Source organism: Castor canadensis, chromosome 8 (assembly GCF_047511655.1).
Source record: "Castor canadensis chromosome 8, mCasCan1.hap1v2, whole genome shotgun sequence".
Classification (NCBI taxonomy): Eukaryota; Metazoa; Chordata; class Mammalia; order Rodentia; family Castoridae; genus Castor; species Castor canadensis.
Window position 1 is genome coordinate 66767453 of NC_133393.1, and position 72089 is coordinate 66839541.

Here is a 72089-nt window from a genome sequence, read left to right on the forward strand (position 1 = left end):
GAGTTGAAGGAACACATCTGTCTCCTTAAAGAAAACCACCTGTTTTAAAAGATGTAGCATCTACCACATTGTTTCCCTGTGAGAATTGAATTTGGTTTTGAAAGGAATATCTCTTGCATATCAGAATTTTCTAGGTGGAGAAAGGCTCAAGTTGTTCTAAATAGGCCTATTCAGCTAACTTGAAGAAACACATGTATCTCTGGAAAGAAATCTATCTGTCTTATGACCAGGAGCTTCTACCACATTGTTTCCCTGTAGAATTCGGTTAGTTTTTTAAAGGAATACTTCCTGGAACTTTGGTGGTTCAAGGTGGGGAGAGACTCTGTTTGTTAACTTAACGTATATTCAGCTGAGGTGAAGAAACCCTTGTATCTCTCCTAAGAAAACCCTCTAAGTTAGAAGATGCAGCATTCAGCATCTCTGTCCTAATGAGAATTGTGTTAGGTTTGGAAAGAAATGCTTCCTGTAGTTCATAGTTTTCAAAGCGCAAAAAAGCTCATTTTGATCCAAAAAGACCTATTCAGCCAAGTGGAAGAAACACAGGTATCTCTCCAAGAAAACCATCGCTATTAGATGCAGGAGCATCGAGATCATTGATTCCTTGTGAGTATTGACTTAGGTTTTCAATGCAATGCTTCCTGCAACTAAGGTATTTCAAGATAGATTGTCTCTCTTTGCTCCAAAGATGCCTTTTCAGCTGAGTTGAAGAAACACATGTATCTCTCAAAGGAAAACCATCCATGTTAGAAGCACTCTGTTTTCCTCTGAGAACTGCATTAGTTAGTAAAGGAAAACTTCCTGAATCTTAGGTGTGGAAGGGTTAATATAGACTGCGTTTGGTCTATTAGGGCTATCCAGCTGAGTTGAAGAAATTCATGTACCTCTTCAAAGAAAAGCATGTATGCTAGAAGCTGTAGCAGAGCACATTGTTTCACTTTGAGAGCTGAATTAGTTGTTGAAATGAGTAATCCCTGCAAATCACAGTTTTCAAGGTCGAAAAGGCTCATTTTATTCCAAATAGCCCTACTCGGCTCCAGTGAAGAAACACAGGTATTTCTCGCAAGAAAACAATCCCTGTTTGAAGCAGGAGCATCTAGCACACTGTTTCCCTGTCCAAATTGAATTTGGTTTTGAAAGGAATAACTCCCGAGAATCAGTATTTTTTCGGTGGAGAAAGGCTCATTTTGTTCCAAATTGGCCTCTTCAGCTAACTTGTAGAAACACATGTATCTCTTGAAAGAAAATCATGTGTCTTAGAACCAGGAGCTTCTACCACATGGTTTCCCTGTAGTATTCGGTTAGGTTTTTCAAGGAATACTTCCTGGAACTTAGGTGGTTGAAGGTGGAGATAGACTCTGTTTGCTCCCTTAAAGTATATTCAGCTGAGTTGAAGAAACCCATGTATCTCTCCAAAGAAAACCATCTATGTTAGAAGCTGGAGCATCTAACACATTGTATTGCAGTGAGAATGGTGTCCGTTTTGGAAAGGAATGCTTCCTGCAACTTTGGTGTTTCAAAGTGCAGATAGGCTGGGTTTGCTCCAAATAGGCCTATTCAGCTGAGTTGAAGTAACACATGTTCCTCCCCAAAGAAAACCATGTATGCTAGAAACTGCAGCATTCAGCACCTTGTTCTTGTGACAATGAAATTAGTTTTTGAAAGGACTGTTTCTTGCAATGTAGTTGTTTCAAGGTGCAGAAGGTCTCTCTTTGCACTAAGTAGGCCTATTCAGGTGAGTTGAAGAAACACATGTATCCCTGCCAAGACAATCACCTATGCTGGAAGCCGCAGCTTCTAGCACATTGTTTCCCTTTGAGAATTAAGGAAGTTTTGGAAAGGAATACATCCTGCTAATCACAGTTTTCAGGTTGGAGATAGGCTCATTGTGTTCCAAATAGGCCTAGGCAACTAAGTGGAGGAAACACATGCATTCCTAGAAAGAAAACCACCGAGTTAGAAGCAGGAGTTTCAAGCACATTGTTTCCCTGTGAGACTTCAGATAGGTTTGGGAAGAATAACTCCTGCAAATCCTACTTTTCAAGGTGGAGAAAGTCTCATTTTCTTGCAAATAGGCCAGTTCAAGAAAGTTGATGAAACATGTGTGTATCTCGAAAGAAAAAAATCTGTGTTAGATGCAAAGAACCTACCACTTTGTTTCCTTGTGAGACTTGAGTTACGTTTTGAAAGGAATACGTCCTGCAAATCATCGTTTTCACAGTGGAGAAAGGATCATTTTGCTCCGAATGGGCCTATTCACCTAAGGAGATGTAACACATGTACCTCTCCAAAGGAAACCGTCTGTGATGGCAGCATTTGCGTTTAGCACGTTGTTTCCCTTTGAGACTTGAGTTATTTTTGAAAGGAATACTTACTGCCACTTAGGTGTTTCAAGGTGGAGAGAGCATGTGCTTACTCTAAATAGGCCTATTTGGGTGAATTGCAGATACACATGCATGTATGCAAAGAAATCCTTCAATGTTAGAAACTGCCACATCTAGCACAGTGTTTCACTATGAGAATTCATTTAGTTTTTTAAAGCAATGCACCCTGCAAATATCAATATTCAAAGTAGGAGGCTCACCTCATTTCAAATAGGCCTATTCAGCTAAGTTGAAGACACACACATCTCTCAAAGGAAAACCACCCATGTTAGAAGCACATGTTTTCCTGTGAGAACTGTGTTAGTTTTTGAAAGGAATTCTTCATGAATCTTAGGTGTTTGCAGGGGGAGATAGGCTGCGTTTGGTCCATTAGGGCTATTCAGCTGAGTAGAGGAAGTACATGTACCTCTAAAAGAAAAGTATGCATGGTAGAAGCCCTAGCATCTAGCACAATGTTTCCCTTTGAGAGTTGAATTGGATTTGCAGAAGAATAATTCCTGCAATTCACAGTTTTCAAGGTCGAAAACTGTCATCTCATTCCAAATAGCCCGACTTGGCTAAGTTGAAGAAACACAGGTATTTCTCGAAAGAAAACCATCCCTGTTGGAAGCAGGAGCACCTAGCACATTGTTTTCCTGTGAGAATTGCGTCCGTTTTGGAAAAGAATACTTCCTGCAACCACGGCCTTTCAAGGTGGAAATAGCCTCACTTTGCTCCAAATAGGCCTCTTCACCTGAGTTGAAGAACCATATGCATTTCTCCAAAGAAAACCAGCTATGAAAGTGGCTGCCACATCGAGCACATTGTTAGGCCATGAGAACTCAGTTAGGTTTTGAAAGGAGTACTTCCTGGAAACCAAAGTTTTCAAGATGGAAAAGGCTCATTTGGCTGCAGATCCACCAATTCATCTTACTTGAAGAAACACATGTATCTCTCGAAGGAACTCCATCTGTGTAGAAACAGAAGCTAGCAGCACATTGTTTCTCGGTGATAACTGAGTTAACTTTTGAAAGAAATACTTCGTGAAAAGTAGGTGCTTCAAGGTGGAGATAGGCACATTTTGCTCCAAATAGGCCTATTCAACTGAGGGGAGGGAACACATGAACCTCTCCAAAGACAACCATCTGTGAGAGAAGCTGCAGCATCTTCTGCATTGTCTCCCTCCGACAATTGAGTTAGTTTTGAAAGGAATAATTCCTGTGAACGATAGTTTTCCAGGTGGGGAAGGGCTCATTTTGTTGCAAATAGACCTATTCAGCTAAATTGAAGGAATCCTTGTATCCCTCAAAAGAAAACCACCTGTGTTAGAAACAGGAGCATGTAGCACCTTTTTTCCAGTGAGGCTTGTGTTATGTTTTGACAGGAATAATTCCTGCAAAAAAAAATGTTCACAGGGGAGAAAGGCTCCTTGTGCTTCAAATACACCTATTCTGGTGAGGTGATGCAACACATGTGTCTCTCAAGGAAATCCCTCATTGTTCCATGCAGGAGAATGTAGCACATGCTTTTCCTGGGAGAATTCAGTTTGTTCTGAAAAGACACATCCCGCAACTTAGGTGTTTCAAGGTGGAGATCGATTCCATTGGCTGCAACTAGGCATTTTCCATTGAGTTGAAGGAACACATCTGTCTCCTTAAAGAAAACCACCTGTTTTAAAAGATGTAGCATCTACCACATTGTTTCCCTGTGAGAATTGAATTTGGTTTTGAAAGGAATATCTCTTGCATATCAGAATTTTCTAGGTGGAGAAAGGCTCAAGTTGTTCTAAATAGGCCTATTCAGCTAACTTGAAGAAACACATGTATCTCTGGAAAGAAATCTATCTGTCTTATGACCAGGAGCTTCTACCACATTGTTTCCCTGTAGAATTCGGTTAGTTTTTTAAAGGAATACTTCCTGGAACTTTGGTGGTTCAAGGTGGGGAGAGACTCTGTATGTTAACTTAACGTATATTCAGCTGAGGTGAAGAAACCCTTGTATCTCTCCTAAGAAAACCCTCTAAGTTAGAAGATGCAGCATTCAGCATCTCTGTCCTAATGAGAATTGTGTTAGGTTTGGAAAGAAATGCTTCCTGTAGTTCATAGTTTTCAAAGCGCAAAAAAGCTCATTTTGATCCAAAAAGACCTATTCAGCCAAGTGGAAGAAACACAGGTATCTCTCCAAGAAAACCATCGCTATTAGATGCAGGAGCATCGAGATCATTGATTCCTTGTGAGTATTGACTTAGGTTTTCAATGCAATGCTTCCTGCAACTAAGGTATTTCAAGATAGATTGTCTCTCTTTGCTCCAAAGATGCCTTTTCAGCTGAGTTGAAGAAACACATGTATCTCTCAAAGGAAAACCATCCATGTTAGAAGCACTCTGTTTTCCTCTGAGAACTGCATTAGTTAGTAAAGGAAAACTTCCTGAATCTTAGGTGTGGAAGGGTTAATATAGACTGCGTTTGGTCTATTAGGGCTATCCAGGTGAGTTGCAGAAATTCATGTACTTCTTCAAAGAAAAGCATGTATGCTAGAAGCTGTAGCAGAGCACATTGTTTCACTTTGAGAGCTGAATTAGTTGTTGAAATGAGTAATCCCTGCAAATCACAGTTTTCAAGGTTGAAAAGGCTCATTTTATTCCAAATAGCCCTACTCGGCTCCAGTGAAGAAACACAGGTATTTCTCGCAAGAAAACAATCCCTGTTTGAAGCAGGAGCATCTAGCACACTGTTTCCCTGTCCAAATTGAATTTGGTTTTGAAAGGAATAACTCCCGAGAATCAGTATTTTTTCGGTGGAGAAAGGCTCATTTTGTTCCAAATTGGCCTCTTCAGCTAACTTGTAGAAACACATGTATCTCTTGAAAGAAAATCATCTGTCTTAGAACCAGGAGCTTCTACCACATGGTTTCCCTGTAGTATTCGGTTAGGTTTTTCAAGGAATACTTCCTGGAACTTAGGTGGTTGAAGGTGGAGATAGACTCTGTTTGCTCCCTTAAAGTATATTCAGCTGAGTTGAAGAAACCCATGTATCTCTCCAAAGAAAACCATCTATGTTAGAAGCTGGAGCATCTAACACATTGTATTCCAGTGAGAATGGTGTCCGTTTTGGAAAGGAATGCTTCCTGCAACTTGGGTGTTTCAAAGTGCAGATAGGCTGGGTTTGCTCCAAATAGGCCTATTCAGCTGAGTTGAAGTAACACATGTTCCTCCCCAAAGAAAACCATGTATGCTAGAAACTGCAGCATTCAGCACCTTGTTCTTGTGACAATGAAATTAGTTTTTGAAAGGACTGTTTCTTGCAATGTAGTTGTTTCAAGGTGCAGAAGGTCTCTCTTTGCACTAAGTAGGCCTATTCAGGTGAGTTGAAGAAACACATGTATCCCTGCCAAGACAATCACCTATGCTGGAAGCCGCAGCTTCTAGCACATTGTTTCCCTTTGAGAATTAAGGAAGTTTTGGAAAGGAATACATCCTGCTAATCACAGTTTTCAGGTTGGAGATAGGCTCATTGTGTTCCAAATAGGCCTAGGCAACTAAGTTGAGGAAACACATGCATTCCTAGAAAGAAAACCACCGAGTTAGAAGCAGGAGTTTCAAGCACATTGTTTCCCTGTGAGACTTCAGATAGGTTTGGGAAGAATAACTCCTGCAAATCCTACTTTTCAAGGTGGAGAAAGTCTCATTTTCTTGCAAATAGGCCAGTTCAAGAAAGTTGATGAAACATGTGTGTATCTCGAAAGAAAAAAATCTGTGTTAGATGCAAAGAACCTACCACTTTGTTTCCTTGTGAGACTTGAGTTACGTTTTGAAAGGAATACGTCCTGCAAATCATCGTTTTCACAGTGGAGAAAGGATCATTTTGCTCCGAATGGGCCTATTCACCTAAGGAGATGTAACACATGTACCTCTCCAAAGGAAACCGTCTGTGATGGCAGCATTTGCGTTTAGCACGTTGTTTCCCTTTGAGACTTGAGTTATTTTTGAAAGGAATACTTACTGCCACTTAGGTGTTTCAAGGTGGAGAGAGCATGTGCTTACTCTAAATAGGCCTATTTGGGTGAATTGCAGATACACATGCATGTATGCAAAGAAATCCTTCAATGTTAGAAACTGCCACATCTAGCACAGTGTTTCACTATGAGAATTCATTTAGTTTTTTAAAGCAATGCACCCTGCAAATATCAATATTCAAAGTAGGAGGCTCACCTCATTTCAAATAGGCCTATTCAGCTAAGTTGAAGACACACACATCTCTCAAAGGAAAACCACCCATGTTAGAAGCACATGTTTTCCTGTGAGAACTGTGTTAGTTTTTGAAAGGAATTCTTCATGAATCTTAGGTGTTTGCAGGGGGAGATAGGCTGCGTTTGGTCCATTAGGGCTATTCAGCTGAGTAGAGGAAGTACATGTACCTCTAAAAGAAAAGTATGCATGGTAGAAGCCCTAGCATCTAGCACAATGTTTCCCTTTGAGAGTTGAATTGGATTTGCAGAAGAATAATTCCTGCAATTCACAGTTTTCAAGGTCGAAAAGTGTCATCTCATTCCAAATAGCCCGACTTGGCTAAGTTGAAGAAACACAGGTATTTCTCGAAAGAAAACCATCCCTGTTGGAAGCAGGAGCACCTAGCACATTGTTTTCCTGTGAGAATTGCGTCCGTTTTGGAAAAGAATACTTCCTGCAACCACGGCCTTTCAAGGTGGAAATAGCCTCACTTTGCTCCAAATAGGCCTCTTCACCTGAGTTGAAGAACCATATGCATCTCTCCAAAGAAAACCAGCTATGAAAGTGGCTGCCACATCGAGCACATTGTTAGGCCATGAGAACTCAGTTAGGTTTTGAAAGGAGTACTTCCTGCAAACCAAAATTTTCAAGATGGAAAAGGCTCATTTGGCTGCAGATCCACCAATTCATCTTACTTGAAGAAACACATGTATCTCTCGAAGGAACTCCATCTGTGTAGAAACAGAAGCTAGCAGCACATTGTTTCTCTGTGATAACTGAGTTAACTTTTGAAAGAAATACTTCGTGAAAAGTAGGTGCTTCAAGGTGGAGATAGGCACTTTTGGCTCCAAATAGGCCTATTCAACTGAGGGGAGGGAACACATGTACCTCTCCAAAGACAACCATCTGTGAGAGAAGCTGCAGCATCTTCTGCATTGTCTCCCTCCGACAATTGAGTTAGTTTTGAAAGGAATAATTCCTGTGAACGATAGTTTTCCAGGTGGGGAAGGGCTCATTTTGTTGCAAATAGACCTATTCAGCTAAATTGAAGGAATCCTTGTATCCCTCAAAAGAAAACCACCTGTGTTAGAAACAGGAGCATGTAGCACCTTTTTTCCAGTGAGGCTTGTGTTATGTTTTGACAGGAATAATTCCTGCAAAAAAATGTTCACAGGGGAGAAAGGCTCCTTGTGCTTCAAATACACCTGTTCTGGTGAGGTGATGCAACACATGTGTCTCTCAAGGAAATCCCTCATTGTTCCATGCAGGAGAATGTAGCACATGCTTTTCCTGGGAGAATTCAGTTTGTTCTGAAAAGACACATCCCGCAACTTAGGTGTTTCAAGGTGGAGATCGATTCCATTGGCTGCAACTAGGCATTTTCCATTGAGTTGAAGGAACACATCTGTCTCCTTAAAGAAAACCACCTGTTTTAAAAGATGTAGCATCTACCACATTGTTTCCCTGTGAGAATTGAATTTGGTTTTGAAAGGAATATCTCTTGCATATCAGAATTTTCTAGGTGGAGAAAGGCTCAAGTTGTTCTAAATAGGCCTATTCAGCTAACTTGAAGAAACACATGTATCTCTGGAAAGAAATCTATCTGTCTTATGACCAGGAGCTTCTACCACATTGTTTCCCTGTAGAATTCGGTTAGTTTTTTAAAGGAATACTTCCTGGAACTTTGGTGGTTCAAGGTGGGGAGAGACTCTGTTTGTTAACTTAACGTATATTCAGCTGAGGTGAAGAAACCCTTGTATCTCTCCTAAGAAAACCCTCTAAGTTAGAAGATGCAGCATTCAGCATCTCTGTCCTAATGAGAATTGTGTTAGGTTTGGAAAGAAATGCTTCCTGTAGTTCATAGTTTTCAAAGCGCAAAAAAGCTCATTTTGATCCAAAAAGACCTATTCAGCCAAGTGGAAGAAACACAGGTATCTCTCCAAGAAAACCATCGCTATTAGATGCAGGAGCATCGAGATCATTGATTCCTTGTGAGTATTGACTTAGGTTTTCAATGCAATGCTTCCTGCAACTAAGGTATTTCAAGATAGATTGTCTCTCTTTGCTCCAAAGATGCCTTTTCAGCTGAGTTGAAGAAACACATGTATCTCTCAAAGGAAAACCATCCATGTTAGAAGCACTCTGTTTTCCTGTGAGAACTGCATTAGTTAGTAAAGGAAAACTTCCTGAATCTTAGGTGTGGAAGGGTTAATATAGACTGCGTTTGGTCTATTAGGGCTATCCAGCTGAGTTGAAGAAATTCATGTACTTCTTCAAAGAAAAGCATGTATGCTAGAAGCTGTAGCAGAGCACATTGTTTCACTTTGAGAGCTGAATTAGTTTTTGAAATGAGTAATCCCTGCAAATCACAGTTTTCAAGGTCGAAAAGGCTCATTTTATTCCAAATAGCCCTACTCGGCTCCAGTGAAGAAACACAGGTATTTCTCGCAAGAAAACAATCCCTGTTTGAAGCAGGAGCATCTAGCACACTGTTTCCCTGTCCAAATTGAATTTGGTTTTGAAAGGAATAACTCCCGAGAATCAGTATTTTTTCGGTGGAGAAAGGCTCATTTTGTTCCAAATTGGCCTCTTCAGCTAACTTGTAGAAACACATGTATCTCTTGAAAGAAAATCATCTGTCTTAGAACCAGGAGCTTCTACCACATGGTTTCCCTGTAGTATTCCATTAGGTTTTTCAAGGAATACTTCCTGGAACTTAGGTGGTTGAAGGTGGAGATAGACTCTGTTTGCTCCCTTAAAGTATATTCAGCTGAGTTGAAGAAACCCATGTATCTCTCCAAAGAAAACCATCTATGTTAGAAGCTGGAGCATCTAACACATTGTATTCCAGTGAGAATGGTGTCCGTTTTGGAAAGGAATGCTTCCTGCAACTTTGGTGTTTCAAAGTGCAGATAGGCTGGGTTTGCTCCAAATAGGCCTATTCAGCTGAGTTGAAGTAACACATGTTCCTCCCCAAAGAAAACCATGTATGCTAGAAACTGCAGCATTCAGCACCTTGTTCTTGTGACAATGAAATTAGTTTTTGAAAGGACTGTTTCTTGCAATGTAGTTGTTTCAAGGTGCAGAAGGTCTCTCTTTGCACTAAGTAGGCCTATTCAGGTGAGTTGAAGAAACACATGTATCCCTGCCAAGACAATCACCTATGCTGGAAGCCGCAGCTTCTAGCACATTGTTTCCCTTTGAGAATTAAGGAAGTTTTGGAAAGGAATACATCCTGCTAATCACAGTTTTCAGGTTGGAGATAGGCTCATTGTGTTCCAAATAGGCCTAGGCAACTAAGTTGAGGAAACACATGCATTCCTAGAAAGAAAACCACCGAGTTAGAAGCAGGAGTTTCAAGCACATTGTTTCCCTGTGAGACTTCAGATAGGTTTGGGAAGAATAACTCCTGCAAATCCTACTTTTCTAGGTGGAGAAAGTCTCATTTTCTTGCAAATAGGCCAGTTCAAGAAAGTTGATGAAACATGTGTGTATCTCGAAAGAAAAAAATCTGTGTTAGATGCAAAGAACCTACCACTTTGTTTCCTTGTGAGACTTGAGTTACGTTTTGAAAGGAATATGTCCTGCAAATCATCGTTTTCACAGTGGAGAAAGGATCATTTTGCTCCGAATGGGCCTATTCACCTAAGGAGATGTAACACATGTACCTCTCCAAAGGAAACCGTCTGTGATGGCAGCATTTGCGTTTAGCACGTTGTTTCCCTTTGAGACTTGAGTTATTTTTGAAAGGAATACTTACTGCCACTTAGGTGTTTCAAGGTGGAGAGAGCATGTGCTTACTCTAAATAGGCCTATTTGGGTGAATTGCAGATACACATGCATGTATGCAAAGAAATCCTTCAATGTTAGAAACTGCCACATCTAGCACAGTGTTTCACTATGAGAATTCATTTAGTTTTTTAAAGCAATGCACCCTGCAAATATCAATATTCAAAGTAGGAGGCTCACCTCATTTCAAATAGGCCTATTCAGCTAAGTTGAAGACACACACATCTCTCAAAGGAAAACCACCCATGTTAGAAGCACATGTTTTCCTGTGAGAACTGTGTTAGTTTTTGAAAGGAATTCTTCATGAATCTTAGGTGTTTGCAGGGGGAGATAGGCTGCGTTTGGTCCATTAGGGCTATTCAGCTGAGTAGAGGAAGTACATGTACCTCTAAAAGAAAAGTATGCATGGTAGAAGCCCTAGCATCTAGCACAATGTTTCCCTTTGAGAGTTGAATTGGATTTGCAGAAGAATAATTCCTGCAATTCACAGTTTTCAAGGTCGAAAAGTGTCATCTCATTCCAAATAGCCCGACTTGGCTAAGTTGAAGAAACACAGGTATTTCTCGAAAGAAAACCATCCCTGTTGGAAGCAGGAGCACCTAGCACATTGTTTTCCTGTGAGAATTGCGTCCGTTTTGGAAAAGAATACTTCCTGCAACCACGGCCTTTCAAGGTGGAAATAGCCTCACTTTGCTCCAAATAGGCCTCTTCACCTGAGTTGAAGAACCATATGCATCTCTCCAAAGAAAACCAGCTATGAAAGTGGCTGCCACATCGAGCACATTGTTAGGCCATGAGAACTCAGTTAGGTTTTGAAAGGAGTACTTCCTGCAAACCAAAATTTTCAAGATGGAAAAGGCTCATTTGGCTGCAGATCCACCAATTCATCTTACTTGAAGAAACACATGTATCTCTCGAAGGAACTCCATCTGTGTAGAAACAGAAGCTAGCAGCACATTGTTTCTCTGTGATAACTGAGTTAACTTTTGAAAGAAATACTTCGTGAAAAGTAGGTGCTTCAAGGTGGAGATAGGCACTTTTGGCTCCAAATAGGCCTATTCAACTGAGGGGAGGGAACACATGTACCTCTCCAAAGACAACCATCTGTGAGAGAAGCTGCAGCATCTTCTGCATTGTCTCCCTCCGACAATTGAGTTAGTTTTGAAAGGAATAATTCCTGTGAACGATAGTTTTCCAGGTGGGGAAGGGCTCATTTTGTTGCAAATAGACCTATTCAGCTAAATTGAAGGAATCCTTGTATCCCTCAAAAGAAAACCACCTGTGTTAGAAACAGGAGCATGTAGCACCTTTTTTCCAGTGAGGCTTGTGTTATGTTTTGACAGGAATAATTCCTGCAAAAAAATGTTCACAGGGGAGAAAGGCTCCTTGTGCTTCAAATACACCTGTTCTGGTGAGGTGATGCAACACATGTGTCTCTCAAGGAAATCCCTCATTGTTCCATGCAGGAGAATGTAGCACATGCTTTTCCTGGGAGAATTCAGTTTGTTCTGAAAAGACACATCCCGCAACTTAGGTGTTTCAAGGTGGAGATCGATTCCATTGGCTGCAACTAGGCATTTTCCATTGAGTTGAAGGAACACATCTGTCTCCTTAAAGAAAACCACCTGTTTTAAAAGATGTAGCATCTACCACATTGTTTCCCTGTGAGAATTGAATTTGGTTTTGAAAGGAATATCTCTTGCATATCAGAATTTTCTAGGTGGAGAAAGGCTCAAGTTGTTCTAAATAGGCCTATTCAGCTAACTTGAAGAAACACATGTATCTCTGGAAAGAAATCTATCTGTCTTATGACCAGGAGCTTCTACCACATTGTTTCCCTGTACAATTCGGTTAGTTTTTTAAAGGAATACTTCCTGGAACTTTGGTGGTTCAAGGTGGGGAGAGACTCTGTTTGTTAACTTAACGTATATTCAGCTGAGGTGAAGAAACCCTTGTATCTCTCCTAAGAAAACCCTCTAAGTTAGAAGATGCAGCATTCAGCATCTCTGTCCTAATGAGAATTGTGTTAGGTTTGGAAAGAAATGCTTCCTGTAGTTCATAGTTTTCAAAGCGCAAAAAAGCTCATTTTGATCCAAAAAGACCTATTCAGACAAGTGGAAGAAACACAGGTATCTCTCCAAGAAAACCATCGCTATTAGATGCAGGAGCATCGAGATCATTGATTCCTTGTGAGTATTGACTTAGGTTTTCAATGCAATGCTTCCTGCAACTAAGGTATTTCAAGATAGATTGTCTCTCTTTCCTCCAAAGATGCCTTTTCAGCTGAGTTGAAGAAACACATGTATCTCTCAAAGGAAAACCATCCATGTTAGAAGCACTCTGTTTTCCTCTGAGAACTGCATTAGTTAGTAAAGGAAAACTTCCTGAATCTTAGGTGTGGAAGGGTTAATATAGACTGCGTTTGGTCTATTAGGGCTATCCAGCTGAGTTGAAGAAATTCATGTACCTCTTCAAAGAAAAGCATGTATGCTAGAAGCTGTAGCAGAGCACATTGTTTCACTTTGAGAGCTGAATTAGTTGTTGAAATGAGTAATCCCTGCAAATCACAGTTTTCAAGGTCGAAAAGGCTCATTTTATTCCAAATAGCCCTACTCGGCTCCAGTGAAGAAACACAGGTATTTCTCGCAAGAAAACAATCCCTGTTTGAAGCAGGAGCATCTAGCACACTGTTTCCCTGTCCAAATTGAATTTGGTTTTGAAAGGAATAACTCCCGAGAATCAGTATTTTTTCGGTAGAGAAAGGCTCATTTTGTTCCAAATTGGCCTCTTCAGCTAACTTGTAGAAACACATGTATCTCTTGAAAGAAAATCATCTGTCTTAGAACCAGGAGCTTCTACCACATGGTTTCCCTGTAGTATTCGGTTAGGTTTTTCAAGGAATACTTCCTGGAACTTAGGTGGTTGAAGGTGGAGATAGACTCTGTTTGCTCCCTTAAAGTATATTCAGCTGAGTTGAAGAAACCCATGTATCTCTCCAAAGAAAACCATCTATGTTAGAAGCTGGAGCATCTAACACATTGTATTCCAGTGAGAATGGTGTCCGTTTTGGAAAGGAATGCTTCCTGCAACTTGGGTGTTTCAAAGTGCAGATAGGCTGGGTTTGCTCCAAACAGGCCTATTCAGCTGAGTTGAAGTAACACATGTTCCTCCCCAAAGAAAACCATGTATGCTAGAAACTGCAGCATTCAGCACCTTGTTCTTGTGACAATGAAATTAGTTTTTGAAAGGACTGTTTCTTGCAATGTAGTTGTTTCAAGGTGCAGAAGGTCTCTCTTTGCACTCAGTAGGCCTAATCAGGTGAGTTGAAGAAACACATGTATCCCTGCCAAGACAATCACCTATGCTGGAAGCCGCAGCTTCTAGCACATTGTTTCCCTTTGAGAATTAAGGAAGTTTTGGAAAGGAATACATCCTGCTAATCACAGTTTTCAGGTTGGAGATAGGCTCATTGTGTTCCAAATAGGCCTAGGCAACTAAGTTGAGGAAACACATGCATTCCTAGAAAGAAAACCACCGAGTTAGAAGCAGGAGTTTCAAGCACATTGTTACCCTGTGAGACTTCAGATAGGTTTGGGAAGAATAACTCCTGCAAATCCTACTTTTCAAGGTGGAGAAAGTCTCATTTTCTTGCAAATAGGCCAGTTCAAGTAAGTTGATGAAACATGTGTGTATCTCGAAAGAAAAAAATCTGTGTTAGATGCAAAGAATCTACCACTTTGTTTCCTTGTGAGACTTGAGTTACGTTTTGAAAGGAATACGTCCTGCAAATCATCGTTTTCACAGTGGAGAAAGGATCATTTTGCTCCGAATGGGCCTATTCACCTAAGGAGATGTAACACATGTACCTCTCCAAAGGAAACCGTCTGTGATGGCAGCATTTGCGTTTAGCACGTTGTTTCCCTTTGAGACTTGAGTTATTTTTGAAAGGAATACTTACTGCCACTTAGGTGTTTCAAGGTGGAGAGAGCATGTGCTTACTCTAAATAGGCCTATTTGGGTGAATTGCAGATACACATGCATGTATGCAAAGAAATCCTTCAATGTTAGAAACTGCCACATCTAGCACAGTGTTTCACTATGAGAATTCATTTAGTTTTTTAAAGCAATGCACCCTGCAAATATCAATATTCAAAGTAGGAGGCTCACCTCATTTCAAATAGGCCTATTCAGCTAAGTTGAAGACACACACATCTCTCAAAGGAAAACCACCCATGTTAGAAGCACATGTTTTCCTGTGAGAACTGTGTTAGTTTTTGAAAGGAATTCTTCATGAATCTTAGGTGTTTGCAGGGGGAGATAGGCTGCGTTTGGTCCATTAGGGCTATTCAGCTGAGTAGAGGAAGTACATGTACCTCTAAAAGAAAAGTATGCATGGTAGAAGCCCTAGCATCTAGCACAATGTTTCCCTTTGAGAGTTGAATTGGATTTGCAGAAGAATAATTCCTGCAATTCACAGTTTTCAAGGTCGAAAAGTGTCATCTCATTCCAAATAGCCCGACTTGGCTAAGTTGAAGAAACACAGGTATTTCTCGAAAGAAAACCATCCCTGTTGGAAGCAGGAGCACCTAGCACATTGTTTTCCTGTGAGAATTGCGTCCGTTTTGGAAAAGAATACTTCCTGCAACCACGGCCTTTCAAGGTGGAAATAGCCTCACTTTGCTCCAAATAGGCCTCTTCACCTGAGTTGAAGAACCATATGCATCTCTCCAAAGAAAACCAGCTATGAAAGTGGCTGCCACATCGAGCACATTGTTAGGCCATGAGAACTCAGTTAGGTTTTGAAAGGAGTACTTCCTGCAAACCAAAGTTTTCAAGATGGAAAAGGCTCATTTGGCTGCAGATCCACCAATTCATCTTACTTGAAGAAACACATGTATCTCTCGAAGGAACTCCATCTGTGTAGAAACAGAAGCTAGCAGCACATTGTTTCTCTGTGATAACTGAGTTAACTTTTGAAAGAAATACTTCGTGAAAAGTAGGTGCTTCAAGGTGGAGATAGGCACTTTTGGCTCCAAATAGGCCTATTCAACTGAGGGGAGGGAACACATGTACCTCTCCAAAGACAACCATCTGTGAGAGAAGCTGCAGCATCTTCTGCATTGTCTCCCTCCGACAATTGAGTTAGTTTTGAAAGGAATAATTCCTGTGAACGATAGTTTTCCAGGTGGGGAAGGGCTCATTTTGTTGCAAATAGACCTATTCAGCTAAATTGAAGGAATCCTTGTATCCCTCAAAAGAAAACCACCTGTGTTAGAAACAGGAGCATGTAGCACCTTTTTTCCAGTGAGGCTTGTGTTATGTTTTGACAGGAATAATTCCTGCAAAAAAAATGTTCACAGGGGAGAAAGGCTCCTTGTGCTTCAAATACACCTATTCTGGTGAGGTGATGCAACACATGTGTCTCTCAAGGAAATCCCTCATTGTTCCATGCAGGAGAATGTAGCACATGCTTTTCCTGGGAGAATTCAGTTTGTTCTGAAAAGACACATCCCGCAACTTAGGTGTTTCAAGGTGGAGATCGATTCCATTGGCTGCAACTAGGCATTTTCCATTGAGTTGAAGGAACACATCTGTCTCCTTAAAGAAAACCACCTATTTTAAAAGATGTAGCATCTACCACATTGTTTCCCTGTGAGAATTGAATTTGGTTTTGAAAGGAATATCTCTTGCATATCAGAATTTTCTAGGTGGAGAAAGGCTCAAGTTGTTCTAAATAGGCCTATTCAGCTAACTTGAAGAAACACATGTATCTCTGGAAAGAAATCTATCTGTCTTATGACCAGGAGCTTCTACCACATTGTTTCCCTGTAGAATTCGGTTAGTTTTTTAAAGGAATACTTCCTGGAACTTTGGTGGTTCAAGGTGGGGAGAGACTCTGTTTGTTGACTTAACGTATATTCAGCTGAGGTGAAGAAACCCTTGTATCTCTCCTAAGAAAACCCTCTAAGTTAGAAGATGCAGCATTCAGCATCTCTGTCCTAATGAGAATTGTGTTAGGTTTGGAAAGAAATGCTTCCTGTAGTTCATAGTTTTCAAAGCGCAAAAAAGCTCATTTTGATCCAAAAAGACCTATTCAGCCACGTGGAAGAAACACAGGTATCTCTCCAAGAAAACCATCGCTATTAGATGCAGGAGCATCGAGATCATTGATTCCTTGTGAGTATTGACTTAGGTTTTCAATGCAATGCTTCCTGCAACTAAGGTATTTCAAGATAGATTGTCTCTCTTTGCTCCAAAGATGCCTTTTCAGCTGAGGTGAAGAAACACATGTATCTCTCAAAGGAAAACCATCCATGTTAGAAGCACTCTGTTTTCCTCTGAGAACTGCATTAGTTAGTAAAGGAAAACTTCCTGAATCTTAGGTGTGGAAGGGTTAATATAGACTGCGTTTGGTCTATTAGGGCTATCCAGCTGAGTTGAAGAAATTCATGTACTTCTTCAAAGAAAAGCATGTATGCTAGAAGCTGTAGCAGAGCACATTGTTTCACTTTGAGAGCTGAATTAGTTTTTGAAATGAGTAATCCCTGCAAATCACAGTTTTCAAGGTCGAAAAGGCTCATTTTATTCCAAATAGCCCTACTCGGCTCCAGTGAAGAAACACAGGTATTTCTCGCAAGAAAACAATCCCTGTTTGAAGCAGGAGCATCTATCACACTGTTTCCCTGTCCGAATTGAATTTGGTTTTGAAAGGAATAACTCCCGAGAATCAGTATTTTTTCGGTGGAGAAAGGCTCATTTTGTTCCAACTTGGCCTCTTCAGCTAACTTGTAGAAACACATGTATCTCTTGAAAGAAAATCATCTGTCTTAGAACCAGGAGCTTCTACCACATGGTTTCCCTGTAGTATTCGGTTAGGTTTTTCAAGGAATACTTCCTGGAACTTAGGTGGTTGAAGGTGGAGATAGACTCTGTTTGCTCCCTTAAAGTATATTCAGCTGAGTTGAAGAAACCCATGTATCTCTCCAAAGAAAACCATCTATGTTAGAAGCTGGAGCATCTAACACATTGTATTCCAGTGAGAATGGTGTCCGTTTTGGAAAGGAATGCTTCCTGCAACTTGGGTGTTTCAAAGTGCAGATAGGCTGGGTTTGCTCCAAACAGGCCTATTCAGCTGAGTTGAAGTAACACATGTTCCTCCCCAAAGAAAACCATGTATGCTAGAAACTGCAGCATTCAGCACCTTGTTCTTGTGACAATGAAATTAGTTTTTGAAAGGACTGTTTCTTGCAATGTAGTTGTTTCAAGGTGCAGCAGGTCTCTCTTTGCACTAAGTAGGCCTAATCAGGTGAGTTGAAGAAACACATGTATCCCTGCCAAGACAATCACCTATGCTGGAAGCCGCAGCTTCTAGCACATTGTTTCCCTTTGAGAATTACGGAAGTTTTGGAAAGGAATACATCCTGCTAATCACAGTTTTCAGGTTGGAGATAGGCTCATTGTGTTCCAAATAGGCCTAGGCAACTAAGTTGAGGAAACACATGCATTCCTAGAAAGAAAACCACCGAGTTAGAAGCAGGAGTTTCAAGCACATTGTTACCCTGTGAGACTTCAGATAGGTTTGGGAAGAATAACTCCTGCAAATCCTACTTTTCAAGGTGGAGAAAGTCTCATTTTCTTGCAAATAGGCCAGTTCAAGTAAGTTGATGAAACATGTGTGTATCTCGAAAGAAAAAAATCTGTGTTAGATGCAAAGAATCTACCACTTTGTTTCCTTGTGAGACTTGAGTTACGTTTTGAAAGGAATACGTCCTGCAAATCATCGTTTTCACAGTGGAGAAAGGATCATTTTGCTCCGAATGGGCCTATTCACCTAAGGAGATGTAACACATGTACCTCTCCAAAGGAAACCGTCTGTGATGGCAGCATTTGCGTTTAGCACGTTGTTTCCCTTTGAGACTTGAGTTATTTTTGAAAGGAATACTTACTGCCACTTAGGTGTTTCAAGGTGGAGAGAGCATGTGCTTACTCTAAATAGGCCTATTTGGGTGAATTGCAGATACACATGCATGTATGCAAAGAAATCCTTCAATGTTAGAAACTGCCACATCTAGCACAGTGTTTCACTATGAGAATTCATTTAGTTTTTTAAAGCAATGCACCCTGCAAATATCAATATTCAAAGTAGGAGGCTCACCTCATTTCAAATAGGCCTATTCAGCTAAGTTGAAGACACACACATCTCTCAAAGGAAAACCACCCATGTTAGAAGCACATGTTTTCCTGTGAGAACTGTGTTAGTTTTTGAAAGGAATTCTTCATGAATCTTAGGTGTTTGCAGGGGGAGATAGGCTGCGTTTGGTCCATTAGGGCTATTCAGCTGAGTAGAGGAAGTACATGTACCTCTAAAAGAAAAGTATGCATGGTAGAAGCCCTAGCATCTAGCACAATGTTTCCCTTTGAGAGTTGAATTGGATTTGCAGAAGAATAATTCCTGCAATTCACAGTTTTCAAGGTCGAAAAGTGTCATCTCATTCCAAATAGCCCGACTTGGCTAAGTTGAAGAAACACAGGTATTTCTCGAAAGAAAACCATCCCTGTTGGAAGCAGGAGCACCTAGCACATTGTTTTCCTGTGAGAATTGCTAAGTTTTGGAAAAGAATACTTCCTGCAACCACGGCCTTTCAAGGTGGAAATAGCCTCACTTTGCTCCAAATAGGCCTCTTCACCTGAGTTGAAGAACCATATGCATCTCTCCAAAGAAAACCAGCTATGAAAGTGGCTGCCACATCGAGCACATTGTTAGGCCATGAGAACTCAGTTAGGTTTTGAAAGGAGTACTTCCTGCAAACCAAAGTTTTCAAGATGGAAAAGGCTCATTTGGCTGCAGATCCACCAATTCATCTTACTTGAAGAAACACATGTATCTCTCGAAGGAACTCCATCTGTGTAGAAACAGAAGCTAGCAGCACATTGTTTCTCTGTGATAACTGAGTTAACTTTTGAAAGAAATACTTCGTGAAAAGTAGGTGCTTCAAGGTGGAGATAGGCACTTTTTGCTCCAAATAGGCCTATTCAACTGAGGGGAGGGAACACATGTACCTCTCCAAAGACAACCATCTGTGAGAGAAGCTGCAGCATCTTCTGCATTGTCTCCCTCCGACAATTGAGCTAGTTTTGAAAGGAATAATTCCTGTGAACGATAGTTTTCCTGGTGGGGAAGGGCTCATTTTGTTGCAAATAGACCTATTCAGCTAAATTGAAGGAATCCTTGTATCCCTCAAAAGAAAACCACCTGTGTTAGAAACAGGAGCATGTAGCACCTTTTTTCCAGTGAGGCTTGTGTTATGTTTTGACAGGAATAATTCCTGTAAAAAAAAATGTTCACAGGGGAGAAAGGCTCCTTGTGCTTCAAATACACCTATTCTGGTGAGGTGATGCAACACATGTGTCTCTCAAGGAAATCCCTCATTGTTCCATGCAGGAGAATGTAGCACATGCTTTTCCTGGGAGAATTCAGTTTGTTCTGAAAAGACACATCCCGCAACTTAGGTGTTTCAAGGTGGAGATCGATTCCATTGGCTGCAACTAGGCATTTTCCATTGAGTTGAAGGAACACATCTGTCTCCTTAAAGAAAACCACCTGTTTTAAAAGATGTAGCATCTACCACATTGTTTCCCTGTGAGAATTGAATTTGGTTTTGAAAGGAATATCTCTTGCATATCAGAATTTTCTAGGTGGAGAAAGGCTCAAGTTGTTCTAAATAGGCCTATTCAGCTAACTTGAAGAAACACATGTATCTCTGGAAAGAAATCTATCTGTCTTATGACCAGGAGCTTCTACCACATTGTTTCCCTGTAGAATTCGGTTAGTTTTTTAAAGGAATACTTCCTGGAACTTTGGTGGTTCAAGGTGGGGAGAGACTCTGTTTGTTAACTTAACGTATATTCAGCTGAGGTGAAGAAACCCTTGTATCTCTCCTAAGAAAACCCTCTAAGTTAGAAGATGCAGCATTCAGCATCTCTGTCCTAATGAGAATTGTGTTAGGTTTGGAAAGAAATGCTTCCTGTAGTTCATAGTTTTCAAAGCGCAAAAAAGCTCATTTTGATCCAAAAAGACCTATTCAGCCAAGTGGAAGAAACACAGGTATCTCTCCAAGAAAACCATCGCTATTAGATGCAGGAGCATCGAGATCATTGATTCCTTGTGAGTATTGACTTAGGTTTTCAATGCAATGCTTCCTGCAACTAAGGTATTTCAAGATAGATTGTCTCTCTTTGCTCCAAAGATGCCTTTTCAGCTGAGTTGAAGAAACACATGTATCTCTCAAAGGAAAACCATCCATGTTAGAAGCACTCTGTTTTCCTCTGAGAACTGCATTAGTTAGTAAAGGAAAACTTCCTGAATCTTAGGTGTGGAAGGGTTAATATAGACTGCGTTTGGTCTATTAGGGCTATCCAGGTGAGTTGCAGAAATTCATGTACTTCTTCAAAGAAAAGCATGTATGCTAGAAGCTGTAGCAGAGCACATTGTTTCACTTTGAGAGCTGAATTAGTTGTTGAAATGAGTAATCCCTGCAAATCACAGTTTTCAAGGTCGAAAAGGCTCATTTTATTCCAAATAGCCCTACTCGGCTCCAGTGAAGAAACACAGGTATTTCTCGCAAGAAAACAATCCCTGTTTGAAGCAGGAGCATCTAGCACACTGTTTCCCTGTCCAAATTGAATTTGGTTTTGAAAGGAATAACTCCCGAGAATCAGTATTTTTTCGGTGGAGAAAGGCTCATTTTGTTCCAAATTGGCCTCTTCAGCTAACTTGTAGAAACACATGTATCTCTTGAAAGAAAATCATCTGTCTTAGAACCAGGAGCTTCTACCACATGGTTTCCCTGTAGTATTCGGTTAGGTTTTTCAAGGAATACTTCCTGGAACTTAGGTGGTTGAAGGTGGAGATAGACTCTGTTTGCTCCCTTAAAGTATATTCAGCTGAGTTGAAGAAACCCATGTATCTCTCCAAAGAAAACCATCTATGTTAGAAGCTGGAGCATCTAACACATTGTATTCCAGTGAGAATGGTGTCCGTTTTGGAAAGGAATGCTTCCTGCAACTTGGGTGTTTCAAAGTGCAGATAGGCTGGGTTTGCTCCAAATAGGCCTATTCAGCTGAGTTGAAGTAACACATGTTCCTCCCCAAAGAAAACCATGTATGCTAGAAACTGCAGCATTCAGCACCTTGTTCTTGTGACAATGAAATTAGTTTTTGAAAGGACTGTTTCTTGCAATGTAGTTGTTTCAAGGTGCAGAAGGTCTCTCTTTGCACTAAGTAGGCCTATTCAGGTGAGTTGAAGAAACACATGTATCCCTGCCAAGACAATCACCTATGCTGGAAGCCGCAGCTTCTAGCACATTGTTTCCCTTTGAGAATTAAGGAAGTTTTGGAAAGGAATACATCCTGCTAATCACAGTTTTCAGGTTGGAGATAGGCTCATTGTGTTCCAAATAGGCCTAGGCAACTAAGTGGAGGAAACACATGCATTCCTAGAAAGAAAACCACCGAGTTAGAAGCAGGAGTTTCAAGCACATTGTTTCCCTGTGAGACTTCAGATAGGTTTGGGAAGAATAACTCCTGCAAATCCTACTTTTCAAGGTGGAGAAAGTCTCATTTTCTTGCAAATAGGCCAGTTCAAGAAAGTTGATGAAACATGTGTGTATCTCGAAAGAAAAAAATCTGTGTTAGATGCAAAGAACCTACCACTTTGTTTCCTTGTGAGACTTGAGTTACGTTTTGAAAGGAATACGTCCTGCAAATCATCGTTTTCACAGTGGAGAAAGGATCATTTTGCTCCGAATGGGCCTATTCACCTAAGGAGATGTAACACATGTACCTCTCCAAAGGAAACCGTCTGTGATGGCAGCATTTGCGTTTAGCACGTTGTTTCCCTTTGAGACTTGAGTTATTTTTGAAAGGAATACTTACTGCCACTTAGGTGTTTCAAGGTGGAGAGAGCATGTGCTTACTCTAAATAGGCCTATTTGGGTGAATTGCAGATACACATGCATGTATGCAAAGAAATCCTTCAATGTTAGAAACTGCCACATCTAGCACAGTGTTTCACTATGAGAATTCATTTAGTTTTTTAAAGCAATGCACCCTGCAAATATCAATATTCAAAGTAGGAGGCTCACCTCATTTCAAATAGGCCTATTCAGCTAAGTTGAAGACACACACATCTCTCAAAGGAAAACCACCCATGTTAGAAGCACATGTTTTCCTGTGAGAACTGTGTTAGTTTTTGAAAGGAATTCTTCATGAATCTTAGGTGTTTGCAGGGGGAGATAGGCTGCGTTTGGTCCATTAGGGCTATTCAGCTGAGTAGAGGAAGTACATGTACCTCTAAAAGAAAAGTATGCATGGTAGAAGCCCTAGCATCTAGCACAATGTTTCCCTTTGAGAGTTGAATTGGATTTGCAGAAGAATAATTCCTGCAATTCACAGTTTTCAAGGTCGAAAAGTGTCATCTCATTCCAAATAGCCCGACTTGGCTAAGTTGAAGAAACACATGTATTTCTCGAAAGAAAACCATCCCTGTTGGAAGCAGGAGCACCTAGCACATTGTTTTCCTGTGAGAATTGCTAAGTTTTGGAAAAGAATACTTCCTGCAACCACGGCCTTTCAAGGTGGAAATAGCCTCACTTTGCTCCAAATAGGCCTCTTCACCTGAGTTGAAGAACCATATGCATCTCTCCAAAGAAAACCAGCTATGAAAGTGGCTGCCACATCGAGCACATTGTTAGGCCATGAGAACTCAGTTAGGTTTTGAAAGGAGTACTTCCTGCAAACCAAAGTTTTCAAGATGGAAAAGGCTCATTTGGCTGCAGATCCACCAATTCATCTTACTTGAAGAAACACATGTATCTCTCGAAGGAACTCCATCTGTGTAGAAACAGAAGGTAGCAGCACATTGTTTCTCTGTGATAACTGAGTTAACTTTTGAAAGAAATACTTCGTGAAAAGTAGGTGCTTCAAGGTGGAGATAGGCACTTTTTGCTCCAAATAGGCCTATTCAACTGAGGGGAGGGAACACATGTACCTCTCCAAAGACAACCATCTGTGAGAGAAGCTGCAGCATCTTCTGCATTGTCTCCCTCCGACAATTGAGCTAGTTTTGAAAGGAATAATTCCTGTGAACGATAGTTTTCCTGGTGGGGAAGGGCTCATTTTGTTGCAAATAGACCTATTCAGCTAAATTGAAGGAATCCTTGTATCCCTCAAAAGAAAACCACCTGTGTTAGAAACAGGAGCATGTAGCACCTTTTTTCCAGTGAGGCTTGTGTTATGTTTTGACAGGAATAATTCCTGTAAAAAAAAATGTTCACAGGGGAGAAAGGCTCCTTGTGCTTCAAATACACCTATTCTGGTGAGGTGATGCAACACATGTGTCTCTCAAGGAAATCCCTCATTGTTCCATGCAGGAGAATGTAGCACATGCTTTTCCTGGGAGAATTCAGTTTGTTCTGAAAAGACACATCCCGCAACTTAGGTGTTTCAAGGTGGAGATCGATTCCATTGGCTGCAACTAGGCATTTTCCATTGAGTTGAAGGAACACATCTGTCTCCTTAAAGAAAACCACCTGTTTTAAAAGATGTAGCATCTACCACATTGTTTCCCTGTGAGAATTGAATTTGGTTTTGAAAGGAATATCTCTTGCATATCAGAATTTTCTAGGTGGAGAAAGGCTCAAGTTGTTCTAAATAGGCCTATTCAGCTAACTTGAAGAAACACATGTATCTCTGGAAAGAAATCTATCTGTCTTATGACCAGGAGCTTCTACCACATTGTTTCCCTGTAGAATTCGGTTAGTTTTTTAAAGGAATACTTCCTGGAACTTTGGTGGTTCAAGGTGGGGAGAGACTCTGTTTGTTAACTTAACGTATATTCAGCTGAGGTGAAGAAACCCTTGTATCTCTCCTAAGAAAACCCTCTAAGTTAGAAGATGCAGCATTCAGCATCTCTGTCCTAATGAGAATTGTGTTAGGTTTGGAAAGAAATGCTTCCTGTAGTTCATAGTTTTCAAAGCGCAAAAAAGCTCATTTTGATCCAAAAAGACCTATTCAGCCAAGTGGAAGAAACACAGGTATCTCTCCAAGAAAACCATCGCTATTAGATGCAGGAGCATCGAGATCATTGATTCCTTGTGAGTATTGACTTAGGTTTTCAATGCAATGCTTCCTGCAACTAAGGTATTTCAAGATAGATTGTCTCTCTTTGCTCCAAAGATGCCTTTTCAGCTGAGTTGAAGAAACACATGTATCTCTCAAAGGAAAACCATCCATGTTAGAAGCACTCTGTTTTCCTCTGAGAACTGCATTAGTTAGTAAAGGAAAACTTCCTGAATCTTAGGTGTGGAAGGGTTAATATAGACTGCGTTTGGTCTATTAGGGCTATCCAGCTGAGTTGAAGAAATTCATGTACCTCTTCAAAGAAAAGCATGTATGCTAGAAGCTGTAGCAGAGCACATTGTTTCACTTTGAGAGCTGAATTAGTTGTTGAAATGAGTAATCCCTGCAAATCACAGTTTTCAAGGTCGAAAAGGCTCATTTTATTCCAAATAGCCCTACTCGGCTCCAGTGAAGAAACACAGGTATTTCTCGCAAGAAAACAATCCCTGTTTGAAGCAGGAGCATCTAGCACACTGTTTCCCTGTCCAAATTGAATTTGGTTTTGAAAGGAATAACTCCCGAGAATCAGTATTTTTTCGGTGGAGAAAGGCTCATTTTGTTCCAAATTGGCCTCTTCAGCTAACTTGTAGAAACACATGTATCTCTTGAAAGAAAATCATCTGTCTTAGAACCAGGAGCTTCTACCACATGGTTTCCCTGTAGTATTCGGTTAGGTTTTTCAAGGAATACTTCCTGGAACTTAGGTGGTTGAAGGTGGAGATAGACTCTGTTTGCTCCCTTAAAGTATATTCAGCTGAGTTGAAGAAACCCATGTATCTCTCCAAAGAAAACCATCTATGTTAGAAGCTGGAGCATCTAACACATTGTATTGCAGTGAGAATGGTGTCCGTTTTGGAAAGGAATGCTTCCTGCAACTTTGGTGTTTCAAAGTGCAGATAGGCTGGGTTTGCTCCAAATAGGCCTATTCAGCTGAGTTGAAGTAACACATGTTCCTCCCCAAAGAAAACCATGTATGCTAGAAACTGCAGCATTCAGCACCTTGTTTTTGTGACAATGAAATTAGTTTTTGAAAGGACTGTTTCTTGCAATGTAGTTGTTTCAAGGTGCAGAAGGTCTCTCTTTGCACTAAGTAGGCCTATTCAGGTGAGTTGAAGAAACACATGTATCCCTGCCAAGACAATCACCTATGCTGGAAGCCGCAGCTTCTAGCACATTGTTTCCCTTTGAGAATTAAGGAAGTTTTGGAAAGGAATACATCCTGCTAATCACAGTTTTCAGGTTGGAGATAGGCTCATTGTGTTCCAAATAGGCCTAGGCAACTAAGTGGAGGAAACACATGCATTCCTAGAAAGAAAACCACCGAGTTAGAAGCAGGAGTTTCAAGCACATTGTTTCCCTGTGAGACTTCAGATAGGTTTGGGAAGAATAACTCCTGCAAATCCTACTTTTCAAGGTGGAGAAAGTCTCATTTTCTTGCAAATAGGCCAGTTCAAGAAAGTTGATGAAACATGTGTGTATCTCGAAAGAAAAAAATCTGTGTTAGATGCAAAGAACCTACCACTTTGTTTCCTTGTGAGACTTGAGTTACGTTTTGAAAGGAATACGTCCTGCAAATCATCGTTTTCACAGTGGAGAAAGGATCATTTTGCTCCGAATGGGCCTATTCACCTAAGGAGATGTAACACATGTACCTCTCCAAAGGAAACCGTCTGTGATGGCAGCATTTGCGTTTAGCACGTTGTTTCCCTTTGAGACTTGAGTTATTTTTGAAAGGAATACTTACTGCCACTTAGGTGTTTCAAGGTGGAGAGAGCATGTGCTTACTCTAAATAGGCCTATTTGGGTGAATTGCAGATACACATGCATGTATGCAAAGAAATCCTTCAATGTTAGAAACTGCCACATCTAGCACAGTGTTTCACTATGAGAATTCATTTAGTTTTTTAAAGCAATGCACCCTGCAAATATCAATATTCAAAGTAGGAGGCTCACCTCATTTCAAATAGGCCTATTCAGCTAAGTTGAAGACACACACATCTCTCAAAGGAAAACCACCCATGTTAGAAGCACATGTTTTCCTGTGAGAACTGTGTTAGTTTTTGAAAGGAATTCTTCATGAATCTTAGGTGTTTGCAGGGGGAGATAGGCTGCGTTTGGTCCATTAGGGCTATTCAGCTGAGTAGAGGAAGTACATGTACCTCTAAAAGAAAAGTATGCATGGTAGAAGCCCTAGCATCTAGCACAATGTTTCCCTTTGAGAGTTGAATTGGATTTGCAGAAGAATAATTCCTGCAATTCACAGTTTTCAAGGTCGAAAACTGTCATCTCATTCCAAATAGCCCGACTTGGCTAAGTTGAAGAAACACAGGTATTTCTCGAAAGAAAACCATCCCTGTTGGAAGCAGGAGCACCTAGCACATTGTTTTCCTGTGAGAATTGCGTCCGTTTTGGAAAAGAATACTTCCTGCAACCACGGCCTTTCAAGGTGGAAATAGCCTCACTTTGCTCCAAATAGGCCTCTTCACCTGAGTTGAAGAACCATATGCATTTCTCCAAAGAAAACCAGCTATGAAAGTGGCTGCCACATCGAGCACATTGTTAGGCCATGAGAACTCAGTTAGGTTTTGAAAGGAGTACTTCCTGCAAACCAAAGTTTTCAAGATGGAAAAGGCTCATTTGGCTGCAGATCCACCAATTCATCTTACTTGAAGAAACACATGTATCTCTCGAAGGAACTCCATCTGTGTAGAAACAGAAGCTAGCAGCACATTGTTTCTCGGTGATAACTGAGTTAACTTTTGAAAGAAATACTTCGTGAAAAGTAGGTGCTTCAAGGTGGAGATAGGCACATTTTGCTCCAAATAGGCCTATTCAACTGAGGGGAGGGAACACATGAACCTCTCCAAAGACAACCATCTGTGAGAGAAGCTGCAGCATCTTCTGCATTGTCTCCCTCCGACAATTGAGTTAGTTTTGAAAGGAATAATTCCTGTGAACGATAGTTTTCCAGGTGGGGAAGGGCTCATTTTGTTGCAAATAGACCTATTCAGCTAAATTGAAGGAATCCTTGTATCCCTCAAAAGAAAACCACCTGTGTTAGAAACAGGAGCATGTAGCACCTTTTTTCCAGTGAGGCTTGTGTTATGTTTTGACAGGAATAATTCCTGCAAAAAAAAATGTTCACAGGGGAGAAAGGCTCCTTGTGCTTCAAATACACCTATTCTGGTGAGGTGATGCAACACATGTGTCTCTCAAGGAAATCCCTCATTGTTCCATGCAGGAGAATGTAGCACATGCTTTTCCTGGGAGAATTCAGTTTGTTCTGAAAAGACACATCCCGCAACTTAGGTGTTTCAAGGTGGAGATCGATTCCATTGGCTGCAACTAGGCATTTTCCATTGAGTTGAAGGAACACATCTGTCTCCTTAAAGAAAACCACCTGTTTTAAAAGATGTAGCATCTACCACATTGTTTCCCTGTGAGAATTGAATTTGGTTTTGAAAGGAATATCTCTTGCATATCAGAATTTTCTAGGTGGAGAAAGGCTCAAGTTGTTCTAAATAGGCCTATTCAGCTAACTTGAAGAAACACATGTATCTCTGGAAAGAAATCTATCTGTCTTATGACCAGGAGCTTCTACCACATTGTTTCCCTGTAGAATTCGGTTAGTTTTTTAAAGGAATACTTCCTGGAACTTTGGTGGTTCAAGGTGGGGAGAGACTCTGTATGTTAACTTAACGTATATTCAGCTGAGGTGAAGAAACCCTTGTATCTCTCCTAAGAAAACCCTCTAAGTTAGAAGATGCAGCATTCAGCATCTCTGTCCTAATGAGAATTGTGTTAGGTTTGGAAAGAAATGCTTCCTGTAGTTCATAGTTTTCAAAGCGCAAAAAAGCTCATTTTGATCCAAAAAGACCTATTCAGCCAAGTGGAAGAAACACAGGTATCTCTCCAAGAAAACCATCGCTATTAGATGCAGGAGCATCGAGATCATTGATTCCTTGTGAGTATTGACTTAGGTTTTCAATGCAATGCTTCCTGCAACTAAGGTATTTCAAGATAGATTGTCTCTCTTTGCTCCAAAGATGCCTTTTCAGCTGAGTTGAAGAAACACATGTATCTCTCAAAGGAAAACCATCCATGTTAGAAGCACTCTGTTTTCCTCTGAGAACTGCATTAGTTAGTAAAGGAAAACTTCCTGAATCTTAGGTGTGGAAGGGTTAATATAGACTGCGTTTGGTCTATTAGGGCTATCCAGGTGAGTTGCAGAAATTCATGTACTTCTTCAAAGAAAAGCATGTATGCTAGAAGCTGTAGCAGAGCACATTGTTTCACTTTGAGAGCTGAATTAGTTGTTGAAATGAGTAATCCCTGCAAATCACAGTTTTCAAGGTCGAAAAGGCTCATTTTATTCCAAATAGCCCTACTCGGCTCCAGTGAAGAAACACAGGTATTTCTCGCAAGAAAACAATCCCTGTTTGAAGCAGGAGCATCTAGCACACTGTTTCCCTGTCCAAATTGAATTTGGTTTTGAAAGGAATAACTCCCGAGAATCAGTATTTTTTCGGTGGAGAAAGGCTCATTTTGTTCCAAATTGGCCTCTTCAGCTAACTTGTAGAAACACATGTATCTCTTGAAAGAAAATCATCTGTCTTAGAACCAGGAGCTTCTACCACATGGTTTCCCTGTAGTATTCGGTTAGGTTTTTCAAGGAATACTTCCTGGAACTTAGGTGGTTGAAGGTGGAGATAGACTCTGTTTGCTCCCTTAAAGTATATTCAGCTGAGTTGAAGAAACCCATGTATCTCTCCAAAGAAAACCATCTATGTTAGAAGCTGGAGCATCTAACACATTGTATTCCAGTGAGAATGGTGTCCGTTTTGGAAAGGAATGCTTCCTGCAACTTGGGTGTTTCAAAGTGCAGATAGGCTGGGTTTGCTCCAAATAGGCCTATTCAGCTGAGTTGAAGTAACACATGTTCCTCCCCAAAGAAAACCATGTATGCTAGAAACTGCAGCATTCAGCACCTTGTTCTTGTGACAATGAAATTAGTTTTTGAAAGGACTGTTTCTTGCAATGTAGTTGTTTCAAGGTGCAGAAGGTCTCTCTTTGCACTAAGTAGGCCTATTCAGGTGAGTTGAAGAAACACATGTATCCCTGCCAAGACAATCACCTATGCTGGAAGCCGCAGCTTCTAGCACATTGTTTCCCTTTGAGAATTAAGGAAGTTTTGGAAAGGAATACATCCTGCTAATCACAGTTTTCAGGTTGGAGATAGGCTCATTGTGTTCCAAATAGGCCTAGGCAACTAAGTTGAGGAAACACATGCATTCCTAGAAAGAAAACCACCGAGTTAGAAGCAGGAGTTTCAAGCACATTGTTTCCCTGTGAGACTTCAGATAGGTTTGGGAAGAATAACTCCTGCAAATCCTACTTTTCAAGGTGGAGAAAGTCTCATTTTCTTGCAAATAGGCCAGTTCAAGAAAGTTGATGAAACATGTGTGTATCTCGAAAGAAAAAAATCTGTGTTAGATGCAAAGAACCTACCACTTTGTTTCCTTGTGAGACTTGAGTTACGTTTTGAAAGGAATACGTCCTGCAAATCATCGTTTTCACAGTGGAGAAAGGATCATTTTGCTCCGAATGGGCCTATTCACCTAAGGAGATGTAACACATGTACCTCTCCAAAGGAAACCGTCTGTGATGGCAGCATTTGCGTTTAGCACGTTGTTTCCCTTTGAGACTTGAGTTATTTTTGAAAGGAATACTTACTGCCACTTAGGTGTTTCAAGGTGGAGAGAGCATGTGCTTACTCTAAATAGGCCTATTTGGGTGAATTGCAGATACACATGCATGTATGCAAAGAAATCCTTCAATGTTAGAAACTGCCACATCTAGCACAGTGTTTCACTATGAGAATTCATTTAGTTTTTTAAAGCAATGCACCCTGCAAATATCAATATTCAAAGTAGGAGGCTCACCTCATTTCAAATAGGCCTATTCAGCTAAGTTGAAGACACACACATCTCTCAAAGGAAAACCACCCATGTTAGAAGCACATGTTTTCCTGTGAGAACTGTGTTAGTTTTTGAAAGGAATTCTTCATGAATCTTAGGTGTTTGCAGGGGGAGATAGGCTGCGTTTGGTCCATTAGGGCTATTCAGCTGAGTAGAGGAAGTACATGTACCTCTAAAAGAAAAGTATGCATGGTAGAAGCCCTAGCATCTAGCACAATGTTTCCCTTTGAGAGTTGAATTGGATTTGCAGAAGAATAATTCCTGCAATTCACAGTTTTCAAGGTCGAAAACTGTCATCTCATTCCAAATAGCCCGACTTGGCTAAGTTGAAGAAACACAGGTATTTCTCGAAAGAAAACCATCCCTGTTGGAAGCAGGAGCACCTAGCACATTGTTTTCCTGTGAGAATTGCGTCCGTTTTGGAAAAGAATACTTCCTGCAACCACGGCCTTTCAAGGTGGAAATAGCCTCACTTTGCTCCAAATAGGCCTCTTCACCTGAGTTGAAGAACCATATGCATCTCTCCAAAGAAAACCAGCTATGAAAGTGGCTGCCACATCGAGCACATTGTTAGGCCATGAGAACTCAGTTAGGTTTTGAAAGGAGTACTTCCTGCAAACCAAAGTTTTCAAGATGGAAAAGGCTCATTTGGCTGCAGATCCACCAATTCATCTTACTTGAAGAAACACATGTATCTCTCGAAGGAACTCCATCTGTGTAGAAACAGAAGCTAGCAGCACATTGTTTCTCTGTGATAACTGAGTTAACTTTTGAAAGAAATACTTCGTGAAAAGTAGGTGCTTCAAGGTGGAGATAGGCACATTTTGCTCCAAATAGGCCTATTCAACTGAGGGGAGGGAACACATGTACCTCTCCAAAGACAACCATCTGTGAGAGAAGCTGCAGCATCTTCTGCATTGTCTCCCTCCGACAATTGAGTTAGTTTTGAAAGGAATAATTCCTGTGAACGATAGTTTTCCAGGTGGGGAAGGGCTCATTTTGTTGCAAATAGACCTATTCAGCTAAATTGAAGGAATCCTTGTATCCCTCAAAAGAAAACCACCTGTGTTAGAAACAGGAGCATGTAGCACCTTTTTTCCAGTGAGGCTTGTGTTATGTTTTGACAGGAATAATTCCTGCAAAAAAAAATGTTCACAGGGGAGAAAGGCTCCTTGTGCTTCAAATACACCTATTCTGGTGAGGTGATGAAACACATGTGTCTCTCAAGGAAATCCCTCATTGTTCCATGCAGGAGAATGTAGCACATGCTTTTCCTGGGAGAATTCAGTTTGTTCTGAAAAGACACATCCCGCAACTTAGGTGTTTCAAGGTGGAGATCGATTCCATTGGCTGCAACTAGGCATTTTCCATTGAGTTGAAGGAACACATCTGTCTCCTTAAAGAAAACCACCTGTGTTAAAAGATGTAGCATCTACCAAATTGTTTCCCTGTGAGAATTGAATTTGGTTTTGAAAGGAGTATCTCTTGCATATCAGAATTTTCTAGGTGGAGAAAGGCTCAAGTTGTTCTAAATAGGCCTATTCAGCTAACTTGAAGAAACACATGTATCTCTGGAAAGAAATCTATCTGTCTTATGACCAGGAGCTTCTACCACATTGTTTCCCTGTAGAATTCGGTTAGTTTTTTAAAGGAATACTTCCTGGAACTTTGGTGGTTCAAGGTGGGGAGAGACTCTGTTTGTTAACTTAACGTATATTCAGCTGAGGTGAAGAAACCCTTGTATCTCTCCTAAGAAAACCCTCTAAGTTAGAAGATGCAGCATTCAGCATCTCTGTCCTAATGAGAATTGTGTTAGGTTTGGAAAGAAATGCTTCCTGTAGTTCATAGTTTTCAAAGCGCAAAAAAGCTCATTTTGATCCAAAAAGACCTATTCAGCCAAGTGGAAGAAACACAGGTATCTCTCCAAGAAAACCATCGCTATTAGATGCAGGAGCATCGAGATCATTGATTCCTTGTGAGTATTGACTTAGGTTTTCAATGCAATGCTTCCTGCAACTAAGGTATTTCAAGATAGATTGTCTCTCTTTGCTCCAAAGATGCCTTTTCAGCTGAGTTGAAGAAACACATGTATCTCTCAAAGGAAAACCATCCATGTTAGAAGCACTCTGTTTTCCTCTGAGAACTGCATTAGTTAGTAAAGGAAAACTTCCTGAATCTTAGGTGTGGAAGGGTTAATATAGACTGCGTTTGGTCTATTAGGGCTATCCAGATGAGTTGCAGAAATTCATGTACCTCTTCAAAGAAAAGCATGTATGCTAGAAGCTGTAGCAGAGCACATTGTTTCACTTTGAGAGCTGAATTAGTTGTTGAAATGAGTAATCCCTGCAAATCACAGTTTTCAAGGTCGAAAAGGCTCATTTTATTCCAAATAGCCCTACTCGGCTCCAGTGAAGAAACACAGGTATTTCTCGCAAGAAAACAATCCCTGTTTGAAGCAGGAGCATCTAGCACACTGTTTCCCTGTCCAAATTGAATTTGGTTTTGAAAGGAATAACTCCCGAGAATCAGTATTTTTTCGGTGGAGAAAGGCTCATTTTGTTCCAAATTGGCCTCTTCAGCTAACTTGTAGAAACACATGTATCTCTTGAAAGAAAATCATCTGTCTTAGAACCAGGAGCTTCTACCACATGGTTTCCCTGTAGTATTCGGTTAGGTTTTTCAAGGAATACTTCCTGGAACTTAGGTGGTTGAAGGTGGAGATAGACTCTGTTTGCTCCCTTAAAGTATATTCAGCTGAGTTGAAGAAACCCATGTATCTCTCCAAAGAAAACCATCTATGTTAGAAGCTGGAGCATCTAACACATTGTATTCCAGTGAGAATGGTGTCCGTTTTGGAAAGGAATGCTTCCTGCAACTTGGGTGTTTCAAAGTGCAGATAGGCTGGGTTTGCTCCAAATAGGCCTATTCAGCTGAGTTGAAGTAACACATGTTCCTCCCCAAAGAAAACCATGTATGCTAGAAACTGCAGCATTCAGCACCTTGTTCTTGTGACAATGAAATTAGTTTTTGAAAGGACTGTTTCTTGCAATGTAGTTGTTTCAAGGTGCAGAAGGTCTCTCTTTGCACTAAGTAGGCCTATTCAGGTGAGTTGAAGAAACACATGTATCCCTGCCAAGACAATCACCTATGCTGGAAGCCGCAGCTTCTAGCACATTGTTTCCCTTTGAGAATTAAGGAAGTTTTGGAAAGGAATACATCCTGCTAATCACAGTTTTCAGGTTGGAGATAGGCTCATTGTGTTCCAAATAGGCCTAGGCAACTAAGTTGAGGAAACACATGCATTCCTAGAAAGAAAACCACCGAGTTAGAAGCAGGAGTTTCAAGCACATTGTTTCCCTGTGAGACTTCAGATAGGTTTGGGAAGAATAACTCCTGCAAATCCTACTTTTCAAGGTGGAGAAAGTCTCATTTTCTTGCAAATAGGCCAGTTCAAGAAAGTTGATGAAACATGTGTGTATCTCGAAAGAAAAAAATCTGTGTTAGATGCAAAGAACCTACCACTTTGTTTCCTTGTGAGACTTGAGTTACGTTTTGAAAGGAATACGTCCTGCAAATCATCGTTTTCACAGTGGAGAAAGGATCATTTTGCTCCGAATGGGCCTATTCACCTAAGGAGATGTAACACATGTACCTCTCCAAAGGAAACCGTCTGTGATGGCAGCATTTGCGTTTAGCACGTTGTTTCCCTTTGAGACTTGAGTTATTTTTGAAAGGAATACTTACTGCCACTTAGGTGTTTCAAGGTGGAGAGAGCATGTGCTTACTCTAAATAGGCCTATTTGGGTGAATTGCAGATACACATGCATGTATGCAAAGAAATCCTTCAATGTTAGAAACTGCCACATCTAGCACAGTGTTTCACTATGAGAATTCATTTAGTTTTTTAAAGCAATGCACCCTGCAAATATCAATATTCAAAGTAGGAGGCTCACCTCATTTCAAATAGGCCTATTCAGCTAAGTTGAAGACACACACATCTCTCAAAGGAAAACCACCCATGTTAGAAGCACATGTTTTCCTGTGAGAACTGTGTTAGTTTTTGAAAGGAATTCTTCATGAATCTTAGGTGTTTGCAGGGGGAGATAGGCTGCGTTTGGTCCATTAGGGCTATTCAGCTGAGTAGAGGAAGTACATGTACCTCTAAAAGAAAAGTATGCATGGTAGAAGCCCTAGCATCTAGCACAATGTTTCCCTTTGAGAGTTGAATTGGATTTGCAGAAGAATAATTCCTGCAATTCACAGTTTTCAAGGTCGAAAACTGTCATCTCATTCCAAATAGCCCGACTTGGCTAAGTTGAAGAAACACAGGTATTTCTCGAAAGAAAACCATCCCTGTTGGAAGCAGGAGCACCTAGCACATTGTTTTCCTGTGAGAATTGCGTCCGTTTTGGAAAAGAATACTTCCTGCAACCACGGCCTTTCAAGGTGGAAATAGCCTCACTTTGCTCCAAATAGGCCTCTTCACCTGAGTTGAAGAACCATATGCATCTCTCCAAAGAAAACCAGCTATGAAAGTGGCTGCCACATCGAGCACATTGTTAGGCCATGAGAACTCAGTTAGGTTTTGAAAGGAGTACTTCCTGCAAACCAAAGTTTTCAAGATGGAAAAGGCTCATTTGGCTGCAGATCCACCAATTCATCTTACTTGAAGAAACACATGTATCTCTCGAAGGAACTCCATCTGTGTAGAAACAGAAGCTAGCAGCACATTGTTTCTCTGTGATAACTGAGTTAACTTTTGAAAGAAATACTTCGTGAAAAGTAGGTGCTTCAAGGTGGAGATAGGCACATTTTGCTCCAAATAGGCCTATTCAACTGAGGGGAGGGAACACATGTACCTCTCCAAAGACAACCATCTGTGAGAGAAGCTGCAGCATCTTCTGCATTGTCTCCCTCCGACAATTGAGTTAGTTTTGAAAGGAATAATTCCTGTGAACGATAGTTTTCCAGGTGGGGAAGGGCTCATTTTGTTGCAAATAGACCTATTCAGCTAAATTGAAGGAATCCTTGTATCCCTCAAAAGAAAACCACCTGTGTTAGAAACAGGAGCATGTAGCACCTTTTTTCCAGTGAGGCTTGTGTTATGTTTTGACAGGAATAATTCCTGCAAAAAAAAATGTTCACAGGGGAGAAAGGCTCCTTGTGCTTCAAATACACCTATTCTGGTGAGGTGATGAAACACATGTGTCTCTCAAGGAAATCCCTCATTGTTCCATGCAGGAGAATGTAGCACATGCTTTTCCTGGGAGAATTCAGTTTGTTCTGAAAAGACACATCCCGCAACTTAGGTGTTTCAAGGTGGAGATCGATTCCATTGGCTGCAACTAGGCATTTTCCATTGAGTTGAAGGAACACATCTGTCTCCTTAAAGAAAACCACCTGTGTTAAAAGATGTAGCATCTACCAAATTGTTTCCCTGTGAGAATTGAATTTGGTTTTGAAAGGAGTATCTCTTGCATATCAGAATTTTCTAGGTGGAGAAAGGCTCAAGTTGTTCTAAATAGGCCTATTCAGCTAACTTGAAGAAACACATGTATCTCTGGAAAGAAATCTATCTGTCTTATGACCAGGAGCTTCTACCACATTGTTTCCCTGTAGAATTCGGTTAGTTTTTTAAAGGAATACTTCCTGGAACTTTGGTGGTTCAAGGTGGGGAGAGACTCTGTTTGTTAACTTAACGTATATTCAGCTGAGGTGAAGAAACCCTTGTATCTCTCCTAAGAAAACCCTCTAAGTTAGAAGATGCAGCATTCAGCATCTCTGTCCTAATGAGAATTGTGTTAGGTTTGGAAAGAAATGCTTCCTGTAGTTCATAGTTTTCAAAGCGCAAAAAAGCTCATTTTGATCCAAAAAGACCTATTCAGCCAAGTGGAAGAAACACAGGTATCTCTCCAAGAAAACCATCGCTATTAGATGCAGGAGCATCGAGATCATTGATTCCTTGTGAGTATTGACTTAGGTTTTCAATGCAATGCTTCCTGCAACTAAGGTATTTCAAGATAGATTGTCTCTCTTTGCTCCAAAGATGCCTTTTCAGCTGAGTTGAAGAAACACATGTATCTCTCAAAGGAAAACCATCCATGTTAGAAGCACTCTGTTTTCCTCTGAGAACTGCATTAGTTAGTAAAGGAAAACTTCCTGAATCTTAGGTGTGGAAGGGTTAATATAGACTGCGTTTGGTCTATTAGGGCTATCCAGGTGAGTTGCAGAAATTCATGTACCTCTTCAAAGAAAAGCATGTATGCTAGAAGCTGTAGCAGAGCACATTGTTTCACTTTGAGAGCTGAATTAGTTGTTGAAATGAGTAATCCCTGCAAATCACAGTTTTCAAGGTCGAAAAGGCTCATTTTATTCCAAATAGCCCTACTCGGCTCCAGTGAAGAAACACAGGTATTTCTCGCAAGAAAACAATCCCTGTTTGAAGCAGGAGCATCTAGCACACTGTTTCCCTGTCCAAATTGAATTTGGTTTTGAAAGGAATAACTCCCGAGAATCAGTATTTTTTCGGTGGAGAAAGGCTCATTTTGTTCCAAATTGGCCTCTTCAGCTAACTTGTAGAAACACATGTATCTCTTGAAAGAAAATCATCTGTCTTAGAACCAGGAGCTTCTACCACATGGTTTCCCTGTAGTATTCGGTTAGGTTTTTCAAGGAATACTTCCTGGAACTTAGGTGGTTGAAGGTGGAGATAGACTCTGTTTGCTCCCTTAAAGTATATTCAGCTGAGTTGAAGAAACCCATGTATCTCTCCAAAGAAAACCATCTATGTTAGAAGCTGGAGCATCTAACACATTGTATTCCAGTGAGAATGGTGTCCGTTTTGGAAAGGAATGCTTCCTGCAACTTGGGTGTTTCAAAGTGCAGATAGGCTGGGTTTGCTCCAAATAGGCCTATTCAGCTGAGTTGAAGTAACACATGTTCCTCCCCAAAGAAAACCATGTATGCTAGAAACTGCAGCATTCAGCACCTTGTTCTTGTGACAATGAAATTAGTTTTTGAAAGGACTGTTTCTTGCAATGTAGTTGTTTCAAGGTGCAGAAGGTCTCTCTTTGCACTAAGTAGGCCTATTCAGGTGAGTTGAAGAAACACATGTATCCCTGCCAAGACAATCACCTATGCTGGAAGCCGCAGCTTCTAGCACATTGTTTCCCTTTGAGAATTAAGGAAGTTTTGGAAAGGAATACATCCTGCTAATCACAGTTTTCAGGTTGGAGATAGGCTCATTGTGTTCCAAATAGGCCTAGGCAACTAAGTTGAGGAAACACATGCATTCCTAGAAAGAAAACCACCGAGTTAGAAGCAGGAGTTTCAAGCACATTGTTTCCCTGTGAGACTTCAGATAGGTTTGGGAAGAATAACTCCTGCAAATCCTACTTTTCAAGGTGGAGAAAGTCTCATTTTCTTGCAAATAGGCCAGTTCAAGAAAGTTGATGAAACATGTGTGTATCTCGAAAGAAAAAAATCTGTGTTAGATGCAAAGAACCTACCACTTTGTTTCCTTGTGAGACTTGAGTTACGTTTTGAAAGGAATACGTCCTGCAAATCATCGTTTTCACAGTGGAGAAAGGATCCTTTTGCTCCGAATGGGCCTATTCACCTAAGGAGATGTAACACATGTACCTCTCCAAAGGAAACCGTCTGTGATGGCAGCATTTGCGTTTAGCACGTTGTTTCCCTTTGAGACTTGAGTTATTTTTGAAAGGAATACTTACTGCCACTTAGGTGTTTCAAGGTGGAGAGAGCATGTGCTTACTCTAAATAGGCCTATTTGGGTGAATTGCAGATACACATGCATGTATGCAAAGAAATCCTTCAATGTTAGAAACTGCCACATCTAGCACAGTGTTTCACTATGAGAATTCATTTAGTTTTTTAAAGCAATGCACCCTGCAAATATCAATATTCAAAGTAGGAGGCTCACCTCATTTCAAATAGGCCTATTCAGCTAAGTTGAAGACACACACATCTCTCAAAGGAAAACCACCCATGTTAGAAGCACATGTTTTCCTGTGAGAACTGTGTTAGTTTTTGAAAGGAATTCTTCATGAATCTTAGGTGTTTGCAGGGGGAGATAGGCTGCGTTTGGTCCATTAGGGCTATTCAGCTGAGTAGAGGAAGTACATGTACCTCTAAAAGAAAAGTATGCATGGTAGAAGCCCTAGCATCTAGCACAATGTTTCCCTTTGAGAGTTGAATTGGATTTGCAGAAGAATAATTCCTGCAATTCACAGTTTTCAAGGTCGAAAACTGTCATCTCATTCCAAATAGCCCGACTTGGCTAAGTTGAAGAAACACAGGTATTTCTCGAAAGAAAACCATCCCTGTTGGAAGCAGGAGCACCTAGCACATTGTTTTCCTGTGAGAATTGCGTCCGTTTTGGAAAAGAATACTTCCTGCAACCACGGCCTTTCAAGGTGGAAATAGCCTCACTTTGCTCCAAATAGGCCTCTTCACCTGAGTTGAAGAACCATATGCATCTCTCCAAAGAAAACCAGCTATGAAAGTGGCTGCCACATCGAGCACATTGTTAGGCCATGAGAACTCAGTTAGGTTTTGAAAGGAGTACTTCCTGCAAACCAAAGTTTTCAAGATGGAAAAGGCTCATTTGGCTGCAGATCCACCAATTCATCTTACTTGAAGAAACACATGTATCTCTCGAAGGAACTCCATCTGTGTAGAAACAGAAGCTAGCAGCACATTGTTTCTCTGTGATAACTGAGTTAACTTTTGAAAGAAATACTTCGTGAAAAGTAGGTGCTTCAAGGTGGAGATAGGCACATTTTGCTCCAAATAGGCCTATTCAACTGAGGGGAGGGAACACATGTACCTCTCCAAAGACAACCATCTGTGAGAGAAGCTGCAGCATCTTCTGCATTGTCTCCCTCCGACAATTGAGTTAGTTTTGAAAGGAATAATTCCTGTGAACGATAGTTTTCCAGGTGGGGAAGGGCTCATTTTGTTGCAAATAGACCTATTCAGCTAAATTGAAGGAATCCTTGTATCCCTCAAAAGAAAACCACCTGTGTTAGAAACAGGAGCATGTAGCACCTTTTTTCCAGTGAGGCTTGTGTTATGTTTTGACAGGAATAATTCCTGCAAAAAAAAATGTTCACAGGGGAGAAAGGCTCCTTGTGCTTCAAATACACCTATTCTGGTGAGGTGATGCAACACATGTGTCTCTCAAGGAAATCCCTCATTGTTCCATGCAGGAGAATGTAGCACATGCTTTTCCTGGGAGAATTCAGTTTGTTCTGAAAAGACACATCCCGCAACTTAGGTGTTTCAAGGTGGAGATCGATTCCATTGGCTGCAACTAGGCATTTTCCATTGAGTTGAAGGAACACATCTGTCTCCTTAAAGAAAACCACCTGTTTTAAAAGATGTAGCATCTACCACATTGTTTCCCTGTGAGAATTGAATTTGGTTTGAAAGGAATATCTCTTGCATATCAGAATTTTCTAGGTGGAGAAAGGCTCAAGTTGTTCTAAATAGGCCTATTCAGCTAACTTGAAGAAACACATGTATCTCTGGAAAGAAATCTATCTGTCTTATGACCAGGAGCTTCTACCACATTGTTTCCCTGTAGAATTCGGTTAGTTTTTTAAAGGAATACTTCCTGGAACTTTGGTGGTTCAAGGTGGGGAGAGACTCTGTTTGTTAACTTAACGTATATTCAGCTGAGGTGAAGAAACCCTTGTATCTCTCCTAAGAAAACCCTCTAAGTTAGAAGATGCAGCATTCAGCATCTCTGTCCTAATGAGAATTGTGTTAGGTTTGGAAAGAAATGCTTCCTGTAGTTCATAGTTTTCAAAGCGCAAAAAAGCTCATTTTGATCCAAAAAGACCTATTCAGCCAAGTGGAAGAAACACAGGTATCTCTCCAAGAAAACCATCGCTATTAGATGCAGGAGCATCGAGATCATTGATTCCTTGTGAGTATTGACTTAGGTTTTCAATGCAATGCTTCCTGCAACTAAGGTATTTCAAGATAGATTGTCTCTCTTTGCTCCAAAGATGCCTTTTCAGCTGAGTTGAAGAAACACATGTATCTCTCAAAGGAAAACCATCCATGTTAGAAGCACTCTGTTTTCCTCTGAGAACTGCATTAGTTAGTAAAGGAAAACTTCCTGAATCTTAGGTGTGGAAGGGTTAATATAGACTGCGTTTGGTCTATTAGGGCTATCCAGCTGAGTTGAAGAAATTCATGTACCTCTTCAAAGAAAAGCATGTATGCTAGAAGCTGTAGCAGAGCACATTGTTTCACTTTGAGAGCTGAATTAGTTGTTGAAATGAGTAATCCCTGCAAATCACAGTTTTCAAGGTCGAAAAGGCTCATTTTATTCCAAATAGCCCTACTCGGCTCCAGTGAAGAAACACAGGTATTTCTCGCAAGAAAACAATCCCTGTTTGAAGCAGGAGCATCTAGCACACTGTTTCCCTGTCCAAATTGAATTTGGTTTTGAAAGGAATAACTCCCGAGAATCAGTATTTTTTCGGTGGAGAAAGGCTCATTTTGTTCCAAATTGGCCTCTTCAGCTAACTTGTAGAAACACATGTATCTCTTGAAAGAAAATCATCTGTCTTAGAACCAGGAGCTTCTACCACATGGTTTCCCTGTAGTATTCGGTTAGGTTTTTCAAGGAATACTTCCTGGAACTTAGGTGGTTGAAGGTGGAGATAGACTCTGTTTGCTCCCTTAAAGTATATTCAGCTGAGTTGAAGAAACCCATGTATCTCTCCAAAGAAAACCATCTATGTTAGAAGCTGGAGCATCTAACACATTGTATTGCAGTGAGAATGGTGTCCGTTTTGGAAAGGAATGCTTCCTGCAACTTTGGTGTTTCAAAGTGCAGATAGGCTGGGTTTGCTCCAAATAGGCCTATTCAGCTGAGTTGAAGTAACACATGTTCCTCCCCAAAGAAAACCATGTATGCTAGAAACTGCAGCATTCAGCACCTTGTTCTTGTGACAATGAAATTAGTTTTGGAAAGGACTGTTTCTTGCAATGTAGTTGTTTCAAGGTGCAGCAGGTCTCTCTTTGCACTAAGTAGGCCTAATCAGGTGAGTTGAAGAAACACATGTATCCCTGCCAAGACAATCACCTATGCTGGAAGCCGCAGCTTCTAGCACATTGTTTCCCTTTGAGAATTAAGGAAGTTTTGGAAAGGAATACATCCTGCTAATCACAGTTTTCAGGTTGGAGATAGGCTCATTGTGTTCCAAATAGGCCTAGGCAACTAAGTTGAGGAAACACATGCATTCCTAGAAAGAAAACCACCGAGTTAGAAGCAGGAGTTTCAAGCACATTGTTTCCCTGTGAGACTTCAGATAGGTTTGGGAAGAATAACTCCTGCAAATCCTACTTTTCAAGGTGGAGAAAGTCTCATTTTCTTGCAAATAGGCCAGTTCAAGAAAGTTGATGAAACATGTGTGTATCTCGAAAGAAAAAAATCTGTGTTAGATGCAAAGAACCTACCACTTTGTTTCCTTGTGAGACTTGAGTTACGTTTTGAAAGGAATACGTCCTGCAAATCATCGTTTTCACAGTGGAGAAAGGATCCTTTTGCTCCGAATGGGCCTATTCACCTAAGGAGATGTAACACATGTACCTCTCCAAAGGAAACCGTCTGTGATGGCAGCATTTGCGTTTAGCACGTTGTTTCCCTTTGAGACTTGAGTTATTTTTGAAAGGAATACTTACTGCCACTTAGGTGTTTCAAGGTGGAGAGAGCATGTGCTTACTCTAAATAGGCCTATTTGGGTGAATTGCAGATACACATGCATGTATGCAAAGAAATCCTTCAATGTTAGAAACTGCCACATCTAGCACAGTGTTTCACTATGAGAATTCATTTAGTTTTTTAAAGCAATGCACCCTGCAAATATCAATATTCAAAGTAGGAGGCTCACCTCATTTCAAATAGGCCTATTCAGCTAAGTTGAAGACACACACATCTCTCAAAGGAAAACCACCCATGTTAGAAGCACATGTTTTCCTGTGAGAACTGTGTTAGTTTTTGAAAGGAATTCTTCATGAATCTTAGGTGTTTGCAGGGGGAGATAGGCTGCGTTTGGTCCATTAGGGCTATTCAGCTGAGTAGAGGAAGTACATGTACCTCTAAAAGAAAAGTATGCATGGTAGAAGCCCTAGCATCTAGCACAATGTTTCCCTTTGAGAGTTGAATTGGATTTGCAGAAGAATAATTCCTGCAATTCACAGTTTTCAAGGTCGAAAACTGTCATCTCATTCCAAATAGCCCGACTTGGCTAAGTTGAAGAAACACAGGTATTTCTCGAAAGAAAACCATCCCTGTTGGAAGCAGGAGCACCTAGCACATTGTTTTCCTGTGAGAATTGCGTCCGTTTTGGAAAAGAATACTTCCTGCAACCACGGCCTTTCAAGGTGGAAATAGCCTCACTTTGCTCCAAATAGGCCTCTTCACCTGAGTTGAAGAACCATATGCATCTCTCCAAAGAAAACCAGCTATGAAAGTGGCTGCCACATCGAGCACATTGTTAGGCCATGAGAACTCAGTTAGGTTTTGAAAGGAGTACTTCCTGCAAACCAAAGTTTTCAAGATGGAAAAGGCTCATTTGGCTGCAGATCCACCAATTCATCTTACTTGAAGAAACACATGTATCTCTCGAAGGAACTCCATCTGTGTAGAAACAGAAGCTAGCAGCACATTGTTTCTCTGTGATAACTGAGTTAACTTTTGAAAGAAATACTTCGTGAAAAGTAGGTGCTTCAAGGTGGAGATAGGCACATTTTGCTCCAAATAGGCCTATTCAACTGAGGGGAGGGAACACATGTACCTCTCCAAAGACAACCATCTGTGAGAGAAGCTGCAGCATCTTCTGCATTGTCTCCCTCCGACAATTGAGTTAGTTTTGAAAGGAATAATTCCTGTGAACGATAGTTTTCCAGGTGGGGAAGGGCTCATTTTGTTGCAAATAGACCTATTCAGCTAAATTGAAGGAATCCTTGTATCCCTCAAAAGAAAACCACCTGTGTTAGAAACAGGAGCATGTAGCACCTTTTTTCCAGTGAGGCTTGTGTTATGTTTTGACAGGAATAATTCCTGCAAAAAAAAATGTTCACAGGGGAGAAAGGCTCCTTGTGCTTCAAATACACCTATTCTGGTGAGGTGATGCAACACATGTGTCTCTCAAGGAAATCCCTCATTGTTCCATGCAGGAGAATGTAGCACATGCTTTTCCTGGGAGAATTCAGTTTGTTCTGAAAAGACACATCCCGCAACTTAGGTGTTTCAAGGTGGAGATCGATTCCATTGGCTGCAACTAGGCATTTTCCATTGAGTTGAAGGAACACATCTGTCTCCTTAAAGAAAACCACCTGTTTTAAAAGATGTAGCATCTACCACATTGTTTCCCTGTGAGAATTGAATTTGGTTTGAAAGGAATATCTCTTGCATATCAGAATTTTCTAGGTGGAGAAAGGCTCAAGTTGTTCTAAATAGGCCTATTCAGCTAACTTGAAGAAACACATGTATCTCTGGAAAGAAATCTATCTGTCTTATGACCAGGAGCTTCTACCACATTGTTTCCCTGTAGAATTCGGTTAGTTTTTTAAAGGAATACTTCCTGGAACTTTGGTGGTTCAAGGTGGGGAGAGACTCTGTTTGTTAACTTAACGTATATTCAGCTGAGGTGAAGAAACCCTTGTATCTCTCCTAAGAAAACCCTCTAAGTTAGAAGATGCAGCATTCAGCATCTCTGTCCTAATGAGAATTGTGTTAGGTTTGGAAAGAAATGCTTCCTGTAGTTCATAGTTTTCAAAGCGCAAAAAAGCTCATTTTGATCCAAAAAGACCTATTCAGCCAAGTGGAAGAAACACAGGTATCTCTCCAAGAAAACCATCGCTATTAGATGCAGGAGCATCGAGATCATTGATTCCTTGTGAGTATTGACTTAGGTTTTCAATGCAATGCTTCCTGCAACTAAGGTATTTCAAGATAGATTGTCTCTCTTTGCTCCAAAGATGCCTTTTCAGCTGAGTTGAAGAAACACATGTATCTCTCAAAGGAAAACCATCCATGTTAGAAGCACTCTGTTTTCCTCTGAGAACTGCATTAGTTAGTACAGGAAAACTTCCTGAATCTTAGGTGTGGAAGGGTTAATATAGACTGCGTTTGGTCTATTAGGGCTATCCAGCTGAGTTGAAGAAATTCATGTACCTCTTCAAAGAAAAGCATGTATGCTAGAAGCTGTAGCAGAGCACATTGTTTCACTTTGAGAGCTGAATTAGTTGTTGAAATGAGTAATCCCTGCAAATCACAGTTTTCAAGGTCGAAAAGGCTCATTTTATTCCAAATAGCCCTACTCGGCTCCAGTGAAGAAACACAGGTATTTCTCGCAAGAAAACAATCCCTGTTTGAAGCAGGAGCATCTAGCACACTGTTTCCCTGTCCAAATTGAATTTGGTTTTGAAAGGAATAACTCCCGAGAATCAGTATTTTTTCGGTGGAGAAAGGCTCATTTTGTTCCAAATTGGCCTCTTCAGCTAACTTGTAGAAACACATGTATCTCTTGAAAGAAAATCATCTGTCTTAGAACCAGGAGCTTCTACCACATGGTTTCCCTGTAGTATTCGGTTAGGTTTTTCAAGGAATACTTCCTGGAACTTAGGTGGTTGAAGGTGGAGATAGACTCTGTTTGCTCCCTTAAAGTATATTCAGCTGAGTTGAAGAAACCCATGTATCTCTCCAAAGAAAACCATCTATGTTAGAAGCTGGAGCATCTAACACATTGTATTGCAGTGAGAATGGTGTCCGTTTTGGAAAGGAATGCTTCCTGCAACTTTGGTGTTTCAAAGTGCAGATAGGCTGGGTTTGCTCCAAATAGGCCTATTCAGCTGAGTTGAAGTAACACATGTTCCTCCCCAAAGAAAACCATGTATGCTAGAAACTGCAGCATTCAGCACCTTGTTCTTGTGACAATGAAATTAGTTTTGGAAAGGACTGTTTCTTGCAATGTAGTTGTTTCAAGGTGCAGCAGGTCTCTCTTTGCACTAAGTAGGCCTAATCAGGTGAGTTGAAGAAACACATGTATCCCTGCCAAGACAATCACCTATGCTGGAAGCCGCAGCTTCTAGCACATTGTTTCCCTTTGAGAATTAAGGAAGTTTTGGAAAGGAATACATCCTGCTAATCACAGTTTTCAGGTTGGAGATAGGCTCATTGTGTTCCAAATAGGCCTAGGCAACTAAGTTGAGGAAACACATGCATTCCTAGAAAGAAAACCACCGAGTTAGAAGCAGGAGTTTCAAGCACATTGTTTCCCTGTGAGACTTCAGATAGGTTTGGGAAGAATAACTCCTGCAAATCCTACTTTTCAAGGTGGAGAAAGTCTCATTTTCTTGCAAATAGGCCAGTTCAAGAAAGTTGATGAAACATGTGTGTATCTCGAAAGAAAAAAATCTGTGTTAGATGCAAAGAACCTACCACTTTGTTTCCTTGTGAGACTTGAGTTACGTTTTGAAAGGAATACGTCCTGCAAATCATCGTTTTCACAGTGGAGAAAGGATCCTTTTGCTCCGAATGGGCCTATTCACCTAAGGAGATGTAACACATGTACCTCTCCAAAGGAAACCGTCTGTGATGGCAGCATTTGCGTTTAGCACGTTGTTTCCCTTTGAGACTTGAGTTATTTTTGAAAGGAATACTTACTGCCACTTAGGTGTTTCAAGGTGGAGAGAGCATGTGCTTACTCTAAATAGGCCTATTTGGGTGAATTGCAGATACACATGCATGTATGCAAAGAAATCCTTCAATGTTAGAAACTGCCACATCTAGCACAGTGTTTCACTATGAGAATTCATTTAGTTTTTTAAAGCAATGCACCCTGCAAATATCAATATTCAAAGTAGGAGGCTCACCTCATTTCAAATAGGCCTATTCAGCTAAGTTGAAGACACACACATCTCTCAAAGGAAAACCACCCATGTTAGAAGCACATGTTTTCCTGTGAGAACTGTGTTAGTTTTTGAAAGGAATTCTTCATGAATCTTAGGTGTTTGCAGGGGGAGATAGGCTGCGTTTGGTCCATTAGGGCTATTCAGCTGAGTAGAGGAAGTACATGTACCTCTAAAAGAAAAGTATGCATGGTAGAAGCCCTAGCATCTAGCACAATGTTTCCCTTTGAGAGTTGAATTGGATTTGCAGAAGAATAATTCCTGCAATTCACAGTTTTCAAGGTCGAAAACTGTCATCTCATTCCAAATAGCCCGACTTGGCTAAGTTGAAGAAACACAGGTATTTCTCGAAAGAAAACCATCCCTGTTGGAAGCAGGAGCACCTAGCACATTGTTTTCCTGTGAGAATTGCGTCCGTTTTGGAAAAGAATACTTCCTGCAACCACGGCCTTTCAAGGTGGAAATAGCCTCACTTTGCTCCAAATAGGCCTCTTCACCTGAGTTGAAGAACCATATGCATCTCTCCAAAGAAAACCAGCTATGAAAGTGGCTGCCACATCGAGCACATTGTTAGGCCATGAGAACTCAGTTAGGTTTTGAAAGGAGTACTTCCTGCAAACCAAAGTTTTCAAGATGGAAAAGGCTCATTTGGCTGCAGATCCACCAATTCATCTTACTTGAAGAAACACATGTATCTCTCGAAGGAACTCCATCTGTGTAGAAACAGAAGCTAGCAGCACATTGTTTCTCTGTGATAACTGAGTTAACTTTTGAAAGAAATACTTCGTGAAAAGTAGGTGCTTCAAGGTGGAGATAGGCACATTTTGCTCCAAATAGGCCTATTCAACTGAGGGGAGGGAACACATGTACCTCTCCAAAGACAACCATCTGTGATAGAAGCTGCAGCATCTTCTGCATTGTCTCCCTCCGACAATTGAGTTAGTTTTGAAAGGAATAATTCCTGTGAACGATAGTTTTCCAGGTGGGGAAGGGCTCATTTTGTTGCAAATAGACCTATTCAGCTAAATTGAAGGAATCCTTGTATCCCTCAAAAGAAAACCACCTGTGTTAGAAACAGGAGCATGTAGCACCTTTTTTCCAGTGAGGCTTGTGTTATGTTTTGACAGGAATAATTCCTGCAAAAAAAAATGTTCACAGGGGAGAAAGGCTCCTTGTGCTTCAAATACACCTATTCTGGTGAGGTGATGCAACACATGTGTCTCTCAAGGAAATCCCTCATTGTTCCATGCAGGAGAATGTAGCACATGCTTTTCCTGGGAGAATTCAGTTTGTTCTGAAAAGACACATCCCGCAACTTAGGTGTTTCAAGGTGGAGATCGATTCCATTGGCTGCAACTAGGCATTTTCCATTGAGTTGAAGGAACACATCTGTCTCCTTAAAGAAAACCACCTGTTTTAAAAGATGTAGCATCTACCACATTGTTTCCCTGTGAGAATTGAATTTGGTTTGAAAGGAATATCTCTTGCATATCAGAATTTTCTAGGTGGAGAAAGGCTCAAGTTGTTCTAAATAGGCCTATTCAGCTAACTTGAAGAAACACATGTATCTCTGGAAAGAAATCTATCTGTCTTATGACCAGGAGCTTCTACCACATTGTTTCCCTGTAGAATTCGGTTAGTTTTTTAAAGGAATACTTCCTGGAACTTTGGTGGTTCAAGGTGGGGAGAGACTCTGTTTGTTAACTTAACGTATATTCAGCTGAGGTGAAGAAACCCTTGTATCTCTCCTAAGAAAACCCTCTAAGTTAGAAGATGCAGCATTCAGCATCTCTGTCCTAATGAGAATTGTGTTAGGTTTGGAAAGAAATGCTTCCTGTAGTTCATAGTTTTCAAAGCGCAAAAAAGCTCATTTTGATCCAAAAAGACCTATTCAGCCAAGTGGAAGAAACACAGGTATCTCTCCAAGAAAACCATCGCTATTAGATGCAGGAGCATCGAGATCATTGATTCCTTGTGAGTATTGACTTAGGTTTTCAATGCAATGCTTCCTGCAACTAAGGTATTTCAAGATAGATTGTCTCTCTTTGCTCCAAAGATGCCTTTTCAGCTGAGTTGAAGAAACACATGTATCTCTCAAAGGAAAACCATCCATGTTAGAAGCACTCTGTTTTCCTCTGAGAACTGCATTAGTTAGTAAAGGAAAACTTCCTGAATCTTAGGTGTGGAAGGGTTAATATAGACTGCGTTTGGTCTATTAGGGCTATCCAGCTGAGTTGAAGAAATTCATGTACCTCTTCAAAGAAAAGCATGTATGCTAGAAGCTGTAGCAGAGCACATTGTTTCACTTTGAGAGCTGAATTAGTTGTTGAAATGAGTAATCCCTGCAAATCACAGTTTTCAAGGTCGAAAAGGCTCATTTTATTCCAAATAGCCCTACTCGGCTCCAGTGAAGAAACACAGGTATTTCTCGCAAGAAAACAATCCCTGTTTGAAGCAGGAGCATCTAGCACACTGTTTCCCTGTCCAAATTGAATTTGGTTTTGAAAGGAATAACTCCCGAGAATCAGTATTTTTTCGGTGGAGAAAGGCTCATTTTGTTCCAAATTGGCCTCTTCAGCTAACTTGTAGAAACACATGTATCTCTTGAAAGAAAATCATCTGTCTTAGAACCAGGAGCTTCTACCACATGGTTTCCCTGTAGTATTCGGTTAGGTTTTTCAAGGAATACTTCCTGGAACTTAGGTGGTTGAAGGTGGAGATAGACTCTGTTTGCTCCCTTAAAGTATATTCAGCTGAGTTGAAGAAACCCATGTATCTCTCCAAAGAAAACCATCTATGTTAGAAGCTGGAGCATCTAACACATTGTATTGCAGTGAGAATGGTGTCCGTTTTGGAAAGGAATGCTTCCTGCAACTTCGGTGTTTCAAAGTGCAGATAGGCTGGGTTTGCTCCAAATAGGCCTATTCAGCTGAGTTGAAGTAACACATGTTCCTCCCCAAAGAAAACCATGTATGCTAGAAACTGCAGCATTCAGCACCTTGTTCTTGTGACAATGAAATTAGTTTTGGAAAGGACTGTTTCTTGCAATGTAGTTGTTTCAAGGTGCAGCAGGTCTCTCTTTGCACTAAGTAGGCCTAATCAGGTGAGTTGAAGAAACACATGTATCCCTGCCAAGACAATCACCTATGCTGGAAGCCGCAGCTTCTAGCACATTGTTTCCCTTTGAGAATTAAGGAAGTTTTGGAAAGGAATACATCCTGCTAATCACAGTTTTCAGGTTGGAGATAGGCTCATTGTGTTCCAAATAGGCCTAGGCAACTAAGTTGAGGAAACACATGCATTCCTAGAAAGAAAACCACCGAGTTAGAAGCAGGAGTTTCAAGCACATTGTTTCCCTGTGAGACTTCAGATAGGTTTGGGAAGAATAACTCCTGCAAATCATACTTTTCAAGGTGGAGAAAGTCTCATTTTCTTGCAAATAGGCCAGTTCAAGAAAGTTGATGAAACATGTGTGTATCTCGAAAGAAAAAAATCTGTGTTAGATGCAAAGAACCTACCACTTTGTTTCCTTGTGAGACTTGAGTTACGTTTTGAAAGGAATACGTCCTGCAAATCATCGTTTTCACAGTGGAGAAAGGATCCTTTTGCTCCGAATGGGCCTATTCACCTAAGGAGATGTAACACATGTACCTCTCCAAAGGAAACCGTCTGTGATGGCAGCATTTGCGTTTAGCACGTTGTTTCCCTTTGAGACTTGAGTTATTTTTGAAAGGAATACTTACTGCCACTTAGGTGTTTCAAGGTGGAGAGAGCATGTGCTTACTCTAAATAGGCCTATTTGGGTGAATTGCAGATACACATGCATGTATGCAAAGAAATCCTTCAATGTTAGAAACTGCCACATCTAGCACAGTGTTTCACTATGAGAATTCATTTAGTTTTTTAAAGCAATGCACCCTGCAAATATCAATATTCAAAGTAGGAGGCTCACCTCATTTCAAATAGGCCTATTCAGCTAAGTTGAAGACACACACATCTCTCAAAGGAAAACCACCCATGTTAGAAGCACATGTTTTCCTGTGAGAACTGTGTTAGTTTTTGAAAGGAATTCTTCATGAATCTTAGGTGTTTGCAGGGGGAGATAGGCTGCGTTTGGTCCATTAGGGCTATTCAGCTGAGTAGAGGAAGTACATGTACCTCTAAAAGAAAAGTATGCATGGTAGAAGCCCTAGCATCTAGCACAATGTTTCCCTTTGAGAGTTGAATTGGATTTGCAGAAGAATAATTCCTGCAATTCACAGTTTTCAAGGTCGAAAACTGTCATCTCATTCCAAATAGCCCGACTTGGCTAAGTTGAAGAAACACAGGTATTTCTCGAAAGAAAACCATCCCTGTTGGAAGCAGGAGCACCTAGCACATTGTTTTCCTGTGAGAATTGCGTCCGTTTTGGAAAAGAATACTTCCTGCAACCACGGCCTTTCAAGGTGGAAATAGCCTCACTTTGCTCCAAATAGGCCTCTTCACCTGAGTTGAAGAACCATATGCATCTCTCCAAAGAAAACCAGCTATGAAAGTGGCTGCCACATCGAGCACATTGTTAGGCCATGAGAACTCAGTTAGGTTTTGAAAGGAGTACTTCCTGCAAACCAAAGTTTTCAAGATGGAAAAGGCTCATTTGGCTGCAGATCCACCAATTCATCTTACTTGAAGAAACACATGTATCTCTCGAAGGAACTCCATCTGTGTAGAAACAGAAGCTAGCAGCACATTGTTTCTCTGTGATAACTGAGTTAACTTTTGAAAGAAATACTTCGTGAAAAGTAGGTGCTTCAAGGTGGAGATAGGCACATTTTGCTCCAAATAGGCCTATTCAACTGAGGGGAGGGAACACATGTACCTCTCCAAAGACAACCATCTGTGATAGAAGCTGCAGCATCTTCTGCATTGTCTCCCTCCGACAATTGAGTTAGTTTTGAAAGGAATAATTCCTGTGAACGATAGTTTTCCAGGTGGGGAAGGGCTCATTTTGTTGCAAATAGACCTATTCAGCTAAATTGAAGGAATCCTTGTATCCCTCAAAAGAAAACCACCTGTGTTAGAAACAGGAGCATGTAGCACCTTTTTTCCAGTGAGGCTTGTGTTATGTTTTGACAGGAATAATTCCTGCAAAAAAAAATGTTCACAGGGGAGAAAGGCTCCTTGTGCTTCAAATACACCTATTCTGGTGAGGTGATGCAACACATGTGTCTCTCAAGGAAATCCCTCATTGTTCCATGCAGGAGAATGTAGCACATGCTTTTCCTGGGAGAATTCAGTTTGTTCTGAAAAGACACATCCCGCAACTTAGGTGTTTCAAGGTGGAGATCGATTCCATTGGCTGCAACTAGGCATTTTCCATTGAGTTGAAGGAACACATCTGTCTCCTTAAAGAAAACCACCTGTTTTAAAAGATGTAGCATCTACCACATTGTTTCCCTGTGAGAATTGAATTTGGTTTGAAAGGAATATCTCTTGCATATCAGAATTTTCTAGGTGGAGAAAGGCTCAAGTTGTTCTAAATAGGCCTATTCAGCTAACTTGAAGAAACACATGTATCTCTGGAAAGAAATCTATCTGTCTTATGACCAGGAGCTTCTACCACATTGTTTCCCTGTAGAATTCGGTTAGTTTTTTAAAGGAATACTTCCTGGAACTTTGGTGGTTCAAGGTGGGGAGAGACTCTGTTTGTTAACTTAACGTATATTCAGCTGAGGTGAAGAAACCCTTGTATCTCTCCTAAGAAAACCCTCTAAGTTAGAAGATGCAGCATTCAGCATCTCTGTCCTAATGAGAATTGTGTTAGGTTTGGAAAGAAATGCTTCCTGTAGTTCATAGTTTTCAAAGCGCAAAAAAGCTCATTTTGATCCAAAAAGACCTATTCAGCCAAGTGGAAGAAACACAGGTATCTCTCCAAGAAAACCATCGCTATTAGATGCAGGAGCATCGAGATCATTGATTCCTTGTGAGTATTGACTTAGGTTTTCAATGCAATGCTTCCTGCAACTAAGGTATTTCAAGATAGATTGTCTCTCTTTGCTCCAAAGATGCCTTTTCAGCTGAGTTGAAGAAACACATGTATCTCTCAAAGGAAAACCATCCATGTTAGAAGCACTCTGTTTTCCTCTGAGAACTGCATTAGTTAGTAAAGGAAAACTTCCTGAATCTTAGGTGTGGAAGGGTTAATATAGACTGTGTTTGGTCTATTAGGGCTATCCAGCTGAGTTGAAGAAATTCATGTACCTCTTCAAAGAAAAGCATGTATGCTAGAAGCTGTAGCAGAGCACATTGTTTCACTTTGAGAGCTGAATTAGTTGTTGAAATGAGTAATCCCTGCAAATCACAGTTTTCAAGGTCGAAAAGGCTCATTTTATTCCAAATAGCCCTACTCGGCTCCAGTGAAGAAACACAGGTATTTCTCGCAAGAAAACAATCCCTGTTTGAAGCAGGAGCATCTAGCACACTGTTTCCCTGTCCAAATTGAATTTGGTTTTGAAAGGAATAACTCCCGAGAATCAGTATTTTTTCGGTGGAGAAAGGCTCATTTTGTTCCAAATTGGCCTCTTCAGCTAACTTGTAGAAACACATGTATCTCTTGAAAGAAAATCATCTGTCTTAGAACCAGGAGCTTCTACCACATGGTTTCCCTGTAGTATTCGGTTAGGTTTTTCAAGGAATACTTCCTGGAACTTAGGTGGTTGAAGGTGGAGATAGACTCTGTTTGCTCCCTTAAAGTATATTCAGCTGAGTTGAAGAAACCCATGTATCTCTCCAAAGAAAACCATCTATGTTAGAAGCTGGAGCATCTAACACATTGTATTGCAGTGAGAATGGTGTCCGTTTTGGAAAGGAATGCTTCCTGCAACTTTGGTGTTTCAAAGTGCAGATAGGCTGGGTTTGCTCCAAATAGGCCTATTCAGCTGAGTTGAAGTAACACATGTTCCTCCCCAAAGAAAACCATGTATGCTAGAAACTGCAGCATTCAGCACCTTGTTCTTGTGACAATGAAATTAGTTTTGGAAAGGACTGTTTCTTGCAATGTAGTTGTTTCAAGGTGCAGCAGGTCTCTCTTTGCACTAAGTAGGCCTAATCAGGAGAGTTGAAGAAACACATGTATCCCTGCCAAGACAATCACCTATGCTGGAAGCCGCAGCTTCTAGCACATTGTTTCCCTTTGAGAATTAAGGAAGTTTTGGAAAGGAATACATCCTGCTAATCACAGTTTTCAGGTTGGAGATAGGCTCATTGTGTTCCAAATAGGCCTAGGCAACTAAGTTGAGGAAACACATGCATTCCTAGAAAGAAAACCACCGAGTTAGAAGCAGGAGTTTCAAGCACATTGTTTCCCTGTGAGACTTCAGATAGGTTTGGGAAGAATAACTCCTGCAAATCCTACTTTTCAAGGTGGAGAAAGTCTCATTTTCTTGCAAATAGGCCAGTTCAAGAAAGTTGATGAAACATGTGTGTATCTCGAAAGAAAAAAATCTGTGTTAGATGCAAAGAACCTACCACTTTGTTTCCTTGTGAGACTTGAGTTACGTTTTGAAAGGAATACGTCCTGCAAATCATCGTTTTCACAGTGGAGAAAGGATCCTTTTGCTCCGAATGGGCCTATTCACCTAAGGAGATGTAACACATGTACCTCTCCAAAGGAAACCGTCTGTGATGGCAGCATTTGCGTTTAGCACGTTGTTTCCCTTTGAGACTTGAGTTATTTTTGAAAGGAATACTTACTGCCACTTAGGTGTTTCAAGGTGGAGAGAGCATGTGCTTACTCTAAATAGGCCTATTTGGGTGAATTGCAGATACACATGCATGTATGCAAAGAAATCCTTCAATGTTAGAAACTGCCACATCTAGCACAGTGTTTCACTATGAGAATTCATTTAGTTTTTTAAAGCAATGCACCCTGCAAATATCAATATTCAAAGTAGGAGGCTCACCTCATTTCAAATAGGCCTATTCAGCTAAGTTGAAGACACACACATCTCTCAAAGGAAAACCACCCATGTTAGAAGCACATGTTTTCCTGTGAGAACTGTGTTAGTTTTTGAAAGGAATTCTTCATGAATCTTAGGTGTTTGCAGGGGGAGATAGGCTGCGTTTGGTCCATTAGGGCTATTCAGCTGAGTAGAGGAAGTACATGTACCTCTAAAAGAAAAGTATGCATGGTAGAAGCCCTAGCATCTAGCACAATGTTTCCCTTTGAGAGTTGAATTGGATTTGCAGAAGAATAATTCCTGCAATTCACAGTTTTCAAGGTCGAAAACTGTCATCTCATTCCAAATAGCCCGACTTGGCTAAGTTGAAGAAACACAGGTATTTCTCGAAAGAAAACCATCCCTGTTGGAAGCAGGAGCACCTAGCACATTGTTTTCCTGTGAGAATTGCGTCCGTTTTGGAAAAGAATACTTCCTGCAACCACGGCCTTTCAAGGTGGAAATAGCCTCACTTTGCTCCAAATAGGCCTCTTCACCTGAGTTGAAGAACCATATGCATCTCTCCAAAGAAAACCAGCTATGAAAGTGGCTGCCACATCGAGCACATTGTTAGGCCATGAGAACTCAGTTAGGTTTTGAAAGGAGTACTTCCTGCAAACCAAAGTTTTCAAGATGGAAAAGGCTCATTTGGCTGCAGATCCACCAATTCATCTTACTTGAAGAAACACATGTATCTCTCGAAGGAACTCCATCTGTGTAGAAACAGAAGCTAGCAGCACATTGTTTCTCGGTGATAACTGAGTTAACTTTTGAAAGAAATACTTCGTGAAAAGTAGGTGCTTCAAGGTGGAGATAGGCACATTTTGCTCCAAATAGGCCTATTCAACTGAGGGGAGGGAACACATGTACCTCTCCAAAGACAACCATCTGTGATAGAAGCTGCAGCATCTTCTGCATTGTCTCCCTCCGACAATTGAGTTAGTTTTGAAAGGAATAATTCCTGTGAACGATAGTTTTCCAGGTGGGGAAGGGCTCATTTTGTTGCAAATAGACCTATTCAGCTAAATTGAAGGAATCCTTGTATCCCTCAAAAGAAAACCACCTGTGTTAGAAACAGGAGCATGTAGCACCTTTTTTCCAGTGAGGCTTGTGTTATGTTTTGACAGGAATAATTCCTGCAAAAAAAAATGTTCACAGGGGAGAAAGGCTCCTTGTGCTTCAAATACACCTATTCTGGTGAGGTGATGCAACACATGTGTCTCTCAAGGAAATCCCTCATTGTTCCATGCAGGAGAATGTAGCACATGCTTTTCCTGGGAGAATTCAGTTTGTTCTGAAAAGACACATCCCGCAACTTAGGTGTTTCAAGGTGGAGATCGATTCCATTGGCTGCAACTAGGCATTTTCCATTGAGTTGAAGGAACACATCTGTATCCTTAAAGAAAACCACCTGTTTTAAAAGATGTAGCATCTACCACATTGTTTCCCTGTGAGAATTGAATTTGGTTTGAAAGGAATATCTCTTGCATATCAGAATTTTCTAGGTGGAGAAAGGCTCAAGTTGTTCTAAATAGGCCTATTCAGCTAACTTGAAGAAACACATGTATCTCTGGAAAGAAATCTATCTGTCTTATGACCAGGAGCTTCTACCACATTGTTTCCCTGTAGAATTCGGTTAGTTTTTTAAAGGAATACTTCCTGGAACTTTGGTGGTTCAAGGTGGGGAGAGACTCTGTTTGTTAACTTAACGTATATTCAGCTGAGGTGAAGAAACCCTTGTATCTCTCCTAAGAAAACCCTCTAAGTTAGAAGATGCAGCATTCAGCATCTCTGTCCTAATGAGAATTGTGTTAGGTTTGGAAAGAAATGCTTCCTGTAGTTCATAGTTTTCAAAGCGCAAAAAAGCTCATTTTGATCCAAAAAGACCTATTCAGCCAAGTGGAAGAAACACAGGTATCTCTCCAAGAAAACCATCGCTATTAGATGCAGGAGCATCGAGATCATTGATTCCTTGTGAGTATTGACTTAGGTTTTCAATGCAATGCTTCCTGCAACTAAGGTATTTCAAGATAGATTGTCTCTCTTTGCTCCAAAGATGCCTTTTCAGCTGAGTTGAAGAAACACATGTATCTCTCAAAGGAAAACCATCCATGTTAGAAGCACTCTGTTTTCCTCTGAGAACTGCATTAGTTAGTAAAGGAAAACTTCCTGAATCTTAGGTGTGGAAGGGTTAATATAGACTGCGTTTGGTCTATTAGGGCTATCCAGCTGAGTTGAAGAAATTCATGTACCTCTTCAAAGAAAAGCATGTATGCTAGAAGCTGTAGCAGAGCACATTGTTTCACTTTGAGAGCTGAATTAGTTGTTGAAATGAGTAATCCCTGCAAATCACAGTTTTCAAGGTCGAAAAGGCTCATTTTATTCCAAATAGCCCTACTCGGCTCCAGTGAAGAAACACAGGTATTTCTCGCAAGAAAACAATCCCTGTTTGAAGCAGGAGCATCTAGCACACTGTTTCCCTGTCCAAATTGAATTTGGTTTTGAAAGGAATAACTCCCGAGAATCAGTATTTTTTCGGTGGAGAAAGGCTCATTTTGTTCCAAATTGGCCTCTTCAGCTAACTTGTAGAAACACATGTATCTCTTGAAAGAAAATCATCTGTCTTAGAACCAGGAGCTTCTACCACATGGTTTCCCTGTAGTATTCGGTTAGGTTTTTCAAGGAATACTTCCTGGAACTTAGGTGGTTGAAGGTGGAGATAGACTCTGTTTGCTCCCTTAAAGTATATTCAGCTGAGTTGAAGAAACCCATGTATCTCTCCAAAGAAAACCATCTATGTTAGAAGCTGGAGCATCTAACACATTGTATTGCAGTGAGAATGGTGTCCGTTTTGGAAAGGAATGCTTCCTGCAACTTCGGTGTTTCAAAGTGCAGATAGGCTGGGTTTGCTCCAAATAGGCCTATTCAGCTGAGTTGAAGTAACACATGTTCCTCCCCAAAGAAAACCATGTATGCTAGAAACTGCAGCATTCAGCACCTTGTTCTTGTGACAATGAAATTAGTTTTGGAAAGGACTGTTTCTTGCAATGTAGTTGTTTCAAGGTGCAGCAGGTCTCTCTTTGCACTAAGTAGGCCTAATCAGGTGAGTTGAAGAAACACATGTATCCCTGCCAAGACAATCACCTATGCTGGAAGCCGCAGCTTCTAGCACATTGTTTCCCTTTGAGAATTAAGGAAGTTTTGGAAAGGAATACATCCTGCTAATCACAGTTTTCAGGTTGGAGATAGGCTCATTGTGTTCCAAATAGGCCTAGGCAACTAAGTTGAGGAAACACATGCATTCCTAGAAAGAAAACCACCGAGTTAGAAGCAGGAGTTTCAAGCACATTGTTTCCCTGTGAGACTTCAGATAGGTTTGGGAAGAATAACTCCTGCAAATCATACTTTTCAAGGTGGAGAAAGTCTCATTTTCTTGCAAATAGGCCAGTTCAAGAAAGTTGATGAAACATGTGTGTATCTCGAAAGAAAAAAATCTGTGTTAGATGCAAAGAACCTACCACTTTGTTTCCTTGTGAGACTTGAGTTACGTTTTGAAAGGAATACGTCCTGCAAATCATCGTTTTCACAGTGGAGAAAGGATCCTTTTGCTCCGAATGGGCCTATTCACCTAAGGAGATGTAACACATGTACCTCTCCAAAGGAAACCGTCTGTGATGGCAGCATTTGCGTTTAGCACGTTGTTTCCCTTTGAGACTTGAGTTATTTTTGAAAGGAATACTTACTGCCACTTAGGTGTTTCAAGGTGGAGAGAGCATGTGCTTACTCTAAATAGGCCTATTTGGGTGAATTGCAGATACACATGCATGTATGCAAAGAAATCCTTCAATGTTAGAAACTGCCACATCTAGCACAGTGTTTCACTATGAGAATTCATTTAGTTTTTTAAAGCAATGCACCCTGCAAATATCAATATTCAAAGTAGGAGGCTCACCTCATTTCAAATAGGCCTATTCAGCTAAGTTGAAGACACACACATCTCTCAAAGGAAAACCACCCATGTTAGAAGCACATGTTTTCCTGTGAGAACTGTGTTAGTTTTTGAAAGGAATTCTTCATGAATCTTAGGTGTTTGCAGGGGGAGATAGGCTGCGTTTGGTCCATTAGGGCTATTCAGCTGAGTAGAGGAAGTACATGTACCTCTAAAAGAAAAGTATGCATGGTAGAAGCCCTAGCATCTAGCACAATGTTTCCCTTTGAGAGTTGAATTGGATTTGCAGAAGAATAATTCCTGCAATTCACAGTTTTCAAGGTCGAAAACTGTCATCTCATTCCAAATAGCCCGACTTGGCTAAGTTGAAGAAACACAGGTATTTCTCGAAAGAAAACCATCCCTGTTGGAAGCAGGAGCACCTAGCACATTGTTTTCCTGTGAGAATTGCGTCCGTTTTGGAAAAGAATACTTCCTGCAACCACGGCCTTTCAAGGTGGAAATAGCCTCACTTTGCTCCAAATAGGCCTCTTCACCTGAGTTGAAGAACCATATGCATCTCTCCAAAGAAAACCAGCTATGAAAGTGGCTGCCACATCGAGCACATTGTTAGGCCATGAGAACTCAGTTAGGTTTTGAAAGGAGTACTTCCTGCAAACCAAAGTTTTCAAGATGGAAAAGGCTCATTTGGCTGCAGATCCACCAATTCATCTTACTTGAAGAAACACATGTATCTCTCGAAGGAACTCCATCTGTGTAGAAACAGAAGCTAGCAGCACATTGTTTCTCTGTGATAACTGAGTTAACTTTTGAAAGAAATACTTCGTGAAAAGTAGGTGCTTCAAGGTGGAGATAGGCACATTTTGCTCCAAATAGGCCTATTCAACTGAGGGGAGGGAACACATGTACCTCTCCAAAGACAACCATCTGTGATAGAAGCTGCAGCATCTTCTGCATTGTCTCCCTCCGACAATTGAGTTAGTTTTGAAAGGAATAATTCCTGTGAACGATAGTTTTCCAGGTGGGGAAGGGCTCATTTTGTTGCAAATAGACCTATTCAGCTAAATTGAAGGAATCCTTGTATCCCTCAAAAGAAAACCACCTGTGTTAGAAACAGGAGCATGTAGCACCTTTTTTCCAGTGAGGCTTGTGTTATGTTTTGACAGGAATAATTCCTGCAAAAAAAAATGTTCACAGGGGAGAAAGGCTCCTTGTGCTTCAAATACACCTATTCTGGTGAGGTGATGCAACACATGTGTCTCTCAAGGAAATCCCTCATTGTTCCATGCAGGAGAATGTAGCACATGCTTTTCCTGGGAGAATTCAGTTTGTTCTGAAAAGACACATCCCGCAACTTAGGTGTTTCAAGGTGGAGATCGATTCCATTGGCTGCAACTAGGCATTTTCCATTGAGTTGAAGGAACACATCTGTCTCCTTAAAGAAAACCACCTGTTTTAAAAGATGTAGCATCTACCACATTGTTTCCCTGTGAGAATTGAATTTGGTTTGAAAGGAATATCTCTTGCATATCAGAATTTTCTACGTGGAGAAAGGCTCAAGTTGTTCTAAATAGGCCTATTCAGCTAACTTGAAGAAACACATGTATCTCTGGAAAGAAATCTATCTGTCTTATGACCAGGAGCTTCTACCACATTGTTTCCCTGTAGAATTCGGTTAGTTTTTTAAAGGAATACTTCCTGGAACTTTGGTGGTTCAAGGTGGGGAGAGACTCTGTTTGTTAACTTAACGTATATTCAGCTGAGGTGAAGAAACCCTTGTATCTCTCCTAAGAAAACCCTCTAAGTTAGAAGATGCAGCATTCAGCATCTCTGTCCTAATGAGAATTGTGTTAGGTTTGGAAAGAAATGCTTCCTGTAGTTCATAGTTTTCAAAGCGCAAAAAAGCTCATTTTGATCCAAAAAGACCTATTCAGCCAAGTGGAAGAAACACAGGTATCTCTCCAAGAAAACCATCGCTATTAGATGCAGGAGCATCGAGATCATTGATTCCTTGTGAGTATTGACTTAGGTTTTCAATGCAATGCTTCCTGCAACTAAGGTATTTCAAGATAGATTGTCTCTCTTTGCTCCAAAGATGCCTTTTCAGCTGAGTTGAAGAAACACATGTATCTCTCAAAGGAAAACCATCCATGTTAGAAGCACTCTGTTTTCCTCTGAGAACTGCATTAGTTAGTAAAGGAAAACTTCCTGAATCTTAGGTGTGGAAGGGTTAATATAGACTGCGTTTGGTCTATTAGGGCTATCCAGCTGAGTTGAAGAAATTCATGTACCTCTTCAAAGAAAAGCATGTATGCTAGAAGCTGTAGCAGAGCACATTGTTTCACTTTGAGAGCTGAATTAGTTGTTGAAATGAGTAATCCCTGCAAATCACAGTTTTCAAGGTCGAAAAGGCTCATTTTATTCCAAATAGCCCTACTCGGCTCCAGTGAAGAAACACAGGTATTTCTCGCAAGAAAACAATCCCTGTTTGAAGCAGGAGCATCTAGCACACTGTTTCCCTGTCCAAATTGAATTTGGTTTTGAAAGGAATAACTCCCGAGAATCAGTATTTTTTCGGTGGAGAAAGGCTCATTTTGTTCCAAATTGGCCTCTTCAGCTAACTTGTAGAAACACATGTATCTCTTGAAAGAAAATCATCTGTCTTAGAACCAGGAGCTTCTACCACATGGTTTCCCTGTAGTATTCGGTTAGGTTTTTCAAGGAATACTTCCTGGAACTTAGGTGGTTGAAGGTGGAGATAGACTCTGTTTGCTCCCTTAAAGTATATTCAGCTGAGTTGAAGAAACCCATGTATCTCTCCAAAGAAAACCATCTATGTTAGAAGCTGGAGCATCTAACACATTGTATTGCAGTGAGAATGGTGTCCGTTTTGGAAAGGAATGCTTCCTGCAACTTCGGTGTTTCAAAGTGCAGATAGGCTGGGTTTGCTCCAAATAGGCCTATTCAGCTGAGTTGAAGTAACACATGTTCCTCCCCAAAGAAAACCATGTATGCTAGAAACTGCAGCATTCAGCACCTTGTTCTTGTGACAATGAAATTAGTTTTGGAAAGGACTGTTTCTTGCAATGTAGTTGTTTCAAGGTGCAGCAGGTCTCTCTTTGCACTAAGTAGGCCTAATCAGGTGAGTTGAAGAAACACATGTATCCCTGCCAAGACAATCACCTATGCTGGAAGCCGCAGCTTCTAGCACATTGTTTCCCTTTGAGAATTAAGGAAGTTTTGGAAAGGAATACATCCTGCTAATCACAGTTTTCAGGTTGGAGATAGGCTCATTGTGTTCCAAATAGGCCTAGGCAACTAAGTTGAGGAAACACATGCATTCCTAGAAAGAAAACCACCGAGTTAGAAGCAGGAGTTTCAAGCACATTGTTTCCCTGTGAGACTTCAGATAGGTTTGGGAAGAATAACTCCTGCAAATCATACTTTTCAAGGTGGAGAAAGTCTCATTTTCTTGCAAATAGGCCAGTTCAAGAAAGTTGATGAAACATGTGTGTATCTCGAAAGAAAAAAATCTGTGTTAGATGCAAAGAACCTACCACTTTGTTTCCTTGTGAGACTTGAGTTACGTTTTGAAAGGAATACGTCCTGCAAATCATCGTTTTCACAGTGGAGAAAGGATCCTTTTGCTCCGAATGGGCCTATTCACCTAAGGAGATGTAACACATGTACCTCTCCAAAGGAAACCGTCTGTGATGGCAGCATTTGCGTTTAGCACGTTGTTTCCCTTTGAGACTTGAGTTATTTTTGAAAGGAATACTTACTGCCACTTAGGTGTTTCAAGGTGGAGAGAGCATGTGCTTACTCTAAATAGGCCTATTTGGGTGAATTGCAGATACACATGCATGTATGCAAAGAAATCCTTCAATGTTAGAAACTGCCACATCTAGCACAGTGTTTCACTATGAGAATTCATTTAGTTTTTTAAAGCAATGCACCCTGCAAATATCAATATTCAAAGTAGGAGGCTCACCTCATTTCAAATAGGCCTATTCAGCTAAGTTGAAGACACACACATCTCTCAAAGGAAAACCACCCATGTTAGAAGCACATGTTTTCCTGTGAGAACTGTGTTAGTTTTTGAAAGGAATTCTTCATGAATCTTAGGTGTTTGCAGGGGGAGATAGGCTGCGTTTGGTCCATTAGGGCTATTCAGCTGAGTAGAGGAAGTACATGTACCTCTAAAAGAAAAGTATGCATGGTAGAAGCCCTAGCATCTAGCACAATGTTTCCCTTTGAGAGTTGAATTGGATTTGCAGAAGAATAATTCCTGCAATTCACAGTTTTCAAGGTCGAAAACTGTCATCTCATTCCAAATAGCCCGACTTGGCTAAGTTGAAGAAACACAGGTATTTCTCGAAAGAAAACCATCCCTGTTGGAAGCAGGAGCACCTAGCACATTGTTTTCCTGTGAGAATTGCGTCCGTTTTGGAAAAGAATACTTCCTGCAACCACGGCCTTTCAAGGTGGAAATAGCCTCACTTTGCTCCAAATAGGCCTCTTCACCTGAGTTGAAGAACCATATGCATCTCTCCAAAGAAAACCAGCTATGAAAGTGGCTGCCACATCGAGCACATTGTTAGGCCATGAGAACTCAGTTAGGTTTTGAAAGGAGTACTTCCTGCAAACCAAAGTTTTCAAGATGGAAAAGGCTCATTTGGCTGCAGATCCACCAATTCATCTTACTTGAAGAAACACATGTATCTCTCGAAGGAACTCCATCTGTGTAGAAACAGAAGCTAGCAGCACATTGTTTCTCTGTGATAACTGAGTTAACTTTTGAAAGAAATACTTCGTGAAAAGTAGGTGCTTCAAGGTGGAGATAGGCACATTTTGCTCCAAATAGGCCTATTCAACTGAGGGGAGGGAACACATGTACCTCTCCAAAGACAACCATCTGTGATAGAAGCTGCAGCATCTTCTGCATTGTCTCCCTCCGACAATTGAGTTAGTTTTGAAAGGAATAATTCCTGTGAACGATAGTTTTCCAGGTGGGGAAGGGCTCATTTTGTTGCAAATAGACCTATTCAGCTAAATTGAAGGAATCCTTGTATCCCTCAAAAGAAAACCACCTGTGTTAGAAACAGGAGCATGTAGCACCTTTTTTCCAGTGAGGCTTGTGTTATGTTTTGACAGGAATAATTCCTGCAAAAAAAAATGTTCACAGGGGAGAAAGGCTCCTTGTGCTTCAAATACACCTATTCTGGTGAGGTGATGCAACACATGTGTCTCTCAAGGAAATCCCTCATTGTTCCATGCAGGAGAATGTAGCACATGCTTTTCCTGGGAGAATTCAGTTTGTTCTGAAAAGACACATCCCGCAACTTAGGTGTTTCAAGGTGGAGATCGATTCCATTGGCTGCAACTAGGCATTTTCCATTGAGTTGAAGGAACACATCTGTCTCCTTAAAGAAAACCACCTGTTTTAAAAGATGTAGCATCTACCACATTGTTTCCCTGTGAGAATTGAATTTGGTTTGAAAGGAATATCTCTTGCATATCAGAATTTTCTAGGTGGAGAAAGGCTCAAGTTGTTCTAAATAGGCCTATTCAGCTAACTTGAAGAAACACATGTATCTCTGGAAAGAAATCTATCTGTCTTATGACCAGGAGCTTCTACCACATTGTTTCCCTGTAGAATTCGGTTAGTTTTTTAAAGGAATACTTCCTGGAACTTTGGTGGTTCAAGGTGGGGAGAGACTCTGTTTGTTAACTTAACGTATATTCAGCTGAGGTGAAGAAACCCTTGTATCTCTCCTAAGAAAACCCTCTAAGTTAGAAGATGCAGCATTCAGCATCTCTGTCCTAATGAGAATTGTGTTAGGTTTGGAAAGAAATGCTTCCTGTAGTTCATAGTTTTCAAAGCGCAAAAAAGCTCATTTTGATCCAAAAAGACCTATTCAGCCAAGTGGAAGAAACACAGGTATCTCTCCAAGAAAACCATCGCTATTAGATGCAGGAGCATCGAGATCATTGATTCCTTGTGAGTATTGACTTAGGTTTTCAATGCAATGCTTCCTGCAACTAAGGTATTTCAAGATAGATTGTCTCTCTTTGCTCCAAAGATGCCTTTTCAGCTGAGTTGAAGAAACACATGTATCTCTCAAAGGAAAACCATCCATGTTAGAAGCACTCTGTTTTCCTCTGAGAACTGCATTAGTTAGTAAAGGAAAACTTCCTGAATCTTAGGTGTGGAAGGGTTAATATAGACTGCGTTTGGTCTATTAGGGCTATCCAGCTGAGTTGAAGAAATTCATGTACCTCTTCAAAGAAAAGCATGTATGCTAGAAGCTGTAGCAGAGCACATTGTTTCACTTTGAGAGCTGAATTAGTTGTTGAAATGAGTAATCCCTGCAAATCACAGTTTTCAAGGTCGAAAAGGCTCATTTTATTCCAAATAGCCCTACTCGGCTCCAGTGAAGAAACACAGGTATTTCTCGCAAGAAAACAATCCCTGTTTGAAGCAGGAGCATCTAGCACACTGTTTCCCTGTCCAAATTGAATTTGGTTTTGAAAGGAATAACTCCCGAGAATCAGTATTTTTTCGGTGGAGAAAGGCTCATTTTGTTCCAAATTGGCCTCTTCAGCTAACTTGTAGAAACACATGTATCTCTTGAAAGAAAATCATCTGTCTTAGAACCAGGAGCTTCTACCACATGGTTTCCCTGTAGTATTCGGTTAGGTTTTTCAAGGAATACTTCCTGGAACTTAGGTGGTTGAAGGTGGAGATAGACTCTGTTTGCTCCCTTAAAGTATATTCAGCTGAGTTGAAGAAACCCATGTATCTCTCCAAAGAAAACCATCTATGTTAGAAGCTGGAGCATCTAACACATTGTATTGCAGTGAGAATGGTGTCCGTTTTGGAAAGGAATGCTTCCTGCAACTTTGGTGTTTCAAAGTGCAGATAGGCTGGGTTTGCTCCAAATAGGCCTATTCAGCTGAGTTGAAGTAACACATGTTCCTCCCCAAAGAAAACCATGTATGCTAGAAACTGCAGCATTCAGCACCTTGTTCTTGTGACAATGAAATTAGTTTTGGAAAGGACTGTTTCTTGCAATGTAGTTGTTTCAAGGTGCAGCAGGTCTCTCTTTGCACTAAGTAGGCCTAATCAGGAGAGTTGAAGAAACACATGTATCCCTGCCAAGACAATCACCTATGCTGGAAGCCGCAGCTTCTAGCACATTGTTTCCCTTTGAGAATTAAGGAAGTTTTGGAAAGGAATACATCCTGCTAATCACAGTTTTCAGGTTGGAGATAGGCTCATTGTGTTCCAAATAGGCCTAGGCAACTAAGTTGAGGAAACACATGCATTCCTAGAAAGAAAACCACCGAGTTAGAAGCAGGAGTTTCAAGCACATTGTTTCCCTGTGAGACTTCAGATAGGTTTGGGAAGAATAACTCCTGCAAATCATACTTTTCAAGGTGGAGAAAGTCTCATTTTCTTGCAAATAGGCCAGTTCAAGAAAGTTGATGAAACATGTGTGTATCTCGAAAGAAAAAAATCTGTGTTAGATGCAAAGAACCTACCACTTTGTTTCCTTGTGAGACTTGAGTTACGTTTTGAAAGGAATACGTCCTGCAAATCATCGTTTTCACAGTGGAGAAAGGATCCTTTTGCTCCGAATGGCCCTATTCACCTAAGGAGATGTAACACATGTACCTCTCCAAAGGAAACCGTCTGTGATGGCAGCATTTGCGTTTAGCACGTTGTTTCCCTTTGAGACTTGAGTTATTTTTGAAAGGAATACTTACTGCCACTTAGGTGTTTCAAGGTGGAGAGAGCATGTGCTTACTCTAAATAGGCCTATTTGGGTGAATTGCAGATACACATGCATGTATGCAAAGAAATCCTTCAATGTTAGAAACTGCCACATCTAGCACAGTGTTTCACTATGAGAATTCATTTAGTTTTTTAAAGCAATGCACCCTGCAAATATCAATATTCAAAGTAGGAGGCTCACCTCATTTCAAATAGGCCTATTCAGCTAAGTTGAAGACACACACATCTCTCAAAGGAAAACCACCCATGTTAGAAGCACATGTTTTCCTGTGAGAACTGTGTTAGTTTTTGAAAGGAATTCTTCATGAATCTTAGGTGTTTGCAGGGGGAGATAGGCTGCGTTTGGTCCATTAGGGCTATTCAGCTGAGTAGAGGAAGTACATGTACCTCTAAAAGAAAAGTATGCATGGTAGAAGCCCTAGCATCTAGCACAATGTTTCCCTTTGAGAGTTGAATTGGATTTGCAGAAGAATAATTCCTGCAATTCACAGTTTTCAAGGTCGAAAACTGTCATCTCATTCCAAATAGCCCGACTTGGCTAAGTTGAAGAAACACAGGTATTTCTCGAAAGAAAACCATCCCTGTTGGAAGCAGGAGCACCTAGCACATTGTTTTCCTGTGAGAATTGCGTCCGTTTTGGAAAAGAATACTTCCTGCAACCACGGCCTTTCAAGGTGGAAATAGCCTCACTTTGCTCCAAATAGGCCTCTTCACCTGAGTTGAAGAACCATATGCATCTCTCCAAAGAAAACCAGCTATGAAAGTGGCTGCCACATCGAGCACATTGTTAGGCCATGAGAACTCAGTTAGGTTTTGAAAGGAGTACTTCCTGCAAACCAAAGTTTTCAAGATGGAAAAGGCTCATTTGGCTGCAGATCCACCAATTCATCTTACTTGAAGAAACACATGTATCTCTCGAAGGAACTCCATCTGTGTAGAAACAGAAGCTAGCAGCACATTGTTTCTCTGTGATAACTGAGTTAACTTTTGAAAGAAATACTTCGTGAAAAGTAGGTGCTTCAAGGTGGAGATAGGCACATTTTGCTCCAAATAGGCCTATTCAACTGAGGGGAGGGAACACATGTACCTCTCCAAAGACAACCATCTGTGAGAGAAGCTGCAGCATCTTCTGCATTGTCTCCCTCCGACAATTGAGTTAGTTTTGAAAGGAATAATTCCTGTGAACGATAGTTTTCCAGGTGGGGAAGGGCTCATTTTGTTGCAAATAGACCTATTCAGCTAAATTGAAGGAATCCTTGTATCCCTCAAAAGAAAACCACCTGTGTTAGAAACAGGAGCATGTAGCACCTTTTTTCCAGTGAGGCTTGTGTTATGTTTTGACAGGAATAATTCCTGCAAAAAAAAATGTTCACAGGGGAGAAAGGCTCCTTGTGCTTCAAATACACCTATTCTGGTGAGGTGATGCAACACATGTGTCTCTCAAGGAAATCCCTCATTGTTCCATGCAGGAGAATGTAGCACATGCTTTTCCTGGGAGAATTCAGTTTGTTCTGAAAAGACACATCCCGCAACTTAGGTGTTTCAAGGTGGAGATCGATTCCATTGGCTGCAACTAGGCATTTTCCATTGAGTTGAAGGAACACATCTGTCTCCTTAAAGAAAACCACCTGTTTTAAAAGATGTAGCATCTACCACATTGTTTCCCTGTGAGAATTGAATTTGGTTTGAAAGGAATATCTCTTGCATATCAGAATTTTCTAGGTGGAGAAAGGCTCAAGTTGTTCTAAATAGGCCTATTCAGCTAACTTGAAGAAACACATGTATCTCTGGAAAGAAATCTATCTGTCTTATGACCAGGAGCTTCTACCACATTGTTTCCCTGTAGAATTCGGTTAGTTTTTTAAAGGAATACTTCCTGGAACTTTGGTGGTTCAAGGTGGGGAGAGACTCTGTTTGTTAACTTAACGTATATTCAGCTGAGGTGAAGAAACCCTTGTATCTCTCCTAAGAAAACCCTCTAAGTTAGAAGATGCAGCATTCAGCATCTCTGTCCTAATGAGAATTGTGTTAGGTTTGGAAAGAAATGCTTCCTGTAGTTCATAGTTTTCAAAGCGCAAAAAAGCTCATTTTGATCCAAAAAGACCTATTCAGCCAAGTGGAAGAAACACAGGTATCTCTCCAAGAAAACCATCGCTATTAGATGCAGGAGCATCGAGATCATTGATTCCTTGTGAGTATTGACTTAGGTTTTCAATGCAATGCTTCCTGCAACTAAGGTATTTCAAGATAGATTGTCTCTCTTTGCTCCAAAGGTGCCTTTTCAGCTGAGTTGAAGAAACACATGTATCTCTCAAAGGAAAACCATCCATGTTAGAAGCACTCTGTTTTCCTCTGAGAACTGCATTAGTTAGTAAAGGAAAACTTCCTGAATCTTAGGTGTGGAAGGGTTAATATAGACTGCGTTTGGTCTATTAGGGCTATCCAGCTGAGTTGAAGAAATTCATGTACCTCTTCAAAGAAAAGCATGTATGCTAGAAGCTGTAGCAGAGCACATTGTTTCACTTTGAGAGCTGAATTAGTTGTTGAAATGAGTAATCCCTGCAAATCACAGTTTTCAAGGTCGAAAAGGCTCATTTTATTCCAAATAGCCCTACTCGGCTCCAGTGAAGAAACACAGGTATTTCTCGCAAGAAAACAATCCCTGTTTGAAGCAGGAGCATCTAGCACACTGTTTCCCTGTCCAAATTGAATTTGGTTTTGAAAGGAATAACTCCCGAGAATCAGTATTTTTTCGGTGGAGAAAGGCTCATTTTGTTCCAAATTGGCCTCTTCAGCTAACTTGTAGAAACACATGTATCTCTTGAAAGAAAATCATCTGTCTTAGAACCAGGAGCTTCTACCACATGGTTTCCCTGTAGTATTCGGTTAGGTTTTTCAAGGAATACTTCCTGGAACTTAGGTGGTTGAAGGTGGAGATAGACTCTGTTTGCTCCCTTAAAGTATATTCAGCTGAGTTGAAGAAACCCATGTATCTCTCCAAAGAAAACCATCTATGTTAGAAGCTGGAGCATCTAACACATTGTATTGCAGTGAGAATGGTGTCCGTTTTGGAAAGGAATGCTTCCTGCAACTTTGGTGTTTCAAAGTGCAGATAGGCTGGGTTTGCTCCAAATAGGCCTATTCAGCTGAGTTGAAGTAACACATGTTCCTCCCCAAAGAAAACCATGTATGCTAGAAACTGCAGCATTCAGCACCTTGTTCTTGTGACAATGAAATTAGTTTTGGAAAGGACTGTTTCTTGCAATGTAGTTGTTTCAAGGTGCAGAAGGTCTCTCTTTGCACTAAGTAGGCCTATTCAGGTGAGTTGAAGAAACACATGTATCCCTGCCAAGACAATCACCTATGCTGGAAACCGCAGCTTCTAGCACATTGTTTCCCTTTGAGAATTAAGGAAGTTTTGGAAAGGAATACATCCTGCTAATCACAGTTTTCAGGTTGGAGATAGGCTCATTGTGTTCCAAATAGGCCTAGGCAACTAAGTTGAGGAAACACATGCATTCCTAGAAAGAAAACCACCGAGTTAGAAGCAGGAGTTTCAAGCACATTGTTTCCCTGTGAGACTTCAGATAGGTTTGGGAAGAATAACTCCTGCAAATCATACTTTTCAAGGTGGAGAAAGTCTCATTTTCTTGCAAATAGGCCAGTTCAAGAAAGTTGATGAAACATGTGTGTATCTCGAAAGAAAAAAATCTGTGTTAGATGCAAAGAACCTACCACTTTGTTTCCTTGTGAGACTTGAGTTACGTTTTGAAAGGAATACGTCCTGCAAATCATCATTTTCACAGTGGAGAAAGGATCATTTTGCTCCGAATGGGCCTATTCACCTAAGGAGATGTAACACATGTACCTCTCCAAAGGAAACCGTCTGTGATGGCAGCATTTGCGTTTAGCACGTTGTTTCCCTTTGAGACTTGAGTTATTTTTGAAAGGAATACTTACTGCCACTTAGGTGTTTCAAGGTGGAGAGAGCATGTGCTTACTCTAAATAGGCCTATTTGGGTGAATTGCAGATACACATGCATGTATGCAAAGAAATCCTTCAATGTTAGAAACTGCCACATCTAGCACAGTGTTTCACTATGAGAATTCATTTAGTTTTTTAAAGCAATGCACCCTGCAAATATCAATATTCAAAGTAGGAGGCTCACCTCATTTCAAATAGGCCTATTCAGCTAAGTTGAAGACACACACATCTCTCAAAGGAAAACCACCCATGTTAGAAGCACATGTTTTCCTGTGAGAACTGTGTTAGTTTTTGAAAGGAATTCTTCATGAATCTAAGGTGTTTGCAGGGGGAGATAGGCTGCGTTTGGTCCATTAGGGCTATTCAGCTGAGTAGAGGAAGTACATGTACCTCTAAAAGAAAAGTATGCATGGTAGAAGCCCTAGCATCTAGCACAATGTTTCCCTTTGAGAGTTGAATTGGATTTGCAGAAGAATAATTCCTGCAATTCACAGTTTTCAAGGTCGAAAACTGTCATCTCATTCCAAATAGCCCGACTTGGCTAAGTTGAAGAAACACAGGTATTTCTCGAAAGAAAACCATCCCTGTTGGAAGCAGGAGCACCTAGCACATTGTTTTCCTGTGAGAATTGCGTCCGTTTTGGAAAAGAATACTTCCTGCAACCACGGCCTTTCAAGGTGGAAATAGCCTCACTTTGCTCCAAATAGGCCTCTTCACCTGAGTTGAAGAACCATATGCATCTCTCCAAAGAAAACCAGCTATGAAAGTGGCTGCCACATCGAGCACATTGTTAGGCCATGAGAACTCAGTTAGGTTTTGAAAGGAGTACTTCCTGCAAACCAAAGTTTTCAAGATGGAAAAGGCTCATTTGGCTGCAGATCCACCAATTCATCTTACTTGAAGAAACACATGTATCTCTCGAAGGAACTCCATCTGTGTAGAAACAGAAGCTAGCAGCACATTGTTTCTCTGGGATAACTGAGTTAACTTTTGAAAGAAATACTTCGTGAAAAGTAGGTGCTTCAAGGTGGAGATAGGCACTTTTGGCTCCAAATAGGCCTATTCAACTGAGGGGAGGGAACACATGTACCTCTCCAAAGACAACCATCTGTGATAGAAGCTGCAGCATCTTCTGCATTGTCTCCCTCCGACAATTGTGTTAGTTTTGAAAGGAATAATTCCTGTGAACGATAGTTTTCCAGGTGGGGAAGGGCTCATTTTGTTGCAAATAGACCTATTCAGCTAAATTGAAGGAATCCTTGTATCCCTCAAAAGAAATCCACCTGTGTTAGAAACAGGAGCATGTAGCACCTTTTTTCCAGTGAGGCTTGTGTTATGTTTTGACAGGAATAATTCCTGCAAAAAAAATGTTCACAGGGGAGAAAGGCTCCTTGTGCTTCAAATACACCTATTCTGGTGAGGTGATGCAACACATGTGTCTCTCAAGGAAATCCCTCATTGTTCCATGCAGGAGAATGTAGCACATGCTTTTCCTGGGAGAATTCAGTTTGTTCTGAAAAGACACATCCCGCAACTTAGGTGTTTCAAGGTGGAGATCGATTCCATTGGCTGCAACTAGGCATTTTCCATTGAGTTGAAGGAACACATCTGTCTCCTTAAAGAAAACCACCTGTTTTAAAAGATGTAGCATCTACCACATTGTTTCCCTGTGAGAATTGAATTTGGTTTTGAAAGGAATATCTCTTGCATATCAGAATTTTCTAGGTGGAGAAAGGCTCAAGTTGTTCTAAATAGGCCTATTCAGCTAACTTGAAGAAACACATGTATCTCTGGAAAGAAATCTATCTGTCTTATGACCAGGAGCTTCTACCACATTGTTTCCCTGTAGAATTCGGTTAGTTTTTTAAAGGAATACTTCCTGGAACTTTGGTGG